General features: G+C 34.5%; 2 pseudogenes; both read left to right on the top strand.

Annotated features, from left to right (window-relative positions):
* Positions 1-6,040: 6,040 nt before the first annotated feature.
* Positions 6,041-21,094, top strand: LOC144227567 (ferritin heavy chain pseudogene; annotated as a pseudogene).
* LOC144227600 (U6 spliceosomal RNA) lies at positions 16,084-16,201 on the top strand (annotated as a pseudogene).
* Positions 21,095-68,789: the final 47,695 nt, after the last annotated feature.

Here is a 68,789-nt window from a genome sequence, read left to right on the forward strand (position 1 = left end):
TTCCTCTCTCTCCGACCCTCCCCTGCTCATGCTGTCTCTTTCTCTCTCTCCTAGAAATAAATAAAACATTAAAATAAATAAATAAATAAATAAATAAATAAATAAATAAACCAAGTGCTGACTAAAAACACAGAGAGAGGTTTAGCTCCAAACCATCATATATACAAAAGTGGACACCTAAAATATATTTAATCCAAAAGGAGGCAATAAAGGAAGAACACAGAAACAAAACAACAAGCAAAAAAGGGAATAAATGGTAAAATGGCTGAACAAAATCAAATTACATCAATAGCTAATGGAATTTTAATGGATTAAACACTGCTGTAAAAGACATAAAATGTCAGAATGGATCAAATTAAAGAAGTAGGTGTATAAAGTACTTTCACCAAAAAAGTACATATGCTGGACCATTAAACAAGTCTCAATAACTTAAAATAATTGAATCATACAGAGTATGTTCTCTGATCACATTAAATTAAATGACAAATAAATGATGAAAAGCTTTCTGAAAATTTCCCGAAGTATTTGGAAATTAACAATGTGTTTCTACATAATCCATAGATTAGAAAATCGCAAAGAATATTAGAAAATATTTTAAACTGAATGATAAAGTACAATATATCAAAAATTGTGGGGTAAAGATGAAAGGAAATGTTATAACTATAAATGGTTCTTTTTTGAAAAAAAAAATGTTTTATCTTTGAAAGAAAGAAAATGTGAGTGGGGGAGAGGCAGAAAGAGAGCAAGACAGAGGGCCCAAAGCAGAATCGGTGCTAAGAACAAAGACCCCAGTTCAGGGTCTCAAACTCAGAAATCATGAAATCATAGGGGAGCCTGGGTGGTTCAGTCGGTTGGACAGCCGACCTCGGCTCAGGTCATGATCTCACGGTTCGTGAGTTTGAGCCCCACGTCGGACTCTGTGCTGACAGCTAGCTCAAAGTCTGGAGCCTGTTTCATATTCTGTGTCTCCCTCTCTCTCTGACCCTCCCCTGCTCATGCTGTCTCTCTCTCTCTCAGAAATAAATTTTAAAAAAAATTTTTTAATTTAAAAAAAAAAAAAAGAAAAGAAATCATGAGATCATGACCTGAACCAAACCCAGATGCTTAACCAACTGAGCCACTCAGGTGCTCCTTGGTGCCCTAAATATAAGTGGTTCTGATCAGAAAAGAAAAAAGATCTAAGAAAAAGACCTAAATTTGGTGTCTCAAGATTTCACCTTATGAAACTAGCTAATTCAGGGGTGCCTGGGTGGCTCACTTGGTTAAGTGTCCAACTTTGGCTCAAGTCATAATGTCATGCTCTATGAGTTTGACAGCTCAGAACCTGGAGCCTACTTCAGATACTATGTCTCCCTCTCTCTCAGCCCCTCCCTTACTTGTACTCTATCTCTCTCTCTAAAAAAATAAATAAACATTAAAAACAACAACAACAACGAAAAAGAAGTTAGCTAACACAAATGAANATAGTATAATCTATAATACTTATAATATTTTATAATAACAAATATAAGGGCAAAAAAATGAAATAGAAAACAAATAAATAAAAATTTTAAGTCAACAGTTGTTTCAGAGAAAAGGTCAGGGTCAATTGTTAAAGCCATAGTTGAACAAAAGAGGAAGAACATAATTATTACTATTTCTTGACAGATGCTTGCTTTATGATAAATTGTTCAACTAAATGTTTTGTGCATTTTTCTTCATTTGTTTTATAATAAAATGCTTCAAAAATACTAAAAAGATCTATCTATCTATCTATCATCTATCTACCTATCTAATAATTGTAATGGTACAAAACGTGAGAAGTCTTTGATAAATTGCCGGGTTTCAACAGCTATCAGCTCATGGTCATTGTTGTTGCATCTCTGCCCTCACCCACTCATTCCCTTCTCTCTGAGATTTATTTTTTGGGAAAACTAAGATATAATCTTCCATTTGTTTTAGGTACATAACATTCTAAAGTAAAAAAAGCAAGTTGCACAAAAATGTATATATTATGATGCTATTCTTTTTTTTTTACAAATAGTTTATTGTCAAATTAGTTTCCACATAACACTCAGTGCTCATCCCCACAAGTGTCCTCCTCCATGCCCATCCCCCCTCCCCCCCACATCCATCAGTCCTCAGTTTTTGTCAGCATTCAAGAGTCTCTCATGGTTTGCCTCTCTCCCTTTCCCCCACCATTTCCGCCCTTCTTCTCCCCCTTGTTCCTCCGTCAAGTTCCTCCTAATCCTCCTATACGTGCAAACATATGATATTTGTCCTTCTCTGCCTGACTTATTTCGCTCAGCATAACACCCTCAAGGTCCATCCATGTTGCTACATATGGCCAGATTTCATTCTTTCTCATTGCCATCGTATAGATAAACCACATCTTCTTGATCCATTCATCCGTTGATGGACACTTAGGCTCTTTCCATGTTTTAGCTATTGTTGAGAGTGCTGCTATGAACATTGGGGTACCTGTGCTCCTATGCGTATTATGATGCTATTCCTAAGGATATATTTGCTTACATATTTATTTGTAGTTTCTGGCTGCACGTATAGAAAGAATCCTGCAAACTGACACAATAGGATATAAGCATGTTTTGCCTTTCAAAATACATGTAGAAGATGGTTTTCTTGGATGATATAGTGCTTTAAAGTCTGTTTAGTGCCCCCAGATACACTTGTTGTATCCCCTTGATAGCCAACTCGGCCTATATTAACAATAGGAATGCTAACACTTCTACAGATGACCAGATCTTTGGCAGTAGTAAAAGGAGATATCTATATCTGGGAGCTGAAACACACACACACACACACACACACACACACACACACACACACACACACACCAGAAATAGTTTATTGTAGATAAATAAATAAGTAAATGGGTAAAAGTAAATGGGTAAAATGGGAAGGATAGAGACAAAAGGCTCAATATGAAAATTCAATGTGCTTTGATAACATACTATGGGTAGGCTCAGAACCAAGTGGGGACATAAAAAACATGGTCCTCTTTTGCTGTTTCTGCTACAGGAATGATGAGCATTCTCAGCAACCAAATAGTTGACATCACTCTGAAGGAACACCCGGATTTAATTTTATTATTTTATTTTGTAAAGGTTTATTTATTTATTTTGAGAGAGAAAGAACGCACGAGAGGGTGAAGGGCAAAAAGAGAAAGAGAGAATCCCCACAGGTGCCACGCTGTTGGCATGGAGCCAGATGTGGAGCTCGAACTTACAAACTGTGAGTAGCCGAAATCAAGAGTCAGACACTTAACTGACTGAGCCACTCAGGCACCCTAGGAGCACCCAGATTTTATGAAGGACCCCAGAGGACTCCTCCAGAGAAACTTGGACCACATCAATGTGAAACTCAGTTTCCATGGCAAGAAAAACAAGCAATTGCATTGACAAATTTTAGGGAAAAAGAATGAAATTGGCTATTACCCGCACTATCTTTTGCCACATACAAGACATGATCCAGCGTGTTCTGGGGCCTCTATTACAGAAGGAAGTTTGCTTACACTCCTTGTCCCAACAAGGTTGTTATTCAGGAGAATTGATGTGTTGTTGAGATTTACAACTTCTTGGGTGCCAATATATTTGAAGGGTTTGGATAAAGTCAGGTATTGGTTGATTGATATTCAAGTCCAGTAAAATGACATTGAACTTATATAAAATTCAGCTTCCTTGATTCATCAAGCCATGAATGTTAAAAAAGAAAAAAAAGGAGAGAAGGCGAGAGTAATTGGAAAGGATCTATTTCTCTAAAAAAGCAAACTGATGAATTAGATGCAGGATTTTTTTCAGCTGAAGAAATAAGATGCTAGATGATACCTGAGACCTATTCATAATACTTTTTATTAAACGCAATAAAATTATTGACCAAAGAAAGGCCTGATACATACTCTTTTTTTCTAGCTTTATTGATATATATTTGACATTTACTTGATAAAAATTTTAGGTGTGCCACNTATATATTCACATATATATATTCATATATATATATTCACATATATATATATAGCAAAATGACAAACACCTTAGCATCAGCTAACACCTATATCACGTCCCATAATTAATTTACCATTTCTTCTTGTGGTGAGAATATTTTAAAATCTACTTTTAATAATTATACCCACCGTGCTGTACATGAGATCCCTAGAACTTTTTCATTTTACACCTGGAAGTTTGTACCCTTTGACCAAGGTCAAAGTTTTCCCCATCTGCCCAAACCCCTGGTTACCAACATGTACTCTGTGTCTCTATGAGTTCAACTTTTTAAAATACCATATGTAACTGAGATAATACAGTAGAAATCCTATAGTAATTGTCTTCCTCTATTTGACTTATTTCATTTAGTATAATGCCATTAAGGTCAACCCATGTTGTAAATGGCAGGATGTCCTTCTTTCTCATGGTTAACTAATATCCCATTGCATAAAGATATATGGATTAGATATAAATACAGATATAGATAGATCTAGATAGATCTCCCATTGACAGTTCAATTGTTTCCATATTTTGGCTATTGTGAATAATGCTGTAATAAATATGGTGATGCATATATTTCTTCAAGATCCTGTTTTCACTTCCTTTGGGTATATTCCCAGAAGTGGACTTCCTGGATAATATGGTAATTCTATTCTTAATTTTTTGAGGAACCTGTTCTTGATTTCATGATGGCTGTATGAATTTGCATTCCTACCAACAGTGCACAAGAGTTCCCTTTTTCCACAACCTTTCCAACACTATTTTCTCTCATCATTTTGGTGATAGCTATTCTTTCTGTGAATCTAAGTTCATTAGGGATATTTCCCCTTAATTTTGTTTTCTGATACATATTCTTAAGGAGCCTACAGTGTATTGGGATGGGGAAGATAAAAAAATAATCTGATAAGAATCAGAACATGGCAAGGAAGGGAAGATGGCAACAGAGTAGGAGGACCCTAGGTTTGCTTTTTCTGATGAATTCAGCTAGATAACTAAATCACCCTAAATAGTCCCAGAAATTGACATGAAGACTGGCAGAATAAACTCCACAACTAAAGGAAGAGAGGAGGTCACATCAATGAAAGTAAGAGTTCAGAGACGTGGTTTGGGAGCAAAATAAATTGTACCTGATGCACAGTGGTGAAAGATGGACTAGCAATCAGGGTAGTACACAGGGAAAACAAATCCTCACAGTAACTGGCTTAGAAAGTAAGAGAAGCTGAATTTTGTGACTTCTGGAAAAAGAAAGCCTGGAGTTTTAAAGGTCAGTGGGGGGCATCTGGGTGGCTCATTTGGTTAAACATCCAAGTCTTGGTTTTGGCTCAGGTCATGACCTCATGTTTTGTGAGATTGAGCCCCACATTGCCTGCTTGATGTTGTCTGTTTCCCTCTCTCTCTGTACCCCTCTCACTTGCGCTGTCTATGTCTCTTTCCAAATAAATAAATAGACACAAATAATAAAGTTAGTTGGTGTGGCTGTGATAGAGCCCAGATGAATAAGCTGTTCTTGGAAGGATTGCAGGCAAAGAACTTAAGGACACACAGAATAAAAACAATGATCTGAAGAGTGCCTGGAGCATATAGTGGGGAGGTTATCCACCCATCCTGGAGTGTACCCCAGAGAGATAGCATTTACTAAGAGACCCTTCCAGAAAAAGGGAACTAGCAAGCATGATTTTCCTCCCCTCCCCTCCAGCATAAGCACAGGGCCATCTTCAAGAACAAGTGCAGCATAGACATTTGCTACGTCACTTGCTTACATCATGACCTGCCCCCTGCACAGTGGGACTGCCCATGTAGTCATACTTTCCTCAGTACCAGAATGGTGAGATCCCTTCCCAGGAAGACTAGCCAAAACTCCTGCCAACATCATGTCTCCCAGGGCAGGAGTTTTGCAGAGCTTTAGTTCTAATGCTGTTGGCAACCAATAAGCTGGAGCACACTTAGTTTAAACATGAGACATTCAGGCCAAGACAAAACACTGCCCACATAAGGCAAAGAAAGCCTCTACAAATAAATGGCCTAGAGGATAAAGTGGCCAGGACAAAACAGCAGAGGACATGCAGCACACACTGGTGACCCTTCAGGAAGTACCAGGCTCTGGGGAACAGGGGAAAACTCACTTCAGGGTGCTACAGGACCTCTTATTGATAAAGCCATTACCTTCAAGAACAGGAGATGTAGCTGAACTTCCTAACACAGAGAAACAGGTAGAGACAGACAAAATGAGAAGACAGAGAAATTTATCTCAAATGAAAGAAAAGGACAAAATAGAAGTCACATGCTTGATAGAAAATTTAAAGCAATGAATGTAAGAATACTCACTGGACTTGAGAAAAGAGTGGAAGACCTGAATGGGACACAGAACACAGAGATCAGGAATAACATAGCAGAGATAAAGCATACAATAAATGAAATGGGAAGCATGCATTGATGGAATAAACAGAAAGCTGAAAGAAGCAGGGGAACTAATTAGTGACCTAGAAGACAGAGGAATGGAAAGTAATTGGCTGAATAAAAGAGAGAAAAAAGAATTATGAAAACAAGCATAGAGTTAGAAAACATAATATCTTCATCAAATGTAGTAACATTCATATTATAGGAGTCCTCCCCAAAAAAAGAGTGAGAAAGAGGGGGTAGCAGAAAACTTATTTGAGGACATAATAGCTAAATACTTCCTAAATCGAGGGAAGGAAACAGATATCCAGATCCAGAAGGGATAGAGTGTGCCCATCAAAATCAACAAAAACAGACTTTTACTGAGTCAAATTCTAATTAAATTGGCAAGATATAATGATAAAGAAAAATCTTAAAAATCATAATATAAAAGAAGAAAATAACTTACAAAAGAAAACCCATAAGGCTAGCTACAGATCTCTCAACTGAAACATGATAAGCCAGGAAGTGGCATGGTATATTCAACATGCTGAATGGAAAAAATCTGGAGCCAAAAATACTCTATCCATAAAGGTTGTCACGAGAAAGAGTTTCTCAGACAAATAAAAGCTAAAGGAGTTTATGACCACTAAACCAGCCCTGAAAGAAATATTAAATGGGAATGTTCCCATGGAAAAGAGAAACAAAAAGTGATACTATAACATTTGAAAACGCAGTAAAAATGAATATTTCTATTAAAAAAAAACAGTCAAGGAACTTAAAAAAAGTATGTACTCTTTAAATGACCATCAACTTGGTGTGCCTGGGTGGCTCAGTCCGTTAAGCCTCCGACTTCAGCTCAGGTCATGATCTCATGGTCTGTGGGTTTGAGCCCCGTATCGAGCTCTGTGCTGACAGCTGAGAAACTGGAGCCTGTTTCATATTCTGTGTCTCCTTCTCGCTCTGCCCCTCCTCAGCTCCTGCTCTGTCTCTCTCTGTCTCAAAAATAAATAAACATTAAAAAAATAATTTTAAAATGACCATAAACTTAATATAGACTGTTATATGCAGAAGAGGTGCTATACAAACCTAATGGTGACCACAAATCACAAATACATATCATTCAATAATCACTTGGAATTTTAATAGACTAAATGCTCCAATAAAAAGACATAGGATGACAGAATGGATTTTAAAAAAGATCTGTTTATATGCTGCCTACAAGAAATTTATTTTATTTTTAAAATTTTGTAATGTTTATTTATTTTTGAGAGAGTGAGAGAGAGACAGAGCAGTGGAGGGGCAGAGAGAGAGGGAGACACAGAATCTGAAGTAGGCTCCAGGTTCTGAGCTGTCAGCACAGAATCTGATACGGGGCTCGAATCCACAGACCATGAGATTGTGACCTGAGCCAAAGTCAGACGCTTAACCGACTGAGCCACCCAGGAGCTCCAAGAAACTTATTTCATTATTTTTTCCAAGAAACTTATTTTAGACCTAAAGACACTTGCAGATTGAAAGTGAAGGGATGGAGAAACAACTATCATGCAAATGGATGTCAAAAGAAAGCCAAGGTAGCAATACTTATTTTGGATAAAATACACATTAAAACAAAGACTGTTTTAACAAAAAGACAAAGAACACTCTGTAAAAATAAAGGAGACAATCGATCAAAAATATACAACAAGTATAAATATTTGTATCCAACACAGAACTACGCAAATACATAAAACAGTTAATAACAAATGTAAAGGAACTAATTGTTAATAATAAACAATAGTAGGACCCTTAACACCCCATTTACATCAGTGGACAGATCATCCAAACAAAAAATCAAGAAAGAAAAAATGGCTTTGAATAATGCACTGGAGAAAATGGATTTAACTGATATATTCTGAACATCCCACTCCAAATACACATTCCTTTTAAGTGCATATGGGATATTCTCCAGAACATATGACAAAGTCACAAAACAGGCTTCAACAAGTACAAAATGATTGAAGTCATATGATGCACATTTTCTGACCACAATGCTAAAAATCAACCACAAGAAGATTCTGGAAAGAGCACAAATACATGAGATTAAGTAACATGTTACTAAAAACTGAATGGTTAACCAGGAAATCAAAGAAGAAATTTAAAAGTACATAGAAACAAATGAAAATGTAAATACAATAATCCAAAACCTCTAGAATGCGGTAAGAGCAATTCTAAGAGGGAAGTTTATAGAAATATAGGCCTTCTTGAGAAGCAAGAAAAATCTCAAATAAGACCTAACCTTACATCTAAAAGGGCTAGAAAAAGAACAACAAATGAAGCCTACAAGCAGAAGAAGGAAGGAAATCATAATGATTAGAGCAGAAATAAATACAAATGATATGGAAACCAAATCAAACAAAACAAAACAAAACAAAAATCCACAATAGAACAAATCGATGAAACCAGGAGCTGGTTCTTTGAAAATACCATTCATAAAACTTTGAAAATAACATTCATAAACTTCTAGGCAGACTTATCAAAAAGAAAGACTCAAAATCACAAATGAAACAGAAGAAATAACAACAAATATCACAGAAATACAGACAATTCTAAGACAATATTATGGAAACCAATATATAGCAACAAACTGGACAACCTGAAGAAGTGGATAAATTATTAGAAACATACAAACTACCAAAAATAAATAAAAAACATAAGAAAAAATTTGAGCAGACCAATAACCAACACTGAAATTGAAATAGTAATAAAAAAAATTCTCAAGAAACAAAAGCCTGGGACCAGATGGCTTTACAGGAGCATTCTAACAAACATTTTAAAATGAGTTAATACCCAACATAAGTCAGTCAGAGAAAGACAAATACCATATGATTTCACTCACTTGAGGAATTTAACAAACAAAACAAATGAGCAAAGGGGAAAAAGAGAGAGACAAAGACAAACCAAGAAACAGACACTTAACCATAAAGAACAACAAACTGATGGTTACCAGAATGCAGGTGAGTGGAGAATGGGTAAAAGATGATGTGAATTAAGGAGTGCACTAGTTGTGATAAGTACTGAGTGCTGTGTGAAAGTATTGAATCACTATATTATATACCTGAAACTAATATTTCATTATATGTTAACTAACTGGAATTTAAAAACAAACCTTAAAAATTAAAGACTTAATACCTATTCTTCTCAGAATATTCCAAACTATAGAAAAGGAGGGAAAACGTCCAAATACACAAACAAACAAAGACACAATTTAAAAAGACAACAGGCCAATATCCCTGATGAACATAGAGCAAAGATCCTCAACAAATTACTAGAAAACTGAATCCAACAATACATGGTTCTTCACCATGATTAAGTGGGATTTATTCCCAAACTGCCAAGTGTGGTTCAATATTTGCAAATCAGTCATTGTGATACATCACATCAATAAGAGAAAGAATAACCATATGATCATTTCAATATTTACAGAAAAAACATTTGATAAAATACACCATTTATTCATGATCAACACCATCAAGAAAGTAGGTTGAGGGAAAATAACATAATAAAGGCCATATATGAAAAACCTATAGCTAATAACATCTTCAGTGGGGAACAAGACAAGGAAGTCCACTTTCATCACCTTTATTCAACATAGTACTGGAAGTCCTAACCACAGTAATTGGACAACAAAAAGAATAAAAGGCATCCAAATCAATAGGATACTAGTGAAACTTTTATTATTTGCAGATGACATAATACTATATGTAAAAAGATGGAAAGATTCCACCAAAACGGCTAGAACTGATAAGCAAATTCAATAAAGTTGTTGGATACAAAATCAATGTGTAGAACTCTCTTACATTTCTATACACTAATAATGAAGCAGAATAAAGAGAAATTAAGAAAATAATCTCACTTACAATAGCACCTAATTGCCATTGGATATAATAGTATAGAACAGGATACCTAAGAATAAATCTAACCAAAGAGGTGAAATATTTGTACCCTGAAAACTATAAAACACTGATGAAAGAAATTGAAGATGACACAAAGAAATGGAAAAACATTCCGTGCTCATGGGTTAGAAGAACAAATATCGTTAAAATGTCTAAATTACCCAAAGCAATCTACAGATTCAATACAATCCCTATCAAAATACCAACAATATTTTTCACAGAAATAGAACAATTCTAAAATATATGTGGAACCACAAAAGACCCTGAATAACCAAAGCAAACTTGAAAAAAAAAAGAAAAGAAACAAAGTTGGAGGTGTCACAATTGCAGACTTCAAATATGACAAACCTGTAACAATCCAAACAGTATGGTATTGGCACAAAAATAGACACATAGATCAATAGAACAGAATATAAAGCCCAGAAATAAACCGACAACCATATGGTCAATTAGTCTTTGACAAAGCAGAAAGGAATATCCAATGGGAAATAGACAGTCTCTTCAACAAGTGGTACTGGGAAAACTGGACAGATACATGTAGAAGATTGAAACTGGATAATTTTCTTGCACTATACACAGCAATAAACTAAAAATGGATTAAAGACCTAAATGTGAGACCTGAGACCATAAAAATTCTACAAGAGAGCACAGGCAGTGATGGTTCTAACATTGCCCATTGCCACATTTTTCTAGACATGTCTCCTGAAGCAAGGGAAGTCAAAGTATAAATAAATTACTGGGATCACATCAAAATAATAAGCTTCTGCATGGAGGAGGAAGCAGTCAACAAAACTAAAAGGCAACCTATGGAATGAGAGAAGATTTTTGCAAATTACATGTCTGATAAAGGGTTAGTAATTCAAAATATATAAAGAACTTATAAAACTCAAAATTCAAAAAAAAAAAAAAGAATAATCCAAACAAAAATGGGAATAAAACGGGCGCCTGGGTGACTCAGTTGGTTAAACGTCCGACTTCAGCTCAGGTCATGATCTCGTCTCATGGGTTCAAGCCCCCCATCTGGCTCTGTGCTGACAGCTAAGAGCTTGGAACCTGCTTTGTATACCGTGTCTCCCTCTCTCTGCCCCTCCCCTCCCCTCCTGTCTCTCTCTCTCTCTCTCTCTCTCTAAAAAATAAACATTAAAAAAATTTTTAATGGGAGGAAGACGTGAATAGACATCTCTCCAAAGAAGACATACAGATGGCCAACAGACACATAAAAAGATGTTCAAAATCACTCATCATCAGGTAAATGCAAATTAAAGCCACAATGAGATATCATCTCACACCTGTTAGAATGGCTAAAATTAACACTACAAGAAATAATAGGTGTTGAGGAGACTGTGGAGAAAAAGGACTTGCACTATTGGCAGGAATGCAAACTAGTACAACCACTGTGGAAAACAGTATGGAGGTTTCCCAAAAAGTTAAAAATAGAACTACCTTATGTAGTTTATGCTACTGGATGTTTACCAAAGAATGCAAAAACACTAATTTAAAGGGATACATGCACCCTGCTTATGGAAACATTGTTTACAATAGTCAAACTATGGAAGCAACGGAAGTGACCATCAATTGTCGAATGGATAAAGAAGACATGGTATATCTTAATACAATAGAATTTTAGCAGCCACAAAAAAAAAATGAAAACTTGCCATTTACAATGATATGGATAGAGCTAGAGAACATAGTGCTACGTGAAATAGAGAAAGACACATACAATATGATTTCACTCATATGTGGAATTTAATAAACAAAACAAAAAAGCAAAGAGGGGAAATCAGACAAAAGAAGGAGCAATAAACCAAGAAGCAGATTCTAAATTGTAGAGAACAAACTTATGGTTACCATAGTGGAGGGGCGTGGGAGGCTGGGTTAAATAGGTGATGGAGTTAAATAGGTTAAATAAGTATTGGAGTACACTTGTAATGAGCACAGTGAAGTATGTAAGTGTTGAATTGCTAAATTCTATACCTGAAACTAATATAACTCTGTATGTTAAGTAACTGGAAGCTTAAAAAGTCTTGGGTATGCCTGAGTGGATCACTTGGTTAATGTACAACTCTTGATTTCAGATCAGGTCATGATTCCAGGGTTATGGGATTGAGCCCTACATTGGGCTCCAAACTGAGTGTGGAGTCTGCTTAAGATTCTCTTTCTCTCCTTTTGCCCCTGCTCCCTCTTATGAAGTATCACACTGAACTCTTTCAGTCTGGTAAATATTTCATATTCACAGGCTTTACATACTTTACTGTATCTAAATATAACTGTTACATCTAAATGTTGTCATTGTAACATAGATATCTATGGATTGGTGTATATCTGCAGAATACTTCACCTGTCTCAAAGGAAAAGTACTACCTACTGCAATGCTACTTTTGTGAGCTTCTGATTTTGTTTCGATTGGATGCTTTCCATGCTTCAAAATTCTGAACTCCTATCGTCTTTTGAAATAATGCCATACTAATTTAAATGGTGGCGTAAATTAAAATACTTCTTAGGTGATTGGATGAAATTAACCTCAAAGTGTCACACGTTAAAAAGAAAACATAATGATTTATCTTGAAGTAATCAAAGAAGTCTAATACACAATTGGAATGGAGCTGTTGCAATGAGACTAAAATAAATGACTCTAGATTGTTCTTAAAAAAAAAAAACAGAATAGTACAGTATCAATAGTAACAGTAAGGAGTAGAGGTATTGGGGTCAGACAAATTTGAAACTAAGTACTGACATTGCAGCTTCCTAATAGGGTGACCCCAGACAATTGATTTAGTCCTTTAATCCTTCATCTCTAAACATTGGAAGGAAGTAAAGAGGAAATGAAATAATGTATGTGAAGATGATGTACCCACATAGCCAAACTGCTCTGTGATTATCTACTCTCCCTAGCTCACTCTTTTGCTTGCCTCTCACACCACATTCATCTAGCCACAGGCCTATGGATGAAGGATACACTTCAATACAAAGAGGGAGAGGTTTGGGCATATTAAAACAAACATCTCTCCCTCTGCCCTAAAAGTACATGAATTATTGTTATAAGGTAGCATTTCTGTAATTTCCCCTAAAACCACATCTTATTTACTATGGTTCCAAATCTCTGTAAGCTCCATTCAGTTTTCTTTCTTTTTTTTAATTTAATATGAAACTTTATTTTTTACTTTCTTTTTTATTTTTTTTGTTTTTCTTTTTTTTTTAATTTCACCTATTTCTTTTTTTTATTTTACAAATAGTTTATTGTCAGACTGGTTTCCATATAACACCCAGTGCTCATCCCCACAAGTGCCCTCCTCCATGCTCATCACCCCCTTCCCCTCTCCCTCTCCCCAACTATTTTCCCCTTCTCCTTCCCCATAGTCCTCTGTTAAGGACCCTCTAATCCACCTATATGTGAAGACATATGGTACCTGTCCTTCTCTGCCTGACTTATTTCGCTCAGCATAACACCCTCAAGGTCCATCCATGTTGCTACACATGGCCAGATTTCATTCTCTCTCATTACTATACAGCATTCCATTGTATAGATAAACCACATCTTCTTGAACCACTCGTCAGTTGATGGACACTTAGGCCCTTTTCATGATTTGGCTATTGTTGAGAGTGCTGCTATGAACATTGGGGTACATGTGCTCCTATGCATCAGCACTCCTGTATCCCTTGTGTAAATTCCTAGCAGGCTATTGCTGGGTCATAGGGGAGTTCTATTGTTAATGTTTTTAGGAACCTACACACTGTTTTCCAGAGGGGCTGTACCAGTTTACATTCCCACCAACAGTGTAGGAGGGCACCCATTTCTCCACATCCTCACCAGCATCTACAGTCTCCTGACTTGTTCATTTTCACCACTCTGACCGGCGTGAGATAGTATCTCAGTGTGGTTTTGATCTGTATTTCCCTGATGATGAGGGACACTGAGCATCCATCTGGATGTCCTCTTTGGAGAAGTGTCTGTTCATGTCTTCTGCCCATTTTTTCACTGGATTATTTGATTTTTGGGTTGGAGTTTGGTGAGTTCCTTACAGATTTTGGATACTAGTCATTTATCCAACATGTCATTTGCAACCATCTTTTCCCATTCCGTCAGTTGCCTATTAGTTTTATGGATTGTTTCCTTTGCATGCAGAAGCTTTTTATCTTGATGAGGTCCCAATAGTTCATTTTTGCTCTTGATTCTCTTGCCTTTTGGGATTAGTCAAGTAAGAAATTGCTGCTGTTGAGATCAAGGAGGCTGTTTCCTGCTTTCTCCTCTAGGGTTTTGATAGTTTCCTGAAAGGAAAGTGTATTCTTTAATGATAGTTTGTGTGTGTGTGTTTGTATTTGTATGACTTGATTAACTTTAGATATTCTATATCTTAATGTTTCCACTGTTTAACCTGGCTTTATCTGAGTTATGTTAATGTCTCTCATTTATAGTTTCTATATCTCCTAGAATCTCTTTAACCTGATTTTTAAAGTCTCTTTTTATTAGTTGCATAGAAAATAATGTTTATATATTCATGGGCAAATGTAATCTTTTTATAAAATATATTTCTCTTTCTTATTTAATATTATTTTCATTAGATTGCATATCTTTTCTGAAATCAAAATTATAATCCTGCATTTCTTTAAATTAATAGACTTTATTTTTTATAGCAGTTTTAGGTTTACACAATTGAGCAGGGCACAGAGCAAACCCTTTCTCCTTGTCAACATAGTTTTTCCTATTATTAACATATTTCCTTAGTGTGATACATTTGTTACCATTGATCAACCAATATGAGTACATTATTATTAAATAAAAACCATAGTTTACATCAAGATTAACTCTGAGTTGTACCATTTATCAATTATGACAAATGTATAATGCTGTGTATCCACCATTTCAGTAATATACAGAATTGTTCCACTGCCCTAAAAGTCTCCTGTGCTCCACCTATTTATTCCTCCCTCCCCTTAGCCCCTAAGAACCACTGCTCTTTTTACTGTCTTCATAGTTTTACCCTTTCCAGAATGTCAAATGATTGAAATTCATACAGTATGTAGCCATTTCAGAGAGACTTCTTTCATTTATTCAGTATACTTTTGACGTGCAACTTCAAATATTTTTATTCCATTATACTTTCCTTGGATTATGTTTTTTATTGAAGTATAATTGACATGCAATATTAATTAGTTTCAGGTGTACAGAATAGTGAATCAACAGTTCCATACAGTACTCAACACTATAAGTATTGTCACCATCTGTCACTATACAACTTTAATAGTATTGACTATGTTTCTAGTGCTGTACTTTTCATCTATTTTATTATAGTTTTAAATATTTGCTTAGTTTCATTGTTTTAGTGCTCTTAGCAGAGGAGTCCCATATTACATTTGTTGAGCTCTCTTATATGTCTTCTATCTGTGTACCTTTTTCTCCTGCCCTTTTTATCTTTTCTCTATTAGTATTTGATAATTTTATTCTTCTCTTTTTTGTTTTCTCTTCCTCTTATGGTGGTAATAATGGTGTTTAACACCCTTAGGGTGTTTTTCATGTTAAATGCTTTGGAAATATTAGGCTAGAGCTTTTGTCTCTAGTTTTGATTTTTCCAGAAGGAAACTATGAGGAGAGGTGATGTAGTTTATTTGGAAGGTGGAGGAAACACAAGGGGGTGGCGGTGATGGAAGTGAGACAAGGAAGGAAACACAGTAAAATGAATACATTATCAAGAAAGTGATCTTTCTAGGTAACTAGAGCATATCCCCCCTGGGGAACTCAAGACACTAAAGCAAAGATTCTGTCCAGAATGATTCCACCTAAAGGATGTTAGAGCATGCTCATGTTGGCAGCATATACCCTAAGAATTGAATCAATAAGTAGAAAATTAACATGGCCCTGGCACAAGGATGACACACCAATTCCATAAACGAGTGTTTGAACTAGGTATTTTTAAATCCCTGGTATTGATTGAGGATTACTCCAGGAGAGTTTTATTCTAAAGCATTTCACCATTTCTGAAAGTAGAGAAGCAGAGCTCTACCCACCAGAAAATGTCCTTGGCAGTGATAAGGAGATACTGAAAGTGAGTTAGGCAGAGGCCAAACATAACAGGGAGGTGGCACTCACAGTATGACATTTTTCACCACATTTTTGACATTTGACATTTTATATTTCTTTTTGTCACTTTTTTCTGGTAGGTTTTTTATTTGTTGGCATATTATTCAGTTAATAAAAACACGTTCCCAAGTCTTGGCTTTGATTTGAATATTTTTATTCTATTAAGACAACCTGTGTGAGAGCAGCAATTGTCCAGGTCGCTCTCAACTTCATGGTTGAAGGCATACTCTTAAAAATAACTGTGTAACGGGGTGCCTGGGTGGCTTAGTCGGTTAAGCGTCCGACTTTCGCTTAGGTCATGATCTCGCGGTTCGTGGGTTCGAGCCCCACGTCGGGCTCTGTGCTGACAGCTCAGAGCCTGGAGCCTGTTTCAGTCTGTGACTCCCTCTCTCTCTGACCCTCCCCTGCTTATGCTGTCTCTCTCTCTCTCTCTCTCCTAGAAATAAATAAAACATTAAAAAAATTAAAAAAAATAACTGTGTATCAATTTCTATGTTCCTCAGGATTAACTATGGTTCCAGATACTTCTAATTTTTGTCTCTATGTGATCAGAGTTCTACATCACTGTATTTTCCTTTTGTAGTAGTCTTTAAGGTCTCCCTATGTCATACTGATTTTTCCAATCTCTGAACCATCTTTTTCCTGTGATCTGGCTCACTTTATGTTTTGTTACCACAAATTATTCTTTGGGGTAGACTTTTGTCCTTTGGAAAGGAAATGTTTATTCTTTCTGGGATCTTAAGTGATTTGGTCTGTTTCAGAACTGCTTCCCATTTAATATTTCCCCATAAAATTCATGCTTATTTGCAATGAAAAACCTGTGAGAACATCTCTGAATAATACTAGTTTATCTCAGACTTGCTCATCAGTTTATTGCTTAGTTTGTAGTCTTCTTATGGTGGGGGTGGTGATGGTTTTTGTGATTTTGTGTTCTTGGGGTCATTCTACACTTCAATTTTCTGTGCCATTACTGAGCAACAACTGGTCCCATGTATGGCCTTTGACTCTTTTGTGTTTGGTCATGCCTTTCTTTATTCTGGATTTCATAAAGATTCCTTGTCGCCTAGTTTGATTTAAAGTGTTGCGCCTGGGTGGCTTAGTCGGTTAAGCGTTTGACTTTCGCTTAGGTCATGATCTCACAGTTCGTGGGTTCGAGCCCCGCGTCGGGCTCTGTGCTGACTGCCAGCTCAGAGCCTGGAGCCTGTTTCAGTCTGTGACTCCCTCTCTCTCTGACCCTCCCTTGCTCACGCTGTCTCTCTCTCTCTCTCTGTCTCTCTCTCTCCTAGAAATAAATAAAACATTTAAAAAATTTAAAAAAAATAAAATGTTGCATATTTTCTACACTCCTACCTCTCACCTTTGCTATCTAAGCTGCTTTGTTTGGTTTTCATGAATGTAGTTGGGGATATCAAAAGCACAGACAGAAACCCTATAATGTTACCACACTCTTGTTGCCAGCATTTCTCTATTTATTCTAGGATCTATTTTGGTAAGATTTTTTTCAAGTAAGTGTAAATTAAATAAATAAAATTATACCTCAATTATCACAGAATTAAGACAAATTTGTTTATAATATCCTTCTACAGTATTTGTAGTAAATCCTCATGTTTTATTTCTAAATATTGTGTAGTGTCTTTTTATTCTTATTGAAATCTCACTAGAGATGTCATTATTTTTTGTTTGTATTTTCAAATTATCAACTTTGGACTTGCTAGTAATTAACTTTTTTTGTTTGTTTCCTTTTCATTTATTTATTTAATTTTTTACTGAGGTCTTCTTAGTTTAATTTAATATTTGCTATTTAAGAGGAAGAAAATATGTTTTCAGTAATGTCAGTGACCTGTATTTTTACTAAATTTCTTAGAATATTAAAGTCAGGATTTTATTTTATGTATTATTCTTCTATTTAAATTCAAGTTAGTTAACATACAGTATAGTCTTGGCTTCAGGAGTAAAACCCAGCGATTAATCTCTTACATATCACACTCAGTGCTCATCCCAAAAAGTGGCCTCCTTATGCTCATCACCCATTGTGATTATAGAGTAACTAATAATTACCTTTATTTGATGTTCGTTTTCTACTTCTTTGAGATCTGCTATAATAATTCATTATTCTTGCCTTCTATTTTTTAATTTGATTTTCTTTCTCCCCCTTCGTGTAAAGTACATTTAGCTAGTAAATTTTCAATTTTTTTTCTTTTCAAATATATGTATTTATGGCTACAACTTTTGTCCTACTAATTTTTAGCTGTATCTCACAAGTTTGATATTCAGATTTTCTTATTTCACTTCAAATATTTTAAAATCCTTATTTCTTCTGTGATCCATGAGCTAATATCCATAAAATTAGTAATTTTGTATTTATCTTTTGTCACTGATTTCTAAATTAATTGCCTTTTATTTAAGAAACATGTTTTGTATTTCATTCTTCTGAAATTTATTGAGATGGGCTTTAAGACAATATTACATTTGTAAATATTTTACAAGATCATGCAAAGAACACGTAATCTGTATTTACTAAGTGAAATATTCAATTAATGCACATAAGCTCAAATTTTCTACAACCTCACTGGTATTTTGTCTGTTTGCTTGCTTGTTTGATTTTACAAATAAGTATTTCCAAGAGTCTTTTTTTAGTGATTGGAAAATTTTTCATTCTCTAGTATCCGTTTGATCCCAAGTAATAATCTTGCCTTAAAGTTTATTAAAGTCCAGCCTATTTTGTAAGATTAAAGTATAGCTATATCATATTCCTTTTGGGGTACCGTTTCAGATATATCTTTCTTCATTCTTTATTTTTAATCTTTCTGCAAACACATCATACTTGAAATTTCTTTTTTGTAGTAAAAATATTCAATATCATAAAAATAAATCTAGTAAATCTGAGAATCACTATCTTTTAAGTGGATTATTTATTCTAGCCATATATAATGAAATTTTTAATATTTAAATTTTAACCATATGGAATTGCCCTTTTTATGTAGTCGCATTAAAGATAGCCCTATTAGTATTATTTTGAATGCTTTTTCAAAGAAATATGGCAAGGAAAGAAAGTAAAGACAAAAATATTCTTTTTAAGTATTGTAATATATACATAGAAACTTGAGTAAACTGAAGCATATGTTAGAAATTATTTTTAACAGTTTACCAAGGTACCTACCTACCTACTTAATACACGTTCTAATTAAAGCTATTTAAATCATCAAGAAAAATATAAACACGCAAAGAGAATAATCTTCACATTAGACACTCAACTAACAAAATACATTTGAGTAACTGTAAGGACTCTGTAGGATCTTAATGAAGATAATCATAAAATATCATTGAATGAGAAAGCTTGAATTAAAATAGAGAGAATACATACATCTGGATGGAAAAACACATTGAAACTATGTCAAATTTCATAGGTTGTATTTACTATTTACTATGTCTAAATAGATGAGCAAGCACTAGAGTGTTAAGGTACTTCATAACATTTCTGCTTTCATCCATGATATATGACACACTCTACAATAAGTTGTAGCACATATTAGACAGCATAGTAATTTAAGAAAGAGAAGGAAGTTCTACTTTTAATTTGGTGCACTTGCAAGCCCTTACTGAGGCATTAATATTGGAGTTTTCATATATTTGTGTTTTAATACTTTGCTATGATTTTGACATTTATTGTAACAAAACATAAGAAGAAAGGTAAAGGAGAAAATGCTTACAGGCACAAAGGGAAAAAAATGTTCTTTTTGGAGAATGAATTCAAGTTTCAAATTTTACCTTCTGTTGGTTTTAATTAACTGACATGCACGGGATAGATATATATTATTTATGGGACACCTTGGTGGCTCAGTAGGTTAAGTGACCCCATTCTTTGTTTAGGCTCAGGTTATGATGTTGGGGTTTCATAGGTTCAAGCCCCACAACATGCTCTGTGTTGGCAGTGCAAAACCTTCTTGGGATTCTCTCTATCCTTCTCTCTTTCTCTGCTCAGAGAGTCACTGCAGTTTCCTCCCTCAATAATGCTTGGACTTAACCGGTGTTGAACCCCCTTAATGGCATGGGGGAGGGCTACCCTCAAAGCCAACACTTCACCATCTCCTCACAGAGCCCTCTGACTGGCCCAAGGCCCCAGCGAGTGCTCCAGTGCCAGTGAGCTCCCAAATCTTGCATCCTCCCTTTAACCACTGCCATAAGGACCAGTACCCCTCGCAGATGCGCCAGAACTATCAGCAGGCCTTGCGGCTGCATCAATGGCCAGAACAACCTGGAGTTATATGCCTCTTATGTCTTTTTGTCCATGTCTTACTACTTTGGCATTGATGATATGGCTTTGAAGAACTTTGCCAAATATTTTCCTCACCAGTCTCATGAGGAGAGGGAACATGCTGAGAAGTTGATGAATCTTCAGAACAAACCAGGTGATGGAATCTTCCTCCAGGATATCACGAAACCAGACCGTGATGACTGGGAGAACAGGCTGAATGCAATGGAGTGTGTGTTACACTTGGAAAAGAGTGTGAATCAGTCACTACTGGAAGTGTAAAAACTGGCCACTGATAAAAATGACCCCGTTTATGTGACTTCATTTAGACTTATTATCTGAATAAAAGGTGAAATCCATCAAAGAATTGGGTGACAAGGTAATCAACCTGCACAAGATGGGGGCTCCTGAATCTGGCATGGCAGACTACCTCTTTGACAAGAATACCTTGGGAAACAGTGATAATGAGAGTTAAGCCTTAGGCTGTATTCCCATAGCCAGAAGGGTGACTCCCCTGGTCATCGAAGTAGTGCATGGATGTTGGGGTTACCGTTTCCTTTTCTATAAGTTGTACCAAACATCTACTTAACTTCTTTATTTGTAGTATTCCTTCAAATAAAGCAATTTGGTACCCAAAAAAACCAACCAACCAACCAACCAACAAACAAACAAACATAAATAAATAAATGCACTTAAAAAAAAGGAAATACGTTATTTAATCTTCGTTTTAGCTCATGTAGATTGTTATTCTTAACAAATTTCCCTATTATCTTTCTTATATTCCACTCCATAATCAATCTCTCCTCCATGTAAAATCCAGTGTGATATTTTAAAGCTCAATAAAAAGAAATCACACCATTCCCTATGTGATTCCTATCATTCTTTATGACTTCCTTTTTCAGTTAGAATAAAATAAAAATAAAAATACAACTCCCAAAGAGCCTACATGATCTAGCCCCACCTTTCCTCCTCCCTCAACACCTATTCTTCTCCATATCAATCACCATTGTTCCATAAGTAACAGATACAATGCTAGCTAATGAAGCACAGGAGAGATGTCCTGGGCCTTCCCATGAAGTAACAGTGGAATCTGCTAGAGCCATCTTGTGGTCCTGAGGAGACCACAGTCTGGCAGATGGAAAGATGCAAGAACTGTCAACAAGCCAACCCTGGAGCAATCCTTGCTCCAATGTTCTTGTTATGTAAAATAATAACTCTTGACTTTATGAGCCAAAAGAGCTTACCCAGAAAACACTTAGGCATCAGAAAACATTCATCAAAGGGAAAAATTGTATAAAATAAAATAGATGTAGATTTTTGAATAATAAAACAAAAAAAGCAGCTACCTAGACTGGGTACTGAGAAGGTGCAGTGGCAAGGGAGCCAAATGTCTGGCAGATGCAGGAGATACTCCAGGCTTAAAGGAAGCAGATGTAACAAAGTCAAGAGTGAGAACTAGGGCAGAAATTGGGAGATTTGTTGAATTATGTATATGAGAAAGTAAGCCCTACCCTCTTTTCTATCATCCTCCATGTACAGTTACCCACCGCTAGACATTTTCATAGAAACATAAACTAGGAGGATCTATTACTGTGGAAAATGAACAAACAGATACAAATAGACATATAGTAAATCTTTGTTGAAAGAATGAATGAGCGTTTCCTAAAATTGATCATATGTTACACAGTAGCATAACATATATAGTATGTAATCTGTGTAGAATGCTACACAGATCATATAAACACAGTAATTGATAGAAGCAGCACACAAAAAGGTCAGAAAAAATATGTCATATTTGAAAAAGAATGACCACATTCACCTATATAAAACACTGCATGTAACAATTCTAGAATATACAGTATTTTTAGATATACATAGAACATTTACTAAAATTGACCATATAATAGAAGATAAGGAGAGTATTAATATATTTAGAAGAATTGAAACCACATCTCTTGTATTTTTTTCTACCTCACTGCAATTAAATTTAGGTATCAGCAATCCTCCTCCCACCTTCCCTCTGCTCACAAATGACTAGAAAATAGTTACCCATTTGGGAATTAACACAGTGCTTTTAAATAATGCATGAAGGAAAAAAAATAATATTGGGTTTTTTAAAATATCATGAACTAAATGATATATAAATAAAGGGTATCAAATTTCGATACGTAATGGAAGCTATGTTGATAGAGAAACAGATCATCTGAAATTATAATAAACAAGAAAAGTTAAAGATCAATAATCTAATCAGTAACATGTGCTTCCAGGCAAGACAGAGTTTTAGAGACTGGATCTAACTAACCTCTTATCTAAATCAAAGGAAAATCAGACAGAAAAGTATAAAACAATGACTTTTCAGACATTGAAATTGGATAATGAAGGAATTCCTAAGAGACAGAAAACAGGTAAGCTTATAATTGCCCTAGATGTCAATGCCTTGACAAAGTTAAGTATCCAGGTAGAACTTGGAAAATTTTGAGTCGAGGAGATGGAAGCCAATATCTGGAAGGACCAAGGAGGAGAAAATAACACTACAGTCTATATATATTAAAGGATAGTAAGAACATATTGAACAACTTCATATCAATAAATTTGGCATTTTAAATCCCTTGGAAGACACACACTAACAAGGCTAAAGCAGGATGAAATAGATAATATGTATAGCCTTATATCTATTTAAAAAAAGGGGTTACTAGTTAAAAACCTTCCCCTTCAAAAAACAAGCAAATAAACGAACAAAAATATTGTAGGTTCAGATAGCTTCACTCATGAATTTAACCAATAACTTTAAAAAGGAATGTTACAAATTCTAAACAAAATATTTTTTTAATTTCTTAATGTTTTCTTTGTTTCTGAGAGAGAGATAGAATGAGAAGGGAGGGTCTGAGAGAGAGGGAGACACAGAATTAGAAACAGGCTCCAGGCTCTGAGCTGTCAGCACAGAGCCCCACGTGGGGCTTGAACCCACGAACCATGAGATCATGACCTGAGCCGAAGTCGGATGCTTAACCAACTGAGCCACCCAGGCACTCCTACACAAAATCTTTTAAAAATTGAGGAGGAGGGAATGTTTGTCAAATCAAATTATAAGGTCAGCTTTATTATGAAAACCAGAAAAATACATTACAACAAGAAGATTATAAACCAATATTCCTCATTCATATAGATGCAAATGTCCCAAACTAAATTTTAGATTATATTTAGCAATATATAAAAAGGATAATACATCATTACCAAGTAGAGTTTATCCCAGAAATGCAAGGTTGATTTAACATTCTAACGAAGGGATCAGCTAATTGTTTCTTTAAAAGGCAACTAATAAATATTTTAGGTTATGGTATGTAGTCTTTGTCACAACTATTCAACACTTGCATTGTAGCATGAACAAAGCTATCAAATAATATATAATTGGATGGCATGGCTGTGCCCCTAAGGAAACTTCATTCACAAAAACAGGCTGCTGGACCTTGGGCTATAGTTTGCTGACCACTATTCTAAATCATTCTATTTAAATAATCATTTTAACAAATGAAAAGAGAAAACCAATCTGATCAACTTAATAGATGGAGAAAAAGCATCTGAATGATAGCAACATCTGCTCCTGCTAAAAATTTCAGCCAAACAAAAATAATTTAAGGGAATTTCCTTCTTTTGAAAAAACACATGTATCAAAAAGCCACAGAGCTCACATCATACTTAATGGTGAAAGACTGAATGTTTGCCACCTAAAATTAATATAAATTCAAGCCTATTCACTCTTACCACTTCTGTTAAACACTATAATAAAGTTTCTAGTCATTTACAATTGGGCTAAAAAATGAAATACAAGGCACCAAAATTTGAAAGGAAGAAGTAAAATCATCATTACAGACACAGGAGTATTTATATGAAATAATATGATGTTCAAAAAGCTCCTAGACATATTAAGAGAGTTTAATGAGGGTGAAAGATGTATGGACAATGTGAAAAAAATTTTTTTGTTTCTATATAACAATAATGACTGATTAAAATTGATATTAATAAAAAAATTTGGGGGAACCTGGGTAGCTCAGTTGCTTGAGAATCTGACTTCCACTCAGGTCATGATCTCACCTTCATGGGTTTGAGCCTCACACAGAGCTCTCTGCTCACAGCTCAGAGCCTGGAGCCTGATTTGGATTGATTCTGCATTTCCCTCTCTCTGTGCCCTTCCCCCGCTCATGCTCTGTCACTCTCTGTCTCTTAAAAAATGAAATAAAGCATTTAAAAATTTTTAATAAAATAAAATAAAATGTTGGGTGCCTGGATGGCTCTGTTTATTAAGCATCAGACTCTTGATTTCGGCTCAGGTCATGATCTCATGGTTCATGAATTGGAGCCCCATGTCAGGCTCTGCACTGAGCCTCCTTAGGATTCTCTCTCCCTCTCTCTCTCTGCCCCTCCCCAACTTGCATACACTCTCTCTCTTTCTGTCTCTCTCTCTCTCAAAATAAACAAATAAACTTTAAAATTAAATTAAATTAGTTAAATTGAATTAAATTAAGAGTTTTAAGTAATATCAAAATTATGAAATACTTAAGGCTAAATCTGACAATATAAAACAATGTACACTGAAAACTACAGATCTTGTTGATAGAAGTCTTAGAGGGACTAAATAAATGGGTCAAAAGACTCCTGAAATTGATCTTAGAATGAATGCAATCACAATGAAAATCTCCTCATGCTTTGGAGGAGGGCACTTGTGGGGATGAGCACTGGGTGTTATATGGAAACCAACTTGACAATAAACTATTTGTAAAATAAATAAATAAATAAAAGGGGGAAAAAGAAAATATCCTCCTGCTTTTTGTAGAAATTGACAAAGTAGTACTAAAGTTGCTATGGAATCCAAAGCCAATAATTCTGAAAAATAGAAGTTTGAAGAATAATATTACTTGATTTCAAGACTTGTAAAACTTTAATAATCAAGACAATGTGGTATTTATGTAGAGAGAGAAAGCTACATCAAAAGAATAGTCCAGGAAGTCCATAGATAGACCCATGCACACATGGAAGAATGATTCTTAATGAAAGCCCAAAGGCAAATCAGAAGAAACAGGGTTATCTTTTTAAAAATACTGCAGAACAGGGGCGCCTGGGTGGCTTAGTCGGTTAAGCGTCCGACTTTCGCTTAGGTCATGATCTCGCGGTTCATGGGTTCAAGCCCCGCGTCGGGCTCTGTGCTGACTGCCAGCTCAGAGCCTGGAGCCTGTTTCAGTCTGTGACTCCCTCTCTCTCTCTGACCCTCCCCTGCTCCCGCTGTCTTTCTCTCTCTCTCCCAGAAATAAATAAAACATTTAAAAAAATACTGCAGAACAATTGAATACAAGTGCAGAAAGAATGAAACTATGATCCATAATTCATGTTATATATGTAAGTTAACTCAGAATTAATCATAGATATAAATGTGAAACCTAAAACTATATAACTTCCACAAGAAAGCAGGAGAGAACTTTTGTAGTGACCTTGGGTTAGGCAAAGATATCTCTGATATGACACTAAAAGCATGTTTTCTCATAGAAAAATATTGATGAATTGGATTTCATAAAAATCAAAAGCTTCTCTTTGAAAGACACTTTTAAGATCATTAAAAGAAATCCTCAGAATTGGAGAAAATATTTTCAAAGTGCATATTTTATAAAAATAAAACCTATAGCAAGAATATATAAAAAGCTTAAAATTCAACAATAAGAAATCAGTCAAAATAATTAACAGTCTTTAAACAGTTACATCACCAAAGAATGTACACAGATAGCATGTAAACACCTGAAAAGATACTCAAAATTATAGCTTACTAGAAAAATAAAAATTAATACCATAAGAAACCACTACACCCCTTTTATAATAGCAAACATTAAAAAGACTCACTATATCAAGTGTTAGTGAGATTGCAGAAGATATGGGACTTTCATTTATTACTGTTAGAAATATAAAATTATACAATAATTTTGTTACAGATTACACCAATTTCTTACAGAATTAAGTGTACTTTCTAGCCATATTATCCATCTTTCAGAATAAGGCAAAAATAGTCATTATCACTATTTCTATTCAACACTCTACTGGAAGTTATGACTATAAGCAATAAGGTGAGAGCAAAAAATATAAAGACTATAAATGAATATAAAGGAAGAAATGCCATAATTATGCACATAGAACAATCAAAGAAATAATGGAGTGATATATTATTAAAATTAATAAGTTAATTTATCAACCTAGATAACAGTTCAGTATAGAAAAGTAAATAATAATGGTTTTATACCAACAACTGAGAAAAGAATTAAAGAAGAAACTCCTTATAATACTTTGAAAACCATTAAATACAGATTCATAAATATACACGAAGACTGAAGCCTAAGACAATAACCAATACTCTTCACCATCAAAACCAGGAAAATAAGCATTCTTTAACAAGTTCTGCAAAGGCTGACACTCTCTGAGGCACAGTGCAAAAGAAATTTAAAGCCAAGGATGGAGGAGTCATAAGAGGCATTGGAGTGTGGAAAACACACCTCTGGCAAGCCGACCTCTACCCTAAACATAAGGTATCTCTAGAAGAGTCTGAAGCCTGTGGCAACTGAAAGAATCTGTAAGAACAACAAACCTTAACCAGAGTTCAACTTCTAACTAGTTTAGCAGAAAGCCTTAGATGAAGAAAAGGCATACTCATTTCTAGGAATGAAATCTATTTTTTTCATATTTAAGAGTCTGCTAACATAATAACAGGCAATACATCCAGCTGTGAAAAACAAAATGTATGAAATATATGTGCAAGCAAGACAAAACACTGTTTCAAATGGTAGGATTTTATACATATATAGGGAAAGAGAGAGAGAGAAGTCTAATCAGATCCACAATGTCAGCTTAGGAACAGGAGATAAGGCTGGATCTGGGCTGTGAAGGTCCTGGCTGTGAGCATTTATTCTTATGTCTGCAAAGTCTTCCTATGGGTGCATAGCAATGGAGGCTACGGTCATGCAGGTATACAGCTGGAAAGGCTATGGTATGTATGTACAATACACACACACACACACACACACACACACACACACACATATATATCATATTTTTATTTGAATCATCCATCAATGGATACTTAGGTTGTTTCCATGTCTTGAATATTACAAATAATGTTTCATTGAACATGAGAGTACAGATATCTTACCAACATAGTGATTTTGCTTTCTTCAGATAAATACCCAAAAGTGGAATTGCTAGGTGATATGGTAGTTCTATCTTTAATTTTTTTGTGGAAACTTTGCACTGTTTTCAATAATGGCTGCACCAATTAATATTTGCACCAATAGTGCACAAGTGTTCCCTTCTTCACATCCCCTCCAGCATGTGTTCTTATATTTTTGATAAGTTATTTTAAGAGATGTGAGTGCTGTCTCATTATAATTTTGACTTGCATTCCCCTTGTGATAATTATGTTGAGTATGTTGAACAGATTTTCATGTAGTTGTCAGCCATTTTCTATTGGAAAAATGTCTATTCAGTTCCTCTGTCTAATTTTAATTGGATTGTTTATTTTTCTGTTATTGAATTGTATGAGTTCTTTATAGATTTTGGATATTAATCCGTTATCTGATACATCCTTTGCAAATATGTTCTCCCATTCTAGGTTGTCTTTGTATTTTATTGATTGTTTCTCTTGATGTACAGAACATTTTTTATGTAGTCTCACTTGTTTATTTTTGCTTTAGCTGCATGTACTTTGGATGTCATATCCAAAAAAGTCTGGTGCCAAGACTGATGTCAAGGAATTTTTTTTTCTCTAGAAATTTTGTGGCTTCAGGTCTTATGTTTAAGTCTTAATTCCAACTTGAGTTAATTTCTGTGAGTGGTGTAAGACAGACATTCAATTTCATTATTTTTCATGTGGCTATCCAGTTGTCCTGACTCCCTTATTAAAGAAACTATCATTTCTTCATTGAGTATTCTTGGCTTCCTTGTTAAATATAAGTTGGTCAGTAATAGCACTGCTAGGAATTTACCCAAGGGATATAGGAGTGCTGATGCATAGGAGCACATGTACCCCAATGTTCATAGCACCACTCTCCACAATAGCCAAAACATGGAAAGAGCCTAAGTGTCCATCAACAGAAGAATGAATCAAGAAGATGTGGTTTATCTATATGATGGAAGACTACATGGCAATGAGAAAGAATGAAATCTGGCCATGTGTAGCAACACGGATGGACCTTGAGGGTGTTATGCTGAGCGAAATAAGTCAGGCAAAGAAGGATAAATACCATATGTTTGCATATATAGGAGGATTAGGAGGAACTTAACAGAGGACCATGGGGGAGAAGAAGGGGGAAAATAGTGGGGGAGAGGGAGAGAGGCAAACCATAAGAGACTTGAATACTGAGAACAAACTGAGGACTGATGGGTGTGGGGAGGGAGGGGGGAGATGGGCATGTAGGGAGACACTTGTGGGGATGAGCACTGGGTGTTATATGGAAACCAACTTGACAATAAACTTTTTGTAAAAAATAAAATAAAATATATTACATATGCAAAAAAATTAGTTGGTCATACAGACATAGCTTTATTTTTGTGCTCTGCATCCTATTTCATTGGTCTATGTGTCTGTTTTTATGTCAGTATCATATTCTTTGATAATTATAACTTTGAAATATAGTTTGAATCATGAAATATGATGTTTTCAACTTTGTTTTTTCTCTACTTTGTTTAGGATTTTTTTATGGTCCCATTTGAATTTTAGAATTGTTTTTTTTTTCTTTTTACATGAAAATGTTTTTGGAATTTTTATAAGGATTGCACTGAATCTTCATTTCTTTTTTTTCTTTTTTCTCCTCTGATTGTATAATTTCAGTTGATCTTTCTTCAAGTTCACTGATTTTTCTTCTTGGTCAAGTCTGATGCTAAAGCTCTCTAGAGAATTCTTCAACTCCAAAATTTGTTTGATTCTTTTCTATGTTTTCGTTGAACTTCTAACTTTGTTTTTGTAGTTTGCTTGGTATCACTAAATTATTTATTTGCTCTTTTGTAGCTCTCTGAGCATCTTTAGAACAATTACTTTGAATTCATTATCAAACTATTCATGTATCTTTATTTCTTTGGAATTAGTTACTGAAGGTTTACTGTATTCCTTTGGTAGTATTATATTTTCCTGATTTGTCATGATTAATGTAGCCTTGCATAGGCTGTGCACTTGAAAAAGTTATTTTTCTAAATTTTATGGACTAGCTTTGGTAAAGACTTTCACCTGTAAGTGGAAACACTCTGGAGCATACTGTGATCCTGGGTCCAGTGGTGCATGGCACCAAGTCCAGGGATATATGGCAGTTCTGGACCCAGGAGGGCATGAGGTCTCATCAGCTCACACCTCTAAGATCCACAGTGTTGACAACTGTATGGCCTTTAGTTGCAGCTGTGAGGAGTCCAAACCTGGCTATAAGGGCTATTGGGGTCCTCCTGAGCCTCTAGGCCCAGTGTCCAGGGAAGAGGGCAAGCATCAGTTGTGGCCAGAACAAATACTATGTACACATTCAGCTTCAAGAGTTAGCTTCAGGTTTCTGTGTATTGGTAGACACACACATAGTAGTAGAAGTTAAGGCAAGCAGCAAAGGCCAGGTATGCTAGTCTGTGGTAGTATGCTAGCAACTGTGGGTGCTCTGGGTATGGTATACTCCATTATGATTGCTGGGTGTCACCATAGGTGCACAGATGCTGGGTGTCATCATAGGTGCACAGCAGGGGATGCCAGTATCTAGAGTCAGGCTGAGGCTATGCAGATGTGTGGCTGGAGAGACAAGTGCAGATCAGTCACTATGATGTATGATAGTGACAGAAGAAAAGGCTGGATCTGGGCTGTGAAGGTCCTGGATATGAGCATTTACACTTTTGGTTATGTGGTCTCTCCATGGGTGCATAGCAGTGGAGGTTAGTCATGTAGGTACACAGCTGGAGAGATTAGCCTCCAATGTATGCATCTTGGCGAGGAATAGTTGCTGGAATCTAGGCTGATGTCTTACATTCACACAGCTGCAGAGGCCTAAGCTGACTCCTAATGTGGTTCACAGATCCGACAGTGGTGAGGAGAGGAAGCTTGAAGAGAGTCAAGTGGATGCTATCTATGATCAAGAATACCTGTGGGGCGCCTGGGTGGCCTAGTCCGTTAAGGGTCCGACTTCGGCTCAGGTCATGATCTCACGGTTCTTGAGTTCGAGCCCCGTGTCGGGCTCTATGCTGACAGCTCAGAGCCTGGAGCCTGTTTCAGATTCTGTGTCTCCCCCACTCTCTGACCCTCCCCTGTTCACGCTGTCTCTCCCTCTCTCTCTCTCTCTCTCTCAGAAATAAATAAAACATTAAAAAAAAAAAGAATACCTCTTAGGCAAAAATGGTATCTGTGGGGGGGTCCACGTTGGCTGTGCTGGCCCTTGGTTTCTTCACTGGTGAAAGCAGCTGGGGTCATCTGCAGAGCAGGTCACATGGTTGCCCTGTGCTGCATGTCTCATACTGGTAGCTCTTGCTCGTCTTTTTTTGTTCATAGCTATCTATGTATGTCTGAGCTCTGTTAGTGGCTGGGTGGGATAAAACTGAAGTATGTCCTTCATGTAGTGCCCCAAAAGTTTGGGGAAGCTGGTTGCTTTATCAGTTCCTCTTCTTCTGGCAAGGGGAATTCTTTCCAGCTTAAGAGTTCTCTCCTGGCATTGACCAATGCTGGCCTGGGGAATGGGATGATGCAGGCAAAACAAAAAACAAAACAAAACAAAATAATTAAGGTGTTCTTCCTTCTCTTCTTGTACAGTTAATCTTTGCTTTGTTGTTCTAATCTGTTGTTCAGCAACAGATTACACTTCAGTGTAAGGGGACACTAGAGCCCTCCAAGAGCTGTTTTTTGTTTTTTGTTTTTTTAAATAAGTAACTGTCTAAATGTTGATTTTTGTGGAAGAAGAGAAGCTGAGGGTCTCCCACGTGGCCACTTTAGTTTTTTTACAGGAGTGCCAAGAGAATTTAGTGAGAAAAAAATCTTTTCACAAAATGGTCCTGGGACAAATATAAAAAACCCCTAAACTTTTACACATATTTCATATCTTGTACAAAATTAATTTAAAATGTTTCATGGATCTGAATATAAAACATAAAATGATACATTTTCTAGAAAAAAGGAAATCTGTGCTATTTTAAAAATAAAAATAAGTTTAGATATGGCATTGAAGGCATAATTTATAAAAGGAAAAAATTGATAAATAGACTTCAGCAAAAATATAAATTTATACTCTTTGAAAAACTCTGTCACAATAAACAGACAAGCCACAAGGTGAAAGAAAATATTTTTAAATTACACATTTGATAAAAGGCTTCATCTGATCCAGAATATATCCAGAATATATAAAGAACTCTCAGACCTTAACAATAGGAAAACAAACTTTTTAAAAATGAACAAATGACCTGATTAGATGTTTTACCAAAGAAGACAGATCAATAAAAATCTGAAAAAATGCTCAACATTATTAGTCATTAAAAAAATACACAGTAAACTACCATGTGATAAAATACATGTGTATTAAATTGGCTAAAATTTACAAACAAAAACTAGAAATAACAAGTCCTAATGAGGATGCAGAGAAAATGTATTTCTCACACTTTACTATTTGGAAAGGAAATTTGGAAGCCATATTGGAGGACAGTTTGGAAGTCTTATAAAATTAAACACACATTTACCATATAATTTAGGAATCTCATTTTTAAGTATTCATGAAGTGGAATGAACTTATATTCATACAAAACCCTGTATATGAGTGTTGATTTGTAGCTTTATTCATGATTGCCAAAGATGGAAACAACCCAAATGTCCCCCAAGGAAGAATAAATAATCTGTGATATATCATAAAAGGGAACACTACTCAGTTTTAAAAAGAAGCAATGCATTGATTCATAAGACATGGATGAATCTTTAGTGAACTTTACTAAGGGAAAGAAACAAAATCCAAAATACTATATAATGTGTGTTTCAATTTATATGACATTTTGGAAGAGGCAATACTAAACCATCAGAGAACAGATCAGTAGTTGCCTGGGGCTAGAGGTGAAGGAGGGGTTGACAACAAACAAATTTTAGGGGGTGATTTATCTGTTCTATATGTTCTTTGCTGATGGATATATAAATTGATGCATCTGCAAAAACCACAAAGAGTGAATTTTTATTTCATCCAAAGATTTAACAACCAGCATATTAATTGAATACAGACTGTGACAAACAAATCTCACTCTATTACAAATAAATGACATAATTACATTGAAAGCGTGGGAAAGAAAATAGTGTGTTTCCTCACCTTATTGCACTGATGGATTCTGGTGTGAGAAACCTCAGCATAAACGAAAATTTCTTATTTTCTTTCAGGATGGGAAGGGGTACATATGTGAAGCCTGGAGTGCTTCATTCAGTTTGCTTTCATAAGGATAGCTAGCCTGAGAATAGAAACATCTCAATGAGGGTAAAATAGAGAGAATCCCAGAGCAACTATACCATGATCCTGATCAAATGTGTCTTCCACCTACCCATTTACACACTCTTTAGGTAAATAATTATTAAATTCTCCCTTTTTCCTCAAAATTTGCTACCAGTAATCAAACTATTCTACCAGATACACCTTACATATGACACTTTGAGGAATTTACTCAAGCATGTGCTTCTGTAAAATTAGTAAATCAGGAAAAAAGAAATCTCAGATTCACAAAACTGTATCTAACACAGTAATGCAACAACAGGAAGTCCTGTGATCACAGCTTTGTAATAGGCATATAAAACAACTGATCTAGACTAGAGCTGTCTGGCAAGGTGGGATGTTATGGATTAGATATTATACCTATTGGGTTTTCAGAATGGCAAAGAAAAAATACAGAATAAGAAAACGATTATATTAATAGTAGCCAAATATTTTGCAGAAGACACCCAAAAACTTTCCCATTTGCAAAGACTGGGTCATTTGCCTTCACCTAAACCAGCCATAGGCAAAGAGATACAATTCTTAAAAAGAAGTCACCCTTTTTTGAACTTATAAGAGTTGGAACATCTTAATGCACCTAGCTTCTGCCATTAAAAAAGTAAGCAGAAGAAACAGTGTTTTGTGATCAGTCAGCACTTGCTGTGGGAGTATTTTGTCAGTCCATGAAAAAGAACACTAACTTTGGACTAAGAGTCTCACCCTCCCACAGTGTCAAGACAAAGGACACCCCCAAATCTCAGCCAAGAGAGTAAGGAAGCCCAAATGTATTTACATTCTGAATTAAAAGTTACGAAAGTGACTAAGGGATTACATGGATACTATAAATTGCATATGGCAGACTGGATGACTTTGCTGGATATTGTAAACTTCATATGACAAATGGAATAAAAGGTAGAACCAGTGATGGAAATGTAGACAGATGATTGCTTTTCACACAAGAAGATAGAGAGCAATGTTGTGTTTCTATTAAATATGTTGTGAGAAGGGTTACACATATCTGAGCAGTCATAGAAATTTCCTCAACAATAAGGTCTAGTTTAATTTTACATCAAATACTTCCATATCAAAATTGATTCTGTAGCTTTTTTGTAGTGCAAGGATTACTTGATGTGCTAGACTTTCAATGCAGCTTCCACTTACATTGGAATTGATTGCATTAAAAAGGCTTCATATACAGAAAAATTCAATTTGCTAGCCATTTATTCCAAAGATGTTTTTCATAGGAAACAAAAAGTTTCTCCTCATTGAAAAGATTAAGAAAGTTTTAGGAGTTTCAGGTCCTCAGGTGAAAATATAAAATGAGACTGGACAAAGAATCAAAAACTGCATCATTGGAAAGCAACTCTACTAGTTATTGAGGCGTTTTCTTTTCCTAATCATTGTTTATTGTCTCACATTGTTAGAAACTCCAAAGGTCCTGACAAAAACAAATAACAGCATGACTGCTAACATACTTGCTTTAAGATACACTTATTTTTTATATAATTGTTATATATCTTCCTAATTGCTTTAATTTTTCTGAATTTACATGTTTTAAAAAAGGCAGATTTTTAAAAATCTCTAAGACGTTTCTTTGGTAATAAATTTAATTTTTTTCAGTTTATCTGTAATTTATAGTTACAGGCACTTTGGGGTGCCTGATTGGCTCAGCTGGTAGAGCATGTATGTGACTCTTACTCTTGGGGTCCTGAATTTGAGCCCCACAATGGGTACAGGGATTACTTCAAAAAATAAAAATAAATATTTTCTAGTCACTTTATTATTATAAAATGGTATATGTACTTGGAAACTACAGAGAACTAAAAAAATTAACTTATTGTTCCAAGTCAGTGTCATATATTATTTTGCTCTATTTGCTAAATAAACACATGCAAGTACTTGTATTATGATGTCACTTACTATTATATTATGAACATTTTCAATGTCATTAGAGATTATTCAAATAGATATTATGCCTAGTTAAAATTCTATTTTAAGGCTGTTAACATATTTAAGAATTTCTGTACTATTATACACTTAGTCTGTTTTCAATATTTTACCAATAAAGGTACTTAAATCAATATAGCTGCCAACTGGCCTTTTTTTTTTTTTAATCAGAAATTAGCTCATATTTCCAAAGGACAGATTCCCAGTTTTACAAACCAGACTTCTAATTAATGGTTCAAAGCGCACGAAATTTCTTGAGGCTCAAGTAGAACAGACATATGAAAATTAATAGCACTTATTGCCAGAATGCATTAGAATGCTTTTGTTACAGAACACTTAGCAACATTAATTAATGTTTTTCAAATTGGTTCATGAAAATGCTATCATATTAATTCACATTGCATCAAAATTTGCTTGTAACATTTTTGTCATATTCAACTTTTAAAACATTATAAAACATTTATTATTTGCTTATTTTTTGTCACTTTTTTCTCAAAATATCTTTTCCCACTTTAAAACTCAATAATTATTTTTTTCTAAAATGTTTATGGCTTAACTTTTTATATTTTACCTTTAAAATATTATTATTTTAGTTGAAGTATAGCTGACACACAATCTTACATTAGTTGTACATTAGATGTACATTTTACATTAAGTGTACAACATAGAGATTTGACATTATGTTATGCTCACCACAAGTGTAACTACCATCTGTCTCCAAACAACACTATTACAATACCATTGACTACATTCCCTATGCTGTACCTTTTATTCCCATGACATATTTTTTCCATAACTGGAAATGGCTTAAAATCTTAAGTAAACTTTTTATTTGAGGTAACTTTAGATTCACACATGGTTGTAAGAAGTAATACAGGGAGATCTCATATGCCCTTTACCCATGTGCCCTCAAAGGTAATATCTTGAAAATTATGGGGCACCTGGGTGGCTCACTCAGTTGAGCAACCAACTCTTGGCTTCCGCTCAGGTCATGATCTCACAGTTTATTAATTCAAGCCTCTTGTCAGATTCTGTGCTGGCAACATGGAACCTGCTTGGGATTTTGTCTCACTCTCTCTGCCTCTCCCCTGCTCACCCTCTCTCTCTCTCAAAAGTAAGTAAATAAACATTCAAAGTTATACTATAATATCACAACCAGGATAGTGACATTGACAGAGTCAAAACACAACTCTTTTGTTGCCTGCTTGAACCCAGATGTCCCAGAGCCAGTCTCCCTACTCCACTTCTCTTTAAACTCTGGCTATCACCAATCCGTTTTCCATGTGTATAATTTTGCAACAATATATAATCACTGCAACAATGTTATATATATGGAATAATCCAATAATAATATTTGAATATTAGCTCTTTTCACCCAGCATATATCTCCAGAGTTTCATCAGTTGGCATGTATCAATAAAATATAATTTGCCCTTTTCCAAGGAGGAACACTATTCCACAGTGTGGATTAACTAAAGTTTATTTAAAAGTTCACATATTGAAGGATATCTGGGCCATTACCTTTTGGCCCAGTAACAAACTGCTACAAATAGTTGTGCACAGGTTCCTCTGTGAACATCAATATTCATTTTTTTCTGAAATAAGTGTCAGGAGTGCACTGGCAATTTGTATGGTACTTGCATGTTTAGAATTATTTTTCTTAGAGACTGTGTCTAGTGTGGTGATGTTTTACTATATTTTAATTAGCAGTTCATAAGTGATTGGGTTTCTCTGCATCCTTGCCATCAATTGATGTTGTTAGTTTTTTTGTTTTGTTTTGTTTTGTTTTGCTTTAGCGATTGTGATAGGTATGCAGTGATATCTTGTTATTTCAATTTGAACCTACCCAATAGTTAATGATGTTGAACATGTTGTCACATACTTACTTGCCATTTTTACAGCCTTTTTAGTGACATGTCTTTTAATGGCTTTCTCCACATTCTAATTGGGTTATTGGACTTTTTTTCTATTGTGTTTTGCAAGTTCTCCATACACAATAAATAATAGTGTGTGGATATATAGTTTGCAAACATTTTCACCCACTCTATAACCTGTCTCTTTATGCCCCCAAGCAGGACCTTCACAGAACTAAGAATTTCAATTTTGACATAGTTCAACTCAGCAAACTTCCCTGATATGAGTGTGCCTTTGTGGTCATGTTCAAGAACTCTATGCCCAGCACTGGATCCCAAAGGTTCTTCTCAGAGTTGTTGTTGTTGTTGTTGTTGTTTTTCAAAAATTTTATAATCTATGTATTTTAAGTTAAGTCAATATTCCACCCTTATTAGATTTTTTAAACAGCCACTATTTTTTAGAACAATTCAAGGTTCACAGTAAAATTTAGTAGAAAGTACAGAGATTTCCCATATACTCTCTGACTCCACACATGCATAGCCTCGTTTATTATCACTACCCCTCAAAGCGGTATATTTGTTACAAGTAATGAGCCTACATTAACACATTATTAACCAAAGTCTATAGTTTATATTAGAGTTCACTCCTGGTGCTGTACATTCTATGAGTTTGCACAAATGTGTAATGACACGTATTCACTATTACTGTAGCTCATAAAACAGTTTCGTTGCACTAAAAATCCTCTGTGTTCCACCTATTCATTTCTTCCTCCTCAACACCTGGCAGTCATGGATTTTTTTACTATTTCCGCAGTTTGCCTTTTCCAGAATATCATATAGTTGGAATTGTAGAGTATGTAGCCTTCTCAGATTGGCTTCTATAACTTAATAATATGTATTTAAGATTCCTACATGTCTTTTTATGCCTTGATAATTAATTCCTTTTTATCTTGGAATAATCTTCCATTGCAGTGATGTATCACAGTGCATTTATCTACTCACCTATTGAAGGACATCTTGGTTGCTTCCAAGTTCTGGTAATTATGAATAAAGCTGCTGTAAACATCAGTGTGCAAGTTTTTGCATGGATGTAAGTTTTCAATTCATTTGGGTATGTATGGAAAAGAACAACTGTTGAATTGTATGCAAAGAGTTTGTTTAGTCTTGTAAGAAACTTCTAAAATGTCTTCCAAAATGGCTGTACCATTTTGCATTCCCACCAGCAGTAAATGATAATTCCTCTTGCTCCACATGCTTACTATTATTTGGTGTTAGCAAGGTTCTGTATTTTGGCTATCCTAATAGGTATGTATTGGTATCTTGTCTTTTTAATTTGAATTTCTCATCTTTATATCTATTTGTCATCTTTATATCTTTTTTCAGTGAGGTGTCTATTCAGGTTTTTGGTCCATTTTTGAATTGGGTTGTTTTCTTATTGTTGAGTTTTAAGGGGATTTGTATATTGTAGATAACAGTCCTTAATCACATTGTCTTTTCAAATATTTTCTCCCAGTCTATGGTTTGTCTTTCATTCTCTTTACAGTGTCTTTCAAGCAAAAGTTTCTAATTTTAATTAATCACAGTTTGTCAACTATTTTCTTTGGGGATCAAGACTTTCATATTGTATCTAAAATGTCATTGTCAAATACAGGATCATCTAGATTTTCTCCTACTAGTTTTAGTTTTACATTTAAGTCCTTTATTCATATTGACTTAATTTTTTTAATGTTTATTTATTTTTATTTTTTTAATGTTTTTATTTATTTCTGAGAGAGAGAGACAGTGTGAGAGTGTGAGCAGGGGAGGGTCAGAGGGAGACACAGAATCTGAAACAAGCTCCAGGCTCTGAACTGTCAGCAAAGAGCCTGATGTGGGGCTCGAACCCACCAACAGTGAGATCATGACCTGAGCGGAAGTCAGCCGCCTAACCGACTGAGCCACCCACGCGCCCCAATGTTTATTTCTTTCTGAGAGAGAGAATAAGTAGGGCAGAGGCAGAGAGAAACAGAAGATCTGAGATAGGCTCTGTGTTTATAGCAGAGAGCCTGATACAGGGCTCAAATTCAACAGTGAGATCACGGCCTGAGCTGAAATTGGAAGATTAACCTACTGAGCCACCCAGGCACCTCATTTTGAGTTAATTTTTGTGAAGGGTATAAAGCCTGTATCTAGATTTATTTATTTATTTATTTGCATGCAGATGTTCAGTTGTTCCAGCATTATTTGTTTAAAATACTATACTTTCTCCATTGTATTGCCTTTTCTCCTTTATCAGATTAGTTGGTTTTATTTATGTTTCCAGACTCTTTATTCCATTCTGTCAATTTGTCTACTCTTTCACCAGTACTATGGTGTCTTGATTATTGTAGACTTATACTAAGTCATGAAGTCCAGTAGTCTTCCATGTTTATTCTTCTCCTTTAATGTTGTGGTGTTATTGTGGATCTTTTCTTTTTCCATATAAACTTTGGATCAGTTTCTCAAAATCTACAAAATAATTTTCTGGCATTTTTATTAGGATTGTGCTGACTCTATTGATTAACTTGGAAAGAACTGTGATTTTAACAATAATCAGCCTTCCTATCCATGAACATGGAATATTTCTTCACTTATTTAGTTCTTTAATTTTATTTATCAGTGTTTTATAGTTTTCCTCATATAGATTATATATATATTGTTTGTACATAATATTTGTACGTAATATTTCATTGGGGGAGTACTAATATAAATGGTAATGTGTTTTTAATTTCAAAATTCATGTGTTCATTGTTAATATATATAAAATTGACAGACTTATATATTATTCTTTTATCTTACAATCTTGCTATAATCATTCATTAGTTCTGAAACTTTTTAGTCAGTTCTTTTGGATTTTTCCATATAAACAATCTTATCTTCTGGGGACAAAAACAATTTTATTTTTCCTTCTCATTCTACATAAGTTTCAATTCTTTTTCTTGTCTTTTTGCACTAGCTATAACTTCCAGTAGGCTGTTGAAATGTAATGTTAAGAGATGACATCTTTGCCTTTTTCTGATCTTATTGAGAAAGCTATTTATTTCATTATTACATAGGGCTCAAACTCATTAAACTGAGATAATGACCTGAGCTGAAGTGGAAAGTTTAATCAACTGAGTCACTCAGGTGCTCCTTTTGTTAATACTCTTTATCAAGCTGAGGAAGTTCCCTTCTATTTCTCCTAAGAGTTTTTGTCATGAATGGATGTTGTATTTTCCCAAATGCCTTTTACTCATCTATTAATCTGATCATGTGATTTTCCTGTTTCAGCTTGTTATAATGGATTATGTTAATTTCTTTTCTTTTTTTTAAATTTAAATTTTACTTTTGAGAGACAGAGAGAGAGCATAAGTGGGGGAGGGGCAGAGAGAAAAGGAGACACAGAATCTGAAGAAGGCTCCAGGTTCTGAGTTGTCAGCACAGAGCCAGATGTGGGGCTCAAACCCACAAACAAATGAAATCATGACTTCAGCAGAAGTCGATGCTCAACTACAGAGTCACCAGGTGCCTCTATGTTAATTTATTTTCAAATGTGGAACCAGTCTTGCTTACCTGGGACAAATCCCACTTGATCATAGCATAAAATTATTTTTGTGCATCACTGGACTCAATTTGCTAATACTTTGATGAAGATTTTTACACATGGAACATTCTGCAGGATAAACAATAATGTTGAGCCAGAAACCAAGACAAAAAATTTGAAAGTATTCAAAATATACAAATCCAACAAAAATGGAATAATATTAAAAATGAAAAAAGTGGGGCGCCTGTGCTGACAGCTCAGAGCCTGGAGCATGCTTCGGAATCTGCGTCTCCCTCTCTCTCTGCCCTTCCCCTGCTTATGTTTTGTTTGTCTGTCTGTCTCTCTCTCTCTCTCAAAAATAAATAAACATTTAAAAAATTAAAGAAAAATAAAATAAAAATGAAAAAAGGAGAAGGATATTTGTGAAAATTAGCCGTACTTAGAAATAGTAAGCTCGTTGAAGAAGAAATTACAAAGGAAAATAGAAAATACTTTAAGTAAATGTAAATGAAAACACAACCTTCTAGGACTATGGGATACACCTAACACAGTACTTAGAGGAAAATTTAAAGCTATACATGCTTTTAAAAAAAGGAAGATTTTAATCAATAACCTTACCTATACCTTATAAAAATAGAAAGAAAACAAAGGTAGGGAAACAGATGGGAGGAAATAATAAAGGTTAGAGCAGAAATAAGTAAAAAAGTAATAAAAAGCTATAGGAAAAAAACCAATGAAACCAAAATATATTTTTTAAAAACGATCAACAATATATGAACTTTAATCCAGACCAACCAAGAAAAAATAAAAAGAGACAAGATTAGAATTACAAAAATCAGAAATGGAAGAACAGATATTAGTACTAATCTAAAAGAAAAAAATATATAAGAGAATACTAAGTACAATTGTAAGTTAGTTGAGATGAATTCAACAAATATATATAATGATAAAAACAAAACTAACTCAAGAAGAAATAGACAATATTTTTCCCTTAACAATTAGGCTTTTAATTTGACTAGGGGCAACTGCTCTATGTTTATAACAGAGATCTACTTATATTTTTCTTCAGATAGTGACTCAGTTTTTCTACAACCTCATGCTGAAATGCCCTTTGGTCATTGATTTTTAGTGTAGACTTTCCAGATACCTTTGTCCATATATACTTCCATGAGCAACTGTAGTCTTTACTATGTTTCATTAAACTTTTTGCATCTTTTTATGCAGCTCCATACTATTATTATTAAAACTTTTAAATATCAGCATCTGATATGATTAATGATTGCTTTTACTATTCCCTTTTCAAAAAATCATAGTTGTCAAATACATTCTAGTATAAATGTTTAAATAAATGGTTGAATTCTTAATTTGTTCAAACTCCAATAGTAGTTTGATTGGATTGCATTGATTACATAGATTAATTTAGAAAAATTAACATGTTTATATGATTAAATCTTCCTATTTATGTACATGGAATGTCTTTCATTTTTGACATTTTTAAATGTCACCTAAAAGAGCCAATTTTTTTCAATAGGAATTGTATGTCATTTTTTTTCTTGCTATTTGAAGTAAAGAGTATGATTGATTTATTTGATATTTGACTGCTGACAGCTTTAATGCCTCATCCATTCCTCTTACCCTTATACCTCACATCTGGGCAAGCTGATAAGAAACCCACTGCTCCCTCTTTTGGCACCTGTTGAAATTTGAAGCTGTACAAACCTTTGTCTGTGTACAAGAATACTCACCTAGGATCCCCACCCCCACCGGCCACAATAATCCAACATGATCTCCTTTCCCCACTCTCAAGCTATTTTCCGATCAGCTAGGTAAGCCTGTCATATTATCCCCCAAAAACCTCATTATGTGAGTAATAATCTTTCTTATACCCTTTCCATGTGTGAGTGTGACAAAGTTTGGGCCGTATTTTGGGTGAGGGATCCAATTTCTTTCTGGAGCATGACAGCAACATTGTGGATAATGGTATTTTATTTTATTATAGTTTTACATTTTGTAAAACTTATATTTTCCAACAATTTCACTTTTGTAGAGATATTTGTCTTTGAAATTTGGCCATATAGCTGAAGCTTTGCCAAATTCTCTTATTTATTTAATAGTTTGTGACTTAATTCTCATGGACTTTCTATTTAAATTGTCGTGTAATTTATATGTAACAAAATTTCAGTCTCTTTCTTTCAAATCCTGACACTCCACAATTTTTGTTCTTTTGATAGAATATTGTCTAGGACTTCTAAAACTACATTAAAAAGTCATGACACTAGTGAACATTTTTATCCCATTCTGATCTTAAAGAAAAGACATCTGAAGAATTCCTATTAGTATAATGTATGCTGTAGATTTTGAGAGTGTAACTTCCAAATAAGGATCATTTCTTCTACATTTTATTTTTTAACATCATAAGTAAATAGGTGTTGAACTTAATGGAAATCTATCACTGAATCTATTGAGAGAAGCATTTAAATTTTTTTCTGCCTACCAATTTGGTAAATTACAAATTGCTGATAGATTTTCAAATGTTGAATTTTCCGTGCATTTCTTGGTTAAATCAGAATTTGTCATGTAACATATTAATTGCTATCCAATTCTAAGTGTTTTCTAATCCTCATAGGATTTTGTTAAACTAAAGATCATTTATTTCTCAAAAATATAGGAAATGTTTGCAAGATTCCATTTAATAATATTCAAAAAGCAATCTGAATGATACTGATCCTTTGGAACTTGTTTGGATCCTTTATGGCCAAAATAATGAATACTTGATAAAATCATGTGTTCTCTATGTCAAATATGATATTCAAGATATGGTCATTGACTAAAGTTTGTTAATTGTATGATTCATATATTTCTCAGTTTTTGTTTTCTCAATTTATAAGCTCTGAAAGGGATGAGTTAAATTATTTATTTATTTATAATTTCTCTTAAAATTCAATCACCTATGGCTATACATATTAAAAGCTTATATTGTTAGATACGTATATGTTCAAAATAGTAATGTCATTTTTTCTAGTGTTCTTTTTATGAGTAGGTGACATTTCTCATTATCCATGGAAATAGATATATTTTTAATTTTTTTTAGTTTTGAGAGAGAGACACAGAATGTGAGCAGGGGAGGGTCAGAGAGAGAGGGATACACAGAATCCGAAGCAGTCTTCAGGTTCTGAGCTGTCAGCCCAGAGCCCAGTGATGTGAGATTATGACCTGAGCTGAAGTCAGCCGCTTAACCGACTGAGCCACCAGGAACCCCCATTGTCTATGGAAATATTTGACACGAATTTTATTTTGCCTATTAAAATCATTACCTTACTTGATACAGATTTTCCCTATTTTATTTTCAACTTTTTGTTTCAAGTTGTGTTTTCTGTAAACAGAATATTTTTGGATATTAAAAAATAAATTGAATCTGAAAATTTTTGTCTCTGAGTTCTTGTTTCCAATCCATTTGGATCTATCATAACATTTAAAAATTTTTCACTGACTAAACATGACTTTTGATATAAAATTCTATGAATTTTCATATACTTATAAATTCATGTAACCACCACCAAAATTAGGGTACACTATAATTCCATCACCACCTGCTATAGACTAAATGTTTGTGCCTACCTCAAAATTCTTATATTGAAGTGAAACCCTATCCTGCCCTGTGATTATATTTAAATATTGGGCCCCTAAGGAAGTAATTAAGGTTAAATGAGATCAGAAGTGTAGGGCTCTGATTTGATAGAATTAGTGTCCTTATAAGAAGAAACATCAGAAACATCATTCTATTTTCTTCCTGTGTACATGCACCAAGGAAAGATCATGTGAATACATGCAAAAGGTGGCTGACATCAAGCCAAGAAGAGAGCTTTTACTAGAAACTGACCCTGCCAGACCTTGACCATTGACTTAGAGCATCCAAACTGTGATAAAATAAATCTGTTATTTAAGCCATACAGTCTATGATATTTTGTTATGGAACCTAGAGCAGACTAATATAGATTTTGGTACTGAGAAGTGGGTACTGATGTAACAAATAACTAAAAATGTTAAAGTGGCTTTGGGACTGGGTAATAGGTAGAAGCTGGAAGACTTTAGAACTACATGCTAGAAAAGGCATTATCATAAAAGGACTGTTGGTAGAAGTATGGATGTTAAAGGTGATTCTGTTGAAATATTTTAAGAGGGGAAAAAGGAGAGCTGGAGAGAAAGTCTCCATCTTCTTAAAGAATCCATAAATAATTATAAGCAGATTGTTGGTGTTGTAAGATCATTAAGGGTAGGATTCAGATAGAAATGAGGAATAAATTATTGGAAATTGGAAGAAAGGCAATCCTTGTTATAAAGAGGCAAAGAACTTGGCTGAATTATAATCTAGTGTTTTGTGGAAGATAGAAATTATAGATAATGAAATTAGATATTTGCCAATGAAATTTCTAAGGAAAATGTTGCAGTTGCACCTCATGTTCTACTGACTGCTTATAATAAAATGAAAGGAGAAAGATGAATTAAAGAAGGATTGTTAAGTAAAAAGGAATCAGAACTTGAAGATGTGTGAAATTCTCAGCCTATCTGTATTGCAAAAAAATAAAAAAGAGAGACAGAGAAAACGTGTTTTGAAAAAAGAAATAAGACTGTGCCTTAACAACCAGTTGGTAAGGAGATAATTATGGATATGTACCATAGATCTAATCAGCAATCTCAGCAGAAGTCACTAATAAAGATAGGATTATGCCAGCAGAGACACTGCCAGCCAGGACTAAAGGAAATAGAAAAAACGGTGGAATAGAGGAAGGTTGCAAACATGTGTTATCCTTCAAGAAAATGATAGAATGATCTAATAATTTATAGATCATCAGGGCTGCCAATCCTACCACAGGCTCAGGGACAAGGCTGATTCTTTCTCAGTTTCAGAGGTAGGACCTCTCTTCAGTTTCACTGGGGTCCCACAGAGTACTGCATTGGCAGGGCTTTCACAGAATGCCATGGGAATGGGGCCTTTGCACAGAGTCAAAGGGTCAAGACTACCCCATAGAGCAATAGAAGTACTGCTGCTACCCCAGCAAGCCTAGAAGGCAGAACATCAAACCAAAGAGGATTATTCTCAAACATTAATACCTAGTGAAATTTGCCTTGCTACCTTTCGGATTTGCTTGGGACCCAGGACCCCTTCCTTCCTTCTGTTTTCTTCTTTTAAAATGACAATGTCTATTCTAAGCCTGTTCCACCATTGTTTTGGAAGCACATAATCTGTCAAGGTTACACAGGCTCACAACTGAAGATAAAGTTTTCCTCAGGATAAATTATATCACATATGATTTAGATGAGACTTTGGATTTTAGAGTCCATGCTGGAATGAGTTAAGACTTTGGGAATGGAATTAATATATTTTGCATGTGAGAGGACATGCAATGAATTTGGAGGTGTAAAGGGTGGAATTTATGGATTGAATATTTATGTCTTCCCAAAATTCACATATGGAGGTCCCATTCCCCAAAATGACTGTATTTGAAGATGGGTCCCTTAAGGAAAAAATTAATGTCAAGTGCATTCAGAAAGGTAGAACTTTAATCTGATAGGATTATTGTCTTTATAAGAAGAAATGCCACAGAGAAAGGGCATATGAAGACCTAGTGAGAAGGTGAATGTCTACAAGCCAGAAAGAAACTGACCTTGTTGGATGTTGGTCTATGACTCTATCCTCCAGAACTACAAGAAAATAGGTTTATTTGTGTATGCTACATTGTTTGTGGTATTTTGTTATGGCACCCCAAGCAGACTAATACACTACCCAAATTCCTTTGTGCTCTCCTTCATCTCTAATCTCCCTAAACCACTGTTTTATCTCAATTATTATAGTTCTGTCTTTTTGAGAATGTCATATAAATGAAGCCATGAATTGCAGAAACTTTTTAGGCTTGCATCTTTTATTCAGCACAATGCCTTTCGGATCCATCCAAGTTGTTTTGTGTATCAGTAGCCCCCCCCCTTTTTCTTTTTTTTTTTTTTATTGCTGAGTTGTATTCCATTGAATGAATGTAGCCCGGTAAGTTCACTTATTTACCTATTGAAGAAAATAGGTTGTTAGTAGGTTTAGTTGATTATAAACAGAGCTATTATCAATGGATTTTGTGTGAAAATATATTTTATTTTTCTAGACTAAATACTGAAAAAGTGATATTGCTGAGTATATGGTAAATACATCTTTAACTTCGTAAGTAACTGCCTAACTCTTTTGCACTATGGCTGTAGTATTTTGCATTTTCAGTATCTGCTATGTGTGATAGTTCTAGTTGCCCTTAATCCTCACTAGTTTTTTTTAATCCTAAAGTTTCTAACTGTTGTATAGCGGCTTCATAATATGATTTTAATTTGCATTTCTCTAATGGCTAATTTTGTTGCACATGTTTTTGGGTGCCATCTGTATATCTTATTTGCTAAAGCATCTGTTCATATCTTTCACTCAGTTTTTAATTGAATTGTTTGATTTCTTATTACTGACATTTGAGAGTTCTTTATATAACCTAGATAGAAGTCCTTTGTTGTATATACAATTTATAAATATTTTCTGCCAATATGTAGCTTATCATTTCACTTCCTTATATATTTCATTTCTTAATGTTTTAAATTTTTATTAAACACAGTTTGTCATTTTATTATATTGTGCTTTTGGTGCCATGTCTAAGTCTTTCTAATCTCCAGTCATAAAGATGTTTTCTTTTTTTTTTTCTCCACAAGTGTCTAAAATGAAAAATTTTAGATATATGATAATTCAGATAATGATTAATTTTGCAATCTTTTTTGTGTAATTTATGAGGTTTAGGTCAAAAATTAATTTTGCATATGAAGTTCAGTTGTTTAGACACTATTTGCTGAAAGGCTCATCCTTGGCCAGGAATGATTTGAACATATTTTGGGGATATATTTCTGGACTTCCTATTCTGTTCAACTGATCTATATATCTATCCCTTCATCAATGCCATACTGTCTAGATTAGATTATTACAGCTTTATGGTAATTCCAAAAATGCAGTGGAATTTCTTCTATTTAACCTAAAATATTTCTTATTTAATTTGGGGAGATTTATTTTTATTTTGTCAAATAATTTCTTTCCTGATATTTTTCTCCATTTCTGGTACCTCCTATTATCCAGAGTTTGGCATCTGTACTTATATATTTCATTTCTCCTTTCCAATTCTTTACATTATTATCTCCTTATACTTTAATCCTGCCTTTGTGAGTCCTTCAACATGATATTCCAGCTCTCCTATTTTTTCTTCAGTCATTTAAATTTTATTTATCCCTCTAAACATGTTCCTTCTGAAAACAATTATATATTCCATAACTGGAAAATTACCAGACTCTTTTTTATATTTTGGGTTTTTTTCCATGATACTACTGCTCTCTTGTCTCTTTGAGATATTTCTTTTACTTATTTTATTTTCTCACTCCATCTTTTTCAATAGTTTTGCCTCATGTTGAAAAAAGTTGACTAGCTTGTTCTTCTTAGTTCTGGATGTACTTCCCAAATGTCCAGTAGTTTTTGTTTTTGTTTTTTACTGTGAGCTCATGTTCTGTTGAGGTAGCAGCTAACCAGGTTGATGATAGGTGTTGCAGGAAGGTTACAGACCAGGCCTTAGGTTTCATTGTTCCACATCACTGACATAGTTTTTCATTGTCAATTATGGTTTTACTGCTTTGCATTATGGATTTCACTTCCATTGGTTTACTTCAATTATCTTATTTCAAATTACTCTTTCAGCATGTGAGATACGGTGACTTGTACAATCAATAGTTAGCTACTATTTTTATTGCCATCATTGTATGATAATAATGATAAAGTTGAAGATAACTTTTTTCAAATACATCTGGCTCATTATTACCTTAGAAACTTTGAACTTTGTCTTGCTTCTGTTTTCTCATCTCTTTCATGATTCAGATTTCAATTAAAAACTCATTTACTCAGAGAAGATTTTTTGTTATCCCATTTAATATGGCTCCTTTCAAGTCATTTTATATTATATTACTTTTGTTTTATTTTTATCACTGTACATACTTCTATTTGAAATTACCTTATATTTATTGTTTTTTTCCTCATCACTAAAATGTAAATAGTGGGACTGTAACTATTCCAACTACTATCAGAGCAGAAACCAAAGCCTAAGCTTATCTAATGTGGTGTGATGTGTATTGCTTTTAAATTGTGTGCATATTTCTTTAAGTATTATTCATTGAATTTCACCAAATAGACACAATTTTACAATATGCTTATTGAAGGAATTTCAGATCTTAGCAACATTTTAAAGCTTATCTCTTATCTTCTTTTACTGTTTTTTCAGGAATGCAGTCAAAGAACACAAAAAACTTTACACCATTTATGAAACCAGGTGAGTCCCTATCTTTAATTTATCTACTAAAGTCATCTTCTACTTTTCATTAATGATACAAGTATTATTAGTCATTATTACATAAGCTTATGACTTATCTTACTCTATATATTTTGTGTTTGAAACATCCACCAAAATTATTGGAAAGCATACATAGAAACTAAATAATAATAATATCACCTTGACGTATCATATGTAACTTTCCATAATTTTAATTAAGATTTTAAATAAATAATTTAAGAATAAAATAAATTCTAACAGGGCATTTATTCTAGGACTAAGTGCATCCAAAGTTAAAATAAAAAGTTTTAGTATTGGAAGAAACTTCAAACATCATTTGAAATTTCACATATCTGGAAAGGTAGCCCAGAATTTTGTGTGTATAAAAGCATGTTTTCCAGCTGATGTTTCTTTTGCAAAGAAATGGGCTACAACAACAAGATTAAGCAGCCAATCATACTGCTACATTGGAAACATGTAGTTAACAGAAACTGAAGCATCTGATAAATTCTTGTTTACCTTTAAAAATTCAACTACACTATAATTTACAATTAAAATTTCTCTAGATACCAACCACCCCCAACCTCTAAACTCAATCAGCACCTCAAGCAAAGTTCATTCTCCTCTGGGCCCACATTTGTTAATGTTTAAAGCTTTTCTATGTAAAGCGCCAATAATTTTTTTCTTTCTTCCTTCCTTCCACATATCCAAATTATAAGTACTGTAATATAATGTTATTCATTATTTTTGGTAGAAGTAATAATTTGTGAGAATAAATTATTTTAGTTTATTATTTATTATGTACATATAATTTTATTTACTTAATCAAATATTTCCTTAGGATAAATTCTTTAAGGCAGTATTATATGGGAAAAGAGTATACACATTTAAAACCTTTTAAATTTATATATGTTTATACATAATTTTGCAAAAATTGTAAGTATAGAGCATTAGTATTTACAAATAAACATAACCATGTAATCACTAATCAGATTGGGAAATAGCACATTAAGTCGCTTCAGAAGCTTCATTCAGAATGCCAGGCACTCCCTTCTCCTCTTCACCAAAGATAACCAGTGCCATTACTTCTTTCACCAACTGCCTTGGTTTGGATTCCCCAGAGGTAAATTCTTTCCAAGATGAGAATTCTTTTTCCAGTGATGTATAGGAGAAATACTGTCAGGAAAAACTTGTGAGAATGATCAACAAGTATGGTATGAGAGGTAGAAAAATACAAAAAGAATGTTTTTGAGACAACTAGCTCTACCACATCCCTGGGCACTCTGTAACATCAATTATAGAACAAAGTCTGTCCACCTAGAAGTCTGGTGGTTATACACCAGAAACAAAACACTTTAACAAAGCACTGTCTCTGGGGGAGGAACATAATTTCCCAGGGATCTCAAGCACAAGCATATAAGCAATGTTTTGGAAAAAAAAAAAAAAGGTGGAGGTTTGAGTGATTTGTAGCCAACACTATATCTAAGAACTAACAATGGATGTCTGGTACCAACAGCATATGGTGCAAACCATGCTTTGCATGATGAAGATTCATTCTATTCTCACATTAAGTTTATACTACAGGTTTTTAAGGATGCTAATTGGTCACAATTTCATGGAAAACTTACCAGAAAAGTTTTCTGGCAAAATAAACAAACAAACAAAAACAAACAAACAAAAAAACCCCACAGCTTACACTTCTACAGTACTTCAAGAAGCCATGATAGATATTAATTGCCTCCAGGCCCCACCCTACCATACCACCTCTTCTGGGCCAGCTGGCTTGCCTAGTGGAATGACCAAGACAATTACCACTGAATCTCCCTTTGTTAAGACCCTTTCAGGCAATTGTTAATGCACCCCTCCCAACTGACAGTTGAGACTTGGCATATGAGTATCAAGAATAATTCCATTGAAAAGCTGAAAGCTTTTCCTCTAAGATCAGGAACATGACAAGGAAGCCCACTTTCACCACTTTTAATTCAATATGGCATTGTAAATCTTAGTTGGAGCAACTAGGCAAGAAAGAGAATTAAACGCATCCAAATTTGAAAGGAAGGGAAAAAAATGTCTCTATTTGCAGATGACATGATACTATATGTAGACAACTTTAAAGACTCCATGGAAAGAGAAAAACATTGGAACTAATAACTTTAATAAAGTTGCAGATACAAAATCAATATACAAGAAATTATTGCATTTCTATATATTAATAAACTACCAGAGAGAGAAATTAAGAAAACAATTCTGTTCACTAATTACCTTAAAAAGAGTAAAATAACTAGGAATAAATTTAACAAATTGAGTGAAAGAACTGTACACTGAAAACTATAAAACATTAATTAAAATAATTGCAGAAGATAAAATAAATGGAAAGGGGCTCAGCTGTCTGGATGGCTCAGTTGGTTAAGCATCTGACTCTTGATTTTGACTTAGGTCATGATATTGTGGTTCATGAGTTCGAGCCCCATGTCTGGATCCATGCTGACAGCACAGAGCCTGCTTGGCATTCTCTCTTTCTCTCGCACTCTCTCTCTCTCTCTCTCCTTCTTTCTCTGCCCCTCCCCGCTCATTCTCTCTCTCTCAAAATAAATGAATTAATTAAAATTTTTTTAAATACAAAAAAATGCAAAGATAGTCCATGTTAATGATTCAAAAGAAACAATATTATTAAACTACTCATGCTACCCAAAGCAATCTTGGGTACAGATTCAATGCAATCCCTATCAAAACTCCAATGAGTTTTTCATAGAAATAGACATTTTTTCATAGAAACAGAATTATCCTCAAATTTGTACGGAACCACAAAAGACCTCAAATAGCTAAAGCAATCTCCAGAAAGATAAACAAATCTAGACACATCATTCTCCCTGATTTCTGACTTTATTACAAAGCTACAGGGGCACCTGGGTGGCTTAGTCAGTTAAGCGTCCGACTTTCGCTTAGGTCATGATCTCGCGGTTCATGGGTTCAAGCCCCGCGTCGGGCTCTGTGCTGACTGCCAGCTCAGAGCCTGGAGCCTGTTTCAGTCTGTGACTCCCTCTCTCTCAGACCCTCCCCTGCTCACGCTGTCTCTCTCTCTCTCTCTCCTAGAAATAAATAAAACATTAAAAAAAAAAGAAACAAAGCTACAGTAGTCAAAACAATATGGTGTTGGCATTAAAATTAACACATAGAAACAGAATAGAGAGCCCATAAAAAGCCCACACATGTATAGTCAATTAATTGATGACAAAGGAGAAAAGAATACATTGGGGGAAAGTCTTTTTGATAACTAGTGTTGCAAAACTGGACAGCCACATACAGAAGATGAAACTGGAACACTATCTTATACCATACACACAAATTAACTCAAAATGGACTAAAGACCAGAATTTAAGACCTGAAACCATAAAACTCCAGGAAGAAAACATAAAAAGCTTGGTTATGACTCCAAAACCAAAACAATACAAAACAAAAAAGCAAAAAACACAAGGGGGGACCACATTAAACTAAAATTGCAAGCAAAAGGATATCAGCAACAAAATTAAAAGGAAACCTATGGAATGGGAAAAATTATATGGTAAAAGTATGTTTAGTTTTGTGAGAAACCACCAAACTCTCTACAAAAGTGGCTGTACCACTTTGCACTCCAAACAGCAACAAGTAAAATTTCCTGTTGATCCATATTCTTGCTAGCTTTTGGTGCTGTCCCTGTTTTGGATTGTATCCGTTGTAATATGTATATAGTGGTATCTCATTGTTGTCTTTCTTTTTAATTGTAAATAGTTTATTGTCAAGTTGGTCTCCATATAAAACTCAGTGCTCATCCCCACAAGTGCCTTCCTCCATGCCCATCACCCACCTCCCCCTCCCCCCACCGCATCTGCCCTCACTTTGTTCTCAGCATTCAATAGTCTCATGGTTTGCCTCCCTCCTTCTCCCCCACTATTTTTCCCCTTCTTCTCCCCCATGGTCCTTCGTCAAGTTCCTCCTAATACTCCTATACGTGCAAACATATGGTATTTGTCCTTCTCTGCCTGACTTATTTCGCTCAGCATAACACCCTCAAGGTCCATCCATGTTGCTACACATGGCCAGATTTCATTGTTTCTCATTGCCATGTAGTATTCCATGGTATAGATAAACCACATCTTCTTGATCCATTCATCTGTTGATGGACACTTAGGCTCTTTCCATGTTTTAGCTATTGTGGAGAGTGCTGCTATGAACATTGGGGTACATGTGCTCCTATGCCTCAGCATTTCTGTATCCCTTGGGTAAATTCCTAGCAGTGCTATTGCTGGGTCATAGGGGAGTTCTATTGTTAGTTTCCTGAGGAACCTCCACACTGTTTTCCAGAAGGGCTGCACCAGTTTACATTCCCACCAACAGTGTAGGAGGGTGCCCGTTTCTCCACATCCTTGCCAGCATCTAGAGTCCTCTGATTTGCTCATTTTAGCCACTCTAACTGGCATGAGGTGGTATCTCAGTGTGGTTTTGATTTCTATTTACCTGATGAAGAGGGATGCTGAGCATCGTTTCACGTGTCTGTTGGCCATCTGGATGTCCTCTTTGGAGAAGTGTCAGTTCATATCTTCTGCCCATTTCTTCACTGGGTTGTTTGTTTTTCAGGTGTGGAGTTTGGTGAGTTCCTTATAGATTTAGGATATTAACCCTTTATCTGATATGTCATTTGCAACTATCTTTTCCCATTCCGTCGGTTGTCTATTAGTCTTGTGGGTTGTTTCCTCTGCCATGCAGAAACTTTTAATCTTGATGAGGTCCCAATAGTTTATTTTTGCTCTTGATTCTTTTGCTTTTGGGGATGTGTCAAGTAAGAAATTGCTGCGGTGGAGGAGGTTGGCCTCACAAACCCTGGGTACCTTAAGAGCCTTATAATACTCTCTCATATATTTTTTTCCCATTTTTATTCCTTTTTTTCCCCCTGCTTGTTCTAAGTGGGAGGATTGGTCCTCCTAAAAGCTAGTCAGTCATAGCAGAGAGTGGAATGTTAGGGTTGTTACATTTTGGATACTACAATGTATTTTACTGAATGATTTATGGGTCTGGGTATCAAAATATCTTTTTACTGATTTGAAAGTTGGATAACTGTTACCCATTTTGTACCAGTTAAACAGATATTTTTAAGACCAACAAGCAAAAAACATGTATTCGCTGGTAACGCCTTTCCTTATTTGAGTGATATACTGAATGTATGTTCTTTCCAGTTAAAATATTCTTGTTGTATATTTATTTTTTCATATGATTATATATGAAAGATTTAAAAAAGTAAAATTATTCTTCAATATCTTCACACACAATTCATTGATAGAACTACTTTGAAAAGAAAATGGGAAAATGCAAAATAAGAGGAAGGTTTCTCCGTAATCTTATTGTTTATGCTTGCAGAATTTTAACATTCCCGGGCTTGATTCCAGACCACAGTAGTGCCCTGTTGAACGATTCTGGCCTCTAACTTGCTGAGAGCTAACTTTTCCATTCTGGTACTGCTGCTGGTGTCAATTCTCACGTTCCCTGAAGCATTTCTTCACAGTGGCTGAGTTTTGCTAGTTAATGACAAGTGTCAATGCACTTCTCCCCTTGTCCCTGAAACTCACTACTCAGCTATTTCCCTGATCCCCAGGAAGGCTGCTCATCACCTGGCACAATTCTATCAGCACAGAACATGCCCCAGAATTAAATTAAGTTACCAATCAGGGACTCAGAACTGAGAGATCCCATGAACTGTCATCGGCCACTATACAGTAGATGAGCAGTCTTCCTGGTAAGTTTGGGGATGTGGATCAAGGACAGTATTCAGTAGTTCAGTTACCAAGTATTTTTGATGGCACATATTAATAGTAAAAATAATGAAATACATCCCATATACATCATATTCTTTATAAAGTACATGAATATATATGAGACTTTTTAAAGTCAAAAAATCCTCCCTCCCTGAAAGTGGAGTATTTTACCAACTTCCTGAGGAAACCACTAATATAGATGAGAAAAAAGCGGGGTACCAGGAAGTCCAAAGGCACTTCAACTACAAGAGTGTCATTGCAAGAGTAGCCCAGGTAAGTCCTTGGAATAAAAGTGGCAATGGGTAGAGAAACAACTGTCTGCCAAGTTCCATAGGATGTGATCACTGAACTAGTGCCCCCACCCAGGACAAAATCCAATCAGAGGAGCTGAACTAAACCTTGTAAGCAGCTTCAAACTGAAGTGGGATATTTAGAGAATTAGGGTAGTTTCCTGTGAGCAAATCCAAATAAATCCTGAGCTTATTTATACTGAGATAGTTTCTTTGCCTTCAAAATCTCATGTTCAGTGCAATATGTCTTTGGCTTTGCAGTCATGCTTGTATCTGCTGTACAACACCAAAACCATAAGGGTGAATTTCCTATCTATTGTGATGCAATTCAATCTAATTTTACTTAGAGAAGAAATGAAGTATAATATGACTAAAGATTACATTATTTAGATTGGATGAGTCAAAGTCTGATATTGGATTTTGCATTTAATATTGCTTTGGGAGACAAAGATATGGATGGTAGTTATAAATACCTCAGATTTCGAAGAGAAGTTTGTGTTCAGGTTTCTCTCATGCAGTGTTTCCTTGCATTATCCATGCTTGGCAGCAATAATAACATTACTAATACCATGAAAGTGCCACCATTTGTGTTCCTTTTAACCTCCAGCAGAAGCTAATGCAGGGTTTTCCGTATTTATTAAGGCTACTTGTAAATGTCCATGAAGATAAGAAACACAGTATTATATTCTACCACCTAACTCTTCTTACTAAATGAAATGGAGAACATCAAGTAGCTCCTGACTTATTTATCTTTATTATTGCTGCTTATGTATCACTACCAAACAGTAGCTTTAGCTCTTTTTATGGACTGTGTGAATCTGACAAACCATGATAAGATTTGGATTAATGTCTAATCTCAACCTTAGAGGGTTGTGTTTTATCCTAAACAGTATTTGTTTAGCTCTAATTTGAAAGCTGGCTTGTGTGTGTTGTCAAGTTATTTTAAAAAAATCATGATTATCTTAATTTTCCTATCTGGATTTTTAAAGTTTATTTATTTTTGAGAGAGAGAGCAAGCATGAAGGTGGGATAGGGGGAAGAGAGAGAAGGAGACACAGAATCTGAAACAGGCTCCAGGCTCTGAGCTGTCAACACAGAGTCCAATGCAGGGCTTGAACAGTGAACTGCAAAATCATGACCTAAGGCAAGTCAGATGCTTAACCAACTGAGCCATCTAGGTGTCCCTCCTATCTGGCTTTTCCCACTACCTGTCCACCTATAATTTTGCACCCAAAAAATTTAAAAATAAGAGTTCTGTGTAGATCATATACTTAAGCACATTAAAAATCAGTCACAAAAATGTAAGGTGTTCTGTGGTCCCCACTGTGACTCTCCCTACATTACCTGTTCTAGATCGTCTCAAGAAATGTAAAAGAACCATGGAGAAAGTGTCTTCATACAGCAGCACTAAGGGTTGTGCTGAGCAGCAAATTGTCAGTATATTCCCCCTAGAGGCTTTAATAGTCTCAGAACTGAGAACCCTCAGAGAGAAAAACCAAATGAGGTGTTTTTTATGGTCACTCAAATGTCCACTTAAAGTAATTTCCAGACTTTGGTGCAGAAAAACATAATCCAAAGAGAATACGGCAGCCTAGCTGAGTTGATAAGCAAGAATTGGAGTTCTGAGAGACTAAGGTTACCATAAATTGGAGACAAGAGTCCTAGAGCTGAAGCAGATACACAGAAAAAGAGCTTTAGAGATATGGATAAGGGTACACTGAGTCTTTGCTTCAACATCATTCTGTGTATGCATACAGTAAAACTCCATACGTCCAGGCAAAGAAAAATTTGTAGAAAAGAGTCAATTCTCAGAGATCACACACAAGCAAGACTTATTTGAATTCCTAGTATCCAGAGTGGAGAAAACTGGTGAAATACATGAGATATTCAGGAGTTTCTAGAAAGATAATGTCTTAATAATGGAGCTAAACTAGACCTAGAGGAAAATATATCCTAGATCCATTATTACAAAAGCTTAAAGCAAATCTTGAAAGTATCAAATATATCTATGGAAGGCAGCCAGAACAAAGCACGTAGTCTTTGTTAGAATATAACAAAGCTAGGGGTGCCTGGATGGCTCAGTCAGCTAAGCAGGTATGACTTTTGATTTCAGCTTAAGTCATGATCTCAAGGTTTATGAGATTGTCCCTCATCTGGTTTTGCACTGACAGTGTGGAGCTTTCTTGGGAGCTTGGGATTCTCTCTCTCTCTCTCTGCCCATCTCTCACACACATGCAATGTGTGCATGCTCTATCTCTCTCAAAATAAATAAATAAATATTTTTTTAAATCACAAGACTAGAACTCAAAAATGTAAAATTCATAATGTGGTATTTTACTGTGGGTAAATTATATCTCAATAAAAATGAATTTAAAGAAAAATATCTTTATCTCAACAGATAATGAAGTTGGTAAAATTTAATACTATCTCAATTTCTTAAAATGTAGCAATCTGGTATGAGATAGATTCCTAAACTTGATACTGGATCATACATCTCTACTAACATTACAGTTAATAATGAAGCAATAGACACATTCTCACTAAGTAATTAATATCTGCTGTCAGCACTTGTATTTAATAAGATGCTAGAGTTTCTAACCAGAACAATAAGATAATAGAAAGAAATTAAAGAAGGCAAAGAATTAAAGCTCTAACTTTTCAGACATAATCATTGTGTACATATAGAGTCACATAGTAATAATAACAAAGCAAGGATTCAAACTTAGCTTCATTCTAGATTATTTGAATTCCTCAACAACAATTTATTAGGAAATAAAAATTTTTTAAATGCTACAATTTATAGCAACAATAACAACAGCAACAAAAACTCCTCATGTTTCTGCTGAGGAGAACCTTGTTATAAAGGTATTGAAAAACACATTTTTACTAAACAAATATGAAGACCTTGGAGGAAGATAAAAATTTTATTGAAATGCATAAACAAAGACATAAATGAATGGGTGGGATATATTATGTTCATAGACAGTGAAATAAAGTTGTGTTTCTCCTCAAAATGTTCTGTAAAGTAATACAGTTCTAAACAATTAACAGAGCTTTTTGTGAAACTTGAGCTGACAATCCTAAAATTTATATGGAGAAGTTTAGAACCAAGAAACGACAATTGAAGAAGACGAGAAGTAAGTAACGACCCATCTTATTCCTTTTCAAGTGTCAAAACAAAGGTATGGTAAATAAAACTGTGACACACGGGAGGTGTATAAGCCAATGGACCAGACCAGAAATCCTACAGAAATTCCAATTTTAGTAAAACGGAACAATGTGGAAAGGTTTATAGTTGAAGCCCAATTCTTCTGCATGAATTCAACCCAGATAAAATATTTGAGAAATATATACATATGCATATATACATATATATATGTTGAAGAAATTGGGAGATATGATTAGAAATGTATTTTATATATGTATTGATTTGATTCTTTGAACAAAAATGGCGAAACAAATTCAACCAAAGCTTGAAATTTGATAAGGCTGTTCCTTATAATGAGAATTAGGCTGTAAGATGGCTGGAACGGTGTAGTGAAAAGAACATTTGTTTTGTTGTTTGTTTATAATCTATTTTCACTGGATGGGTAAAAAACATATTTTTAATAGGGCAACAAGAATATGAATATGAAACATGAGAGAAGTGGTATTATAAGTCATAGAAGAAAGTCTGCACTCAATAAAAGATGATGCTTGGACAACTGGCTATACATTTGGAGACATGTTTATCTTACATCTTGCTCAAAATCAGTACCAGGTGGACCTAAGACATAAAAATGATGGAAGAAGTCTGTTTATGTCTTAAACAGAACCAACAAAAGAGAGAATATCTTGATGACAACGGTGGAAGATATGCTTTCCTAAAACACAAAAAAATCGCGTCATAAAAGAGAAGATGGATAAATTTAAATTGAAATATTTAATTAATTTAGCTTAATTCTAATTATTTACTATTAATTTAAAACTAATGGCAAAAATTAACACATATGTGTAAACATCATAAAAACTTTGAAAAGACAAACTCCAAATTGGAAGAAGATATGTACAACTTTTAGCAAGACATAACAAATAATATCCAGAATACATTTATTAATATCTTCTGGGGCTGCCTGGATGGCTCAATCTGTTGAGCATCTGACTTTACATTTCGGATCCCAGGGTCATGGAATCAAGCCACGCATTGGGCTCTTCACTAAGTGTGGAGCCTGCTTAAAAGTCTTTTTCTCTCTAAATAAACTATTCAAAAAAAAAAAACAAAACAAGAGTCTTTCTCTCTCTTTCCCTTTGCTCACCTCCCCTGCTCATGGTCTCTCTCAAATTAAAAAAAAAAAAAGACTTGTGCTGTGTTATTGTGTTATAATGAGCAATGGATATGAATGATGAGACCACAAATGTCTAAGAATATCCTGATAGCAAATAAGCAAATAAGAATTATTAAATTTCACTAAAATAAATTGCAAGTTAAACAGTAATGTATTACAAGTTCATACACATTTTATTTGTAGAGATTAATAACTTTTAGATGCCAATAGTGATAATGATGTAGGGAAATAAGAAATTTCATGTAGAGCTAGTGAGAGTATAAATCAGTGCAATCAATTTGGAAAGCAATTTGTCAATATTAGTATTTGGAAATATTCATATCAGTGATTTCATTTCTAAAGAAAATTTCACCCACTAAATTTTTTATGCAGTAAGATGCTTATTTTAGCGGTATGTTATAGTGTAAAACTTTCAAAAATGAAGCTTTCTTCTGTGAGGAAATGAATAAATAAACTATGAGGGAAAATTAATATCTATAGTTAGTATTGAATCCTCCTAGGAAGGATTAGTATATGTAATTTTATTTACTTTCCTTTATCTTTCCCCTTATATAAGTTTAAACATTGTGATTAGGCTTATTCCAAGCAATTTTATAATTTTCATAGTTGTTAGTGACATTTTTATTTGTTATATCTTTAATGGTATATAAGAAATATAATGTAGCTACTTTCCTTCATTCCTTCTTTCCCTCCTTACTTCAATCTCATTTAGTTTAATTTTATTGTCCTCTTAAAAATTTATTCACTTGAATATTTAGTTCCCAAATTTTATTCTTTTTTGATTTTCTGATAAAGAGATTTAAGGCAATAACTTTTATATAAGTGAGTTTTGGAGCATAATTTTATGATTATCACTTGTTTCTAAATATATGATTATTTTAGTTTTAATTTCTCTTAGTGACTTAATATTTAGGTAGAGATATTTTGACTATCCTTTAAGTGTTAATTTGGAATTTTATTACATTGTTTACTCTATGTTGATTTCTACTTTTAAAAATTTCTTGAAAATTTTCTTATGCATAACCCACAGTAAATTTCTGTGAGCAGTCTGTATGTGTTTGCAAAGATTATACTGGTTTTGTATACATATATGATTGTATTATTTGTATTTTCACCAAGATACTTAAATTTGTTGTCAAGTCTCCTATATCATATTTATTCTGAAAGAACTCTATTAATATCTCCCACAAATTTTGTGGATTCATCAACTTTTCTTGCATCATTATTGATTTTATTATTTACTTTATGTACACACTACATAACACCATTAGATAAATAAATGAGGAAACAAAACCTATTTTACAAGATTATGTTGCAAATGACTCATTTCCAGGATATCTATTTATTGCTTATTTTTCAGATCAAAGATATCAACAGAAAAATGAGCAAATGACTATCAATTCACAAATGAAGAATAAATAAGAATATAAGCATATGGATAAATATGTATGCAATAAACACATAATAATAAATGAGTTAGTGAAATAAAAAATAATGTAATAAATAAAGTTAAAACTATCATTAAAATCTAAATATTACATATAGCAATATATAGAATATACACTGACAAGAATGTAATCTCTTTGGTGCAAATATGAACAAAAGACACTCTCAATGCTTGAGGGAGAGAAAGCTGTCAGCTGCTTTCTGGGGCACAGAGTCAATACTTTCTGGGAACTCAGCAAGAGTCATGCCATTTGAACTGACAGTTCTGCTGTTAAAACTTCATCCCAAGGAAACAAGTAGACAAGATGAAAATGATGTTTTAGAAGTTGCTACATCATGGTTTTGTTATAGGTAAAAATTGGAAACTATTATATATCTAATCATAGGGAATTAGCTAAATAGATTATTGTATAAAAATTACAATTTATGGAACTAATGATTTTGAAGTATACTAATTTTTGGAAGTATATTTTTGAAGTTATATTATTTAGTTTGTTATGAAACCAATTACAAAATCCCATTCTCCAAGAATAATTTGTATACTGAAGTATAGTTTGAAAAAAATCAAGAATATACACTAAAATGGTAGCAATATTAGTTTTTGTTAGGAATGAGGCAATTTTATATTCTTTATTATTTTTCTACAGTAATATTTATCATTTGCATGATTTTTAAAAGATTAAATAAGGGAAAGAATACATTAAAAGATAAAGAGACTATATACGTTGTTAATTATTGGTCTTAATATACATTTGCATTTATTTCTTGTCTTCCAATTACTGGCAATATAATACATACTTTAACGTTTGATCATGCCTAGGTCACTTGGATAAAATGCATGATGACTACTACAGTGACAACAAATTGTCATTTTGTTGTCAAATATTTTGATTATTCATTCTTGTTTATCATTTCTCAAAATATAACAGTATCAGATCAATACCTTATGTTAAAAAATACAAGCTAAGGATCTCACTTGGAATTATACTGAGATATAAAAATATGAGAAGGATATCTTTAGATAGTATAAGCAAATTTGTAGATTGCTTTTAATAGAAAAATATGACTTCCAATTTCAGCCCTCACATGTACGGGATATTGGAAGTAGTTACTCTCATTTTTCCAAACAAGAAAAATCTGAACAATGAGAAAGTTAAGTTTCTTTTGGAAGCATCGGTGAACTGAAATCACAGGGAAAGCAACTACCCAGAAATCTGGAGATACAGGAGTCTATGAAGAGAAAGAGCTGAGACATGCAGGCTGGAGCAGAAGCAGCTGAAGCCATAATCTGGCAGAAATACTCAAAGGGTAATTAGTATCAGTTGCTGGTGAGAGTGAAAACCTGCTGATGAAGACACAGTCTTGGAGTGACTCACTCTTTTGAGGATATTACCTCCCAAATGCTACCTGGTTCTCACAGTGAAGATCTGAGATACATTCCCTAGTGATCCTGGCATGAGGAAGAGAAAATTAACTTTGATGAATTACTCCTAGATCCTTCACTCTAAGAAAGGCCTAGTTTCCAAGGACAATTTTACCTGAGCCTTATACCACCATTATCACCCTGAGATTCAATGATAATATTATGAAATGCCCCCCTTCCCCCATACCTGACCACCACACCAATAGGGTTTCAACAGAATAACAGTGAATTACAGTGGAAAAATGTGAAAGACACAGACTGTCTCTAAGGAAGAGTAAACAGGAGGCCCACATTCAAAAGTGAGACAAAACCAAGGACACAGAGGAATTTGAAGTTGCTGGCTTCCCCAGTGAGAGTACACATTAAATACATGCCAACCTCTATCCAGAGTAACATAAATGCTCACACTCAAGGCGTAGTTACCTCAGTTTTTATTACCTGACACAAGTCCAACTTTCAACAAAAGTACAAGGAATGGTAAAAGGCAAGAATAAAGCACAAGCTAATGACAGCAAGAAGCAAGCAATGGATCCAGGTCCAGATATGAAACAGAAAATGCATTTAAATAGCTATGATTATATGTTAACGGAACGAATGAGAAAAGTGCAAATATGCAAATACAGGTATATAGTGCAAGCAGAAAGATGAAAGTTCCAAGAAAGAGTCAAAACAAAATGCTAGAAATCTAAAAACAGGAGCAAAACTATTGAAGATAGTTTTTAATGGGTTTATTACCCTGGGCATGGTCAAGGGAAGGATGAGTGACCCCAGGGAGAAAGAGAAAACGATGTAATTGAAATGCAACGAGAATGAAAATAAAAAGTGGTACCATTTCATTTTTAAAAAACTTTTTTAATGTTTTATTTATTTCTGAGAGAGAGAGAGAGGCAACGTGAGCAGGGGAAGGTCAGAAAGAGAGGGAGATACAGAATCCAAAGCAGGCTCCAGGCTCTGAGCTGTCTGTCAGCACAGAGCCCAACCCGGGGCTTGAACCCACCAACTGTGAGATCATGACCTGAGCCGAAGTTGGACGCCCAACCGACTGAGCCACCCAGGCACCCCAAAGATGTTACCATTTCTAAAAAGAATAACATACATTATTGAAACACCAGAAAGACAAGAAAGAAAACATAGAGTACAAGAAATATTTGATGTGAGAATTTCTAAATTCAAAAATGGATGACAGACACACCAAACAACAGATCTTGGAAGATCAGAGAACACCAAGAAAGATAAACACACACATAGACACAGACACACAGACACACACTAAAGACAAACTGTACCTAAGCATATGACATTCAAACTGTAGTAAAACCAAAGGCTTGAAATTTGCCAGAGGATGGGAAAATTTTTTTTCTATAGTAGAACAAGGATAATTACAATGAACTTTTAGTCAGAAATCATGCAAGCAAGAAAAGAGTGAGATGAAATGTTTAATGTGCTGAGAGAAAAAAAAATCAACCTAGAGTTCCATATCCAGTAAGATTATCCTTCAAATGGGAAGGAGATATAAATACTTTTTTAGATAAACAAAAACTGAGGGAATTCATCACCAACAGACTGGCCATACAAGAAAAGTTAAAAGAATTTGGAAGTAGGAAGATTACATAGGTCAGAAACTTGGAATGACAACAAGAAAGGAAGAGCACCGATGAAGTTATAAATTAAGATAAAATATTTTATTTTTCTTACCCTTAATGATTTAAAAACTACCTATTTCTTTTTTTTTAGTTTATTTATTTTGAGAGAAAGAGATAGATAAATAGAAAGATGATAGATGATAGATAAATAGATACATGATTGACAGATAGATAGATAGATAGATAGATAGATAGATAGATAGATAGAGAGTGTGTGTGATAAAGAGAGTGAAAAAGAGAGAAAAAGGTAGTAGCAGAGAGAGAGGGAGAGAGAATCCCAAGTGGGCATTGTACTGCCAGCATAGAGCCCTACTTGAACTCACAAACTGTGAGATCATTACCGGAGCCAAAATCAAGAGTTGGACACTTAACTGCCTGAGTCACCCAGATGCCCCTAAATGACAACCCATTTCTTTAAAGTGGTAATAATAGCAATGTATTAAATGATTACAGCACATGAATAATTGAAATAAATGACAGTAAGATCAGACAGAAATCAGGAACAGTCAGTTGTAAGATAACTGCATTGTATGTGAAGTGGTATATTGTCATTTGAAGATAGATTTAAGTGAGTAAAAATATATATTGTAAAAATGTATACACTTAAGAAGAACATATATTTAAGAAAACCCTTAAAGTATTTTAAAATAAATATTATTGATACCCTAAAAAAGGAAACAAAAGGAACGATATAAAATGTTCAATTAAAGCACAAAAAGCAGAAGGGATAAAAGAGACACAAAAAACAACTGCAATAGATAGTAAATGATTACAAAGATTGTAGATATCAATCCAGCTACATAAATAATCACTTTAAAAGGAAATAGCATAAATATACCAATTAAAATGCAGAGAGAAAAAGACTGGATTAAAAAAACAATGCTGAACTGTATGTTCTCCATTAAAAAGTTCACATAAAATTAAAGTTACAGGTTAAAAGATGGAGAAAATTATGCTGTACTGATGAATAGTGTCTACCTCAAATTCATGTCCACATAGAACCCGGTAATATGACCTTGCTCAGAAATAAGTCTTTGCAGATACAATTAATTAAGATAAGGCTGTACTGGATTAGGATGGGCTCTAAATAAAAAACCTGGTGTCCTTTTAAGAAGCACACATGAAAACACAGGACACAGAGACACATGGGGAGAACATGCAGTAATGGAGGCAGAAGTCGTAGGAGAAATGCAGCTGCAAGCTGAGGAGCACCAAGGATGGCTGGCAAGCACCAGAAGCTGAAAGAGGCAAGGAAGGATTCTTCCCCTGAAGGAACATGGCCCTGCTGATAACCTTGATCTCCTTCTGGCCTCCAGAACTGAAACAGAATAAATTTCTGTTGTTTTAAAACACCAGTTAGTGATCATTTGTTACAGCAGCCCTAAGAGACTACCCCATGTGCTAACATTCATCAGAATAAGCTGGAGTAGTTATAGTAATTTCAGACAAAGTAAGGGATAAAGGGGTCAATTTTCCAAGAGGTAACATTCCACACCATCAGCTCCAAGATTAGTCTGTAGAGAAATGGTAACTAAATATAATGTGGTATTCTGAATGGGATCCTGGAACAGGAAGAATAAATTAGATAAAACTAAGAGAATCTGAGTGAAGAATGGACTTTATCTACTGTATTAATATTGGTTCATTAATTGTGAAAATATACCTATCATTAGGAAGTAAATAATAGGGAAAGATGAATATGGTTTACATTGGGAGTTTCTGTACTTTTTACACAACTTTTCTGTTAATCTAAAATTGCTTTAAAACAATATTTGGTGAGAAGTAACTAAGCATCTCAGTTGGTTAAGCATCTGTCTGACTCTTAATCTCAGCTCAGGTCTTGATCTAAAAGTTGTGAGCTCAAGTCCTGCATTGGGCTCCACTCTGGGCATAAAGCCTACATACACACATACGTACGTACACACATATATACATTGTGTGTGTGTCTGTGTGTGTGTGTGTGTATACATAGTGTGTGTGTATCCCCTAGGGGAAGCACATTAAAAAATATTTTAAGAAAAAGTAGAAATGTCTTCAATGACATTTGTGGAACATTTGCCTTATTTGTGTTAGAAAGAAAACCCGAGTTACTATTCTTTCATGCATCAAATGCTCACAGATGAGAAAATTAAATCAACATGTATGTGGGTGTTCTGAATTGGTCACTGCATACTCTGTTCATTTGAAGGAAACTGTTACAACCTTTGGAAAAAAATAATTGGCAATATTTACAGAGCTTTTTTTTTTTTTTTTTACAATGTCCATACATTTGACTAAGTAATTTTATTCCTTGAAATATTTCAGAAGGAAAGTGTCAAAATGGAAACAAAGTTTTGGTCACAAGATGTCAGAAACGAGACTTACTAGAATATTGAATATTAAATATGACATGCCTTGCATAATGTCTCAACAGCTAACATTTTCTTAGTAGAAGTCCACTTGGTTTTTAATGCCTTATCTTTATAAGACATATGTCAAGAGTCAGGCAGAGCTGGTTGCTATTTTGGGGAGTAGTTGATTAAGACAAGCCAAAGTGAAAGGAACGTTAATCCTTGAACCACAAACTGCAATGTTAGCAGATGCCAGAGGCTAAACAGGAAAAGAGACAGCACCCCCCATGTTTCATTTTTCCTGTAGCAGTGCCATCAAGGCCCAGTGAATCAGCCCTGATGTGGGGATCATCTTTCTGCCTAAGGAACCCCAAACAAAAGGTTCCTGACATTTTTTTTGTACCCAGAGGCCAGGCAGAGGAGAGGAGGAAAAGCTAGGAGTGGAAAGTACTGAGCCCTGAGCCAGATTGGAGAAAAGTCAAGGTTATTTATCCTGATTAAAAGGGGAGGCACATAAGGAAGGTTTTAGCCTCCAAATCAAGGTGTCTGGGTGAGAAATGCAGATATATGTAAGAGCAGGGTGGTGGTGGCCTGAATCCTTGACTGTAACTCCGATGAGAAGTTGCCTCAAGCCTGGAGGAAGCAGTAGACAGGAGAAGGCATGTCAGGTAGAACTTTGTAATTACCTGTGGTTGGGCCTGAAAGAAAATTTCACATGGGTTTTAGCCTGGGGCTGGAGTCCTCAAAATGCTTATATCTTTAAAAATGCTTTTCTGTTGCTGTTTGCACAGGGCAAAATATATTTATGTTCCCAAGTGCAGTATGTTTTTCAACAAAATGACATGTGGTAAAATTGTTAAGTGACATTCAGTCACAATGCACAGAACACTAACATCATACAGAGATGTTTTGAAAAGAGCGTCAAAAATCAAAAGGGGTGGGCATCAGAGAGACATCATGATACTGAGTGCAAAGCAACTGTTAAAAAACACGGTTGTTTGAGTTGCAGGAAGCAACGTTATAAGCATTTTATGTCCTGACATGAGAGTTTGTCACTTATATACAGATGATTAGGAAATTAATTGAGAGTTTGTTCAATTATTTATGTTCTAGCCAAACATCTAAAATTCAAGAACAGGTTACTGACCTAAAGTGGGAGATGCCTCTCTATGGATTATAAGGAGAATTACTTAACTCCAGGATTCATTCAATGACTATTACTGAATGGCTGTTAGGTCAAAAGATGAAACATTATTTTATATCCAAACAATTGATGAACTAGAGATTAGATCTAGAAAATTACTTCTAATTCAGCACAAAGATAAAATGAGATAAAAAATATCAGAGTTTCATAGTCAGTGTTACAGCAAACTATTGAGGTAAACCCTGATATCAAACCTTAAGAATTCCAAAAAGATATGCTAGAGAGAAGAGGAGGGCAAGAAGGTAAACATAATAAGAAATGTGTTTTCTGGAATTTATTATATGCCATGACTTCTCAGGTTGAATACTCACAAAAGTAAGTAGGATAAAAAGAAATCCACAGCCAGACTTTCATTAGTAAGTATGTAGAATATCACAATTTCCATGAATCTGAGCAAATTCCAAATAGTTAGATAACTTCAAAGAAATCCATCAAAGACACAAAAAGGAAAAACAATAAAGTTTATTTAAATTTTTACAAAAAACAAAAAAGAGACCTGAAGGCAATGAGCTGCTATTATCAAGCTCCTGATAGAACATTTTAGCTGCTCAGATATTTGACAAACCCTGTCATATTTAATATTCAATATTGTAAGTTCCATGTCTTACACCTTGGAACATAAAACTTTATTTCCATTTTGACAGTCTAATATAATAGAATTCTATGTTTAGCTAAATAACATTCCAGAATAAGGACAAAAGAAATTAATTCTTCAAATAAATAGAAACCAAAGAACAGGATCTCATGAATAAAAGAAGAAATAAGGAAGAAGTTGAATAAGAAGAAAAGTATGAGAATGCAAAAAAAAAATACCCTGACAATGAAATGGTCAAACATGATGGTCATTCACAACTAATATTGCCTTCATAATTAAACATAATGAAAATTATGTTGATACATGAGGCCTAAATTAAAATAAATTATACACTCTGAACAATTATTTTATTTCATGAATGTAAGAACAGTATAACACTGGGGAATTTATTAATGACACTTAGGGTTAAACATGTCAGATTACAATCATTTATCTTCCCTCTTTAGTCTTTTTTTTTACTAGTTGAAATGACAGAAAAAAATTAACATGTACAAAAAGAATAAAGTAAGAGTAAAAGTACTCTTTAAAATGGACTAATGTAGTATCTCCTATTCTTCCTAGTAAGTATAAATAAAACAACTACCTATTATATTTTTTACAGAAGCAAACAGAATGGTCATTTCAGCTGTTGCCATCACTTGCAACTGACCTGACAGTGTCAACACAATATGAACATGCCTTTTAGAATCTCTAAAAGTATTCTTGCATCCTCCCAACAAAATATAGGTGCTGGACACTGGAGAAGGAAACCACTGTTTCTAATCCAATGGAATGCCCAGTTGTGATGTTCTGATTTATAGTAAGCATGCATTTGGTCTTCATTCCCATTTCTGGCATGGAGCTCCAAAATAAAGAAGAAGAAGAAGAAAGAAGAAGAAGAAGAAGAAGAAGAAGAAGAAGAAGAAGAAGAAGAAGAAGAAGAAGAAG

This window comes from Crocuta crocuta, unplaced genomic scaffold (assembly GCF_008692635.1).
Source record: "Crocuta crocuta isolate KB4526 unplaced genomic scaffold, BGI_CrCroc_1.0 scaffold355, whole genome shotgun sequence".
NCBI lineage: Eukaryota > Metazoa > Chordata > Mammalia > Carnivora > Hyaenidae > Crocuta > Crocuta crocuta.